The sequence below is a fragment of the Aythya marila genome (genome assembly GCF_965140915.1).
Source record: "Aythya marila genome assembly, chromosome: 1".
Classification (NCBI taxonomy): domain Eukaryota; kingdom Metazoa; phylum Chordata; class Aves; order Anseriformes; family Anatidae; genus Aythya; species Aythya marila.
Genome location: NC_139042.1, coordinates 154,042,759 through 154,093,727, shown reverse-complemented (window position 1 = coordinate 154,093,727; position 50,969 = coordinate 154,042,759). Strand labels below are relative to the sequence as shown.

Here is a 50,969-nt window from a genome sequence, read left to right as displayed (position 1 = left end):
GCTTCATTCAGGCTGGTGCATCTGTGCTGTGTATGAATTAATCTTAAAAGATTCATTCCTAACAGTTTCCTCTTACTCCCTCTTAGCTGCCTGTGTTTTTCTACCAATGACTAGTCAAAAGTTGGAAGCTACCCCAGCTAGTAGAAATTGTTCTCTGCATCCTGCCTGCTTGCTTACACATCAGTTATCCTTATTCAGAGCTGACTGACCCTAGCAAAACCTTCTCCCCATTTTTTAGTGTTAGCTTTAGCAAGCTAGCTGAATTCTTGTCTCTGGGAACGCACGTCCTACGACTTCTCATGTGTGGGTTCTGTTTTGTTTTGCTTTTAATGCTATCTGGTGAGCTAACTGGAGAGATCTCTGGACTTACTTCAGTTCCCCAAGTTGCCCAATTAATGTCTAAGTCACTAAACTGGTTTGAACAGACGTGTGAGTGTAGAAAGTTAACTGCACCGGGGAAGAGCAAAAATAATAGCTCCTATTTTGGGATACGAGTAGCTGAATGACTGTTGTGTAACTGTTGTGTTCCGTGCTTGCTCCAGGACTTAAGGGCAGCTCCTTCAGGTTAATTGCTTCCATTGCAGCATGGAGTAGGGATTGGGCTTGTAAATACAGCAGCAGTAATCAGCTTAGCTGATGACTTGACTCTGAAAACAGTTGAGCTGCAAGTGTGTCTGAGCTGTTTGGCCAGCACAGCCTGGTGTCTGAGGTGCCGACCCGTGTTCAGGCGGGCATTTTTGTTGTTTGAAGCAAGCCATGTGCTGCGATGTTTGGGTTCTCAAGTGCCACAGCTTAGATGACCTGCTCTGCCAGAGAATGGGATTATATACCTGCAGTCAAGGGTCAGAGCCCTGTTCCATAGCGTGTGTGTGTATTTGAGTGACTGGTCTCTCTCTGTTTCAACTGCTGCTCCAAGGGAGAATAGGAAATGTCAGGACAGATGCTGATTTTTATTGTGCTACTCAAGTGAGCACCACTGTGTGGTAATGGGGAGAATGCAGGGCTTGGGGCCTGTCTTCTAATTTGCCAGTTTGTATTTTCTTTTTATTTTTTTTTCTCAAAAGTGCCCTCACTTCACTGTTGGACTGTGAATAAAAGACGCTTGCCAAAGTGACTTGTTTTTCCTTCCGTCAGATGGGCAGCAGCCAGAGTGTCTCAAAGGTGGACAAGACTGGGCAGAGCAATGTTAGGCCAGAGGCAGAGTGGGTCAATAAATGAGTCTTAAAAAGCCACGTGAAGGTAAAACCGTGTAGTATGAACAGATATATCTGCTGGCCATTTGCAACGAGTTGTAGTTCCAAAAAAGCTGTCTTTTAACACCAGGTTTTCTCGTTACATTCAGGGCATCTGCAGAAAGCCAGTGCAAGCCAAACTCATGCATAAGTCCTTCTGTGAGATGCAGAAGTAAGCAATGTTGTTCTGGGGGCTTGTAGCAGCTGCTGTCTGCACAGAATCCTTCACCCAAAAGGACAGGAGGTAAGGGACTTAGCCAGGACGAGCTGGAGCCAGGTCAGCTTTGGCATCCACCTTCCTGTGGGACATGGCGTGCTCCTGACTGGAACTGGCGTTTGGATTCGGATCCCCTTAGGAAAACCCACAGGGCATCTAGTCTGGGGGACCCTGCAGTGCTTTCGTGACCGTAGGGCAAGGGGGGTTGCTGCAGCAGTGGTAGAAGGCCAGAGGGTTGTTGGCTTTCATCAGCTGCGCTGTGGTCTGCAAGTGGCTGGTGCCAGGGCAGAGGTGGACTGGAGTACTCAGGCAAGAGGGCGATTCGCTAGGAAAATGGAAGTGTTTTCTTCTGATGTCTAGAGAAAGGTGTCTCCTGAAAGTTGCAGCGCTTTGCAGAGGTGGGATTCAGCCACAGTTTGTACGTGCTGCAGTGAGGGAAGCGCTAGAGAAAAGTGATTCTGGGATCCCAAAGAGCTGAAGGAGAAGGAAAATGCAGCTTCTGCTTGAATGCAGAAACAACTGTGTTGAGCACTACAGGACGAGTCATAGGAGCGCAGTAGCGTGATATAAGCAAATGCAAGTACAGGGGAAGTGAGAACATTTATAAGGTAATAACAAAAGAAAATACATGAGGTGGTGGCTGGCTGATCTGTGCTATGGAGCAACAAAGAAATTCAGGTGACTGTGGTATGCGAGTAGTTGATCACCTTGTGAATCAGGCTTAGGGAAGTTGCAGCCTTCTGGTGTGGTCCTCACAAACAGGAGCTTAGCGAAGGAAGCTTTGTCTCGCGGCCACCGGTGGCTGGAGGATCCATTGGATGTAAATACTGAGGACTGCCCTGTAAATCTGAGTCTTCATAACTAACCAAGTCAAGTTGTTAACTTAGCCTTACTAATGAAGTGTTATTACTGTACCTGTCCTTGATGTACAAATATGCTTCTGAGCTGTATATTCTAGATGGATGGTCTCAGACAGCTTGAGATCTGCTTGTCAATAAAGAAGTGTATTTGCAGAACGCCTTGTGACTCTTTTTGTGAAGTGGCTGACAAAGTTGTGCACCTTTTGTGGTTGCACGTATTTAAGTATGTTTACTAAAAAAAAAAAAACTATTTTTTTTATGCACAAATATTTCAGTGGCAACAAGGAATACAAGTTTCTACTAGCTGTAAAAACAAACAAAAAAAACCACAGAGGACTACAGGATTAGGGGCAGCAGTTTACCTAGGAATTTCTTCTAGAAGGACAGCAAGAGAAGCAGTCAGATGGTAACTGTAGTTTGTACGGAACAAAGGTACTCAAAGACAAGGTACTGGTTGTGAGCTGTGAAATAGCAAGGAGGTGAGAAATAAACCAGGTTGTAGTAAAGGGAAATCTGTTATTAAAATCTTTAGTTTCCTAAAGCTCGTGTTCATCCTTTGAAGGCTAAGAGTTTCTAGAAATTCATTTGTATTGTGTAGTCACAAAGAAAAGCGTAATAGCAGAAGATTGGATCAGCCCCCTTAAAACCAGAGCAGTGTTTAAAGTAGGAAAATTGCTTTTTTAAAGTGGGCCAAAGGAACAAGTTATGAGGAAGTTACCAGAACTAGATGTGAAACTATCAAGGTATTACATTGACAATGAAGTAGCAGCTACCAGCCGCAATACCTCGAATTAGAGAGAACCTGTGCTGACGGTCAGCCATTGATATCTACCATCTGAAAAAGGAAAGCACCAAGTGCCATCTGCGCTTTCCCATTTCAGGTAAAAAATAATAAAGCCTGTTGCTAATAGTTTCTAAGGAAGAATGAGCACAACTGTTCTTAAAAACTAAATAAATAGCTTTTTGTTGTCGTTATACCAAAATGAAAGTGCATGAGCAAAAATAGACTTTCAAAGCCATTTTGTAATGCACGATATCTTTTGCTTTAGTCTCTTAGGTGAAAATGTCTCAAACTAGAAGAAAATAAAAGTCAAAACGGAGATGAATTCTGAGCCTCTTTGGCAGGAAAAACAGAGGACAACCAAAAAGTGCATCGGAACAGATGGTAGGCATTTATCAAGAGCCTGGGAAAGAAAACAAACAGCAAGGCACCAAAACTTGGGTTTGATACTTTGTTAATCTATGGAAAACTAAAAGTAGCTGGGGGAATGTTTGGTCATCTAGTAAGGCTGCTGAAGTAGCATGAGAGGAGATTAATAACAGTAAATGCAGGTAATTTAAACTGAAAATCATTTCAGCCTCTCCTGCTCTCCCTGGACCTAAGTGAAACGTGTAGGGAAAACTCCGCGGCATCCAGAGGTTCAACTAAAATACGTTCGAGTGCTTAAGAGGAAGAAACGCGGGCACACGTGTACTGAAGAAATAGGCTTTTGATGTGTTTATAATTGCAATACTTCCTTCTGTAATATGCCGGTCTTCCCGTGGTCTTATAGTTAAACCTGGTCTCGCCAAGTTTGCATGATCATTGCGCCATTTATTGTGCTTAAACCGTTCCTGTTAATCTGTAGTTGCTTTATTCCATGATGTATGGCAGTACGATCCAGTTTATCACAAGTTTTGCAACAGATTCAAAAAGTACTTTTGATAGTAATAACTCCTCACATTTCCATTCTCTAATGAAGTATGTTTATGAGGTAAAAAAGTACATTTCTATTTTTTTCTGTAAATTGTTGTAGCATTAGGAGAGCAGCAGCAAGGTAAGATTGCTTTAAGGTCAGTATTTGTCCTTTATTTGCTAAGGTAAGGCAGTACAGAGACAGGGAATTCGCCCCTCTGGAGTCATTAGCAGCATCCTCATGCCTTGTCCTGAGGTGTGGGCAGGCCCAAGAAAATCTGTTAAGATTTGTCAGCTTTCTAAAGATCTGCTACCTCCTTGTACAACCACCGACAAAACTGAAATTCTCCGAATGAGAAATTACAAAGATCTAGTTCACGTATGGAGAATGCGTCTGTAGTTGCTTAACTTGGTGCTTTCTTCTAGGCTTTCAGGTAGAAATGAGGGCTTGGAGGAAACAGAGGCCTTGGGCCTTCTGTCCTTCGGTGAGCTCCACCTGCACGTCTTACAGCCCAAGTTGCAGTTTCTGGGAAGACCTAAGGCCATGTCTTCGTGAAGCTTTTTGTAGGTGGGTTCCAGGTTTTCTTCCTTCTCTTACAGAACTCTCAGACATGTTCAGTTCAAACATTTGTAGCATTTCCACTGTTTTTCTTGGACAGCTTCACAAGCTCTGTATGCTCCAATAGATTCAGTTGATTTTGGGAATACTGGAATTGTTGGGTTATCTGCTGCTGGTCTGTCTTACATAGGTACAAAGCATAGATTTATATTAAAACATGTTGCTTAGTAGCAACATTCTTCTGGAGTCTTCTGTGAGAAGAATCTAGAAGCTGCCCCATGTCAGGTAAGGGCCCTGCTGCTGGCCAGAGCCGAACCAACAAGCGGTGTTGTTTTCACCTCTGTGAGAACAGATTTAAGATGGGGGGGGAAAAAAAAAGCACTGCTACACAGCAGCTGGGAGAGTGAGGGGAGTGAGGAACAGCCTTGCAGGCGCCAAGGTCAGTGAAGAAGGAGGGGGAGAGGTGCTCCAGGTGCCGGAGCACAAGTCCCCTGCGGCCTGTGGTTAGGACCATGGTGAAGCAGTGTAGGTACTCCATGGGCTGCAGAGTTTCACGCTGCTTCACCATGGTCCTCACCACAGGCCGCAGGGGACTGGTTCGATGCTTCAGCCCATGGAGGAGACCACAGTGGAGCAGGTGGCCCTGCACCAATGGAGGCTGCAGCCTGTGGAATCTGCTGGAGCAGATTCCAGGCCGGAGCTGCAGCCCATGGAGAGGAGACCACGCAGGAGGAGGGGATCTGGGGGAGCTGCCACCCATGGAGGACCTGTGCTGCAGCAGTTTGTTCCTGGGGGATGGACCCTGGGTTACAGAGCCATGTGTGAACAGTTCTTGAAGAGCTGCTGCCTGTGTGCAGCCCACGCCAGATCAGTTTAGCAAGGACTGCATCCCGTGGGAGGGACCCCACAGCACAGGGGAAGAGAGTGAATGAGAAGGAACAGCGGAGACAAAGTGCCATAGACTGAGCACACCCCCCATTCCCCTGTTCCCCTGCACCTTCCTCTCCACGGGCTGCAGCTCCGGCCTGGAATCTGCTCCAGCAGCCGTCTTCCACAGGCCACTGCTCCTAACCACAGGCCGCAGGGGACTTGTGCTCCGGCACCTGGAGCACCTCTCCCCCTCCTTCTTCACTGACCTTGGCGCCTGCAAGGCTGTTCCTCACTCCCCTCACTCTCCCAGCTGCTGTGTAGCAGTGCTTTTTTTTTCCCCCCCCATCTTAAATCTGTTCTCACAGAGGTGAAAACAACACCGCTTGTTGGTTCGGCTCTGGCCAGCAGCAGGGCCCTTACCTGACATGGGGCAGCTTCTAGATTCTTCTCACAGAAGACTCCAGAAGAATGTTGCTACTAAGCAACATGTTTTAATATAAATCTATGCTTTGTACCTATGTAAGACAGACCAGCAGCAGATAACCCAACAATTCCAGTATTCCCAAAATCAACTGAATCTATTGGAGCATACAGAGCTTGTGAAGCTGTCCAAGAAAAACAGTGGAAATGCTACAAATGTTTGAACTGAACATGTCTGAGAGTTCTGTAAGAGAAGGAAGAAAACCTGGAACCCACCTACAAAAAGCTTCACGAAGACATGGCCTTAGGTCTTCCCAGAAACTGCAACTTGGGCTGTAAGACGTGCAGGTGGAGCTCACCGAAGGACAGAAGGCCCAAGGCCTCTGTTTCCTCCAAGCCCTCATTTCTACCTGAAAGCCTAGAAGAAAGCACCAAGTTAAGCAACTACAGACGCATTCTCCATACGTGAACTAGATCTTTGTAATTTCTCATTCGGAGAATTTCAGTTTTGTCGGTGGTTGTACAAGGAGGTAGCAGATCTTTAGAAAGCTGACAAATCTTAACAGATTTTCTTGGGCCTGCCCACACCTCAGGACAAGGCATGAGGATGCTGCTAATGACTCCAGAGGGGCGAATTCCCTGTCTCTGTACTGCCTTACCTTAGCAAATAAAGGACAAATACTGACCTTAAAGCAATCTTACCTTGCTGCTGCTCTCCTAATGCTACAACAATTTACAGAAAAAAATAGAAATGTACTTTTTTACCTCATAAACATACTTCATTAGAGAATGGAAATGTGAGGAGTTATTACTATCAAAAGTACTTTTTGAATCTGTTGCAAAACTTGTGATAAACTGGATCGTACTGCCATACATCATGGAATAAAGCAACTACAGATTAACAGGAACGGTTTAAGCACAATAAATGGCGCAATGATCATGCAAACTTGGCGAGACCAGGTTTAACTATAAGACCACGGGAAGACCGGCATATTACAGAAGGAAGTATTGCAATTATAAACACATCAAAAGCCTATTTCTTCAGTACACGTGTGCCCGCGTTTCTTCCTCTTAAGCACTCGAACGTATTTTAGTTGAACCTCTGGATGCCGCGGAGTTTTCCCTACACGTTTCACTTAGGTCCAGGGAGAGCAGGAGAGGCTGAAATGATTTTCAGTTTAAATTACCTGCATTTACTGTTATTAATCTCCTCTCATGCTACTTCAGCAGCCTTACTAGATGACCAAACATTCCCCCAGCTACTTTTAGTTTTCCATAGATTAACAAAGTATCAAACCCAAGTTTTGGTGCCTTGCTGTTTGTTTTCTTTCCCAGGCTCTTGATAAATGCCTACCATCTGTTCCGATGCACTTTTTGGTTGTCCTCTGTTTTTCCTGCCAAAGAGGCTCAGAATTCATCTCCGTTTTGACTTTTATTTTCTTCTAGTTTGAGACATTTTCACCTAAGAGACTAAAGCAAAAGATATCGTGCATTACAAAATGGCTTTGAAAGTCTATTTTTGCTCATGCACTTTCATTTTGGTATAACGACAACAAAAAGCTATTTATTTAGTTTTTAAGAACAGTTGTGCTCATTCTTCCTTAGAAACTATTAGCAACAGGCTTTATTATTTTTTACCTGAAATGGGAAAGCGCAGATGGCACTTGGTGCTTTCCTTTTTCAGATGGTAGATATCAATGGCTGACCGTCAGCACAGGTTCTCTCTAATTCGAGGTATTGCGGCTGGTAGCTGCTACTTCATTGTCAATGTAATACCTTGATAGTTTCACATCTAGTTCTGGTAACTTCCTCATAACTTGTTCCTTTGGCCCACTTTAAAAAAGCAATTTTCCTACTTTAAACACTGCTCTGGTTTTAAGGGGGCTGATCCAATCTTCTGCTATTACGCTTTTCTTTGTGACTACACAATACAAATGAATTTCTAGAAACTCTTAGCCTTCAAAGGATGAACACGAGCTTTAGGAAACTAAAGATTTTAATAACAGATTTCCCTTTACTACAACCTGGTTTATTTCTCACCTCCTTGCTATTTCACAGCTCACAACCAGTACCTTGTCTTTGAGTACCTTTGTTCCGTACAAACTACAGTTACCATCTGACTGCTTCTCTTGCTGTCCTTCTAGAAGAAATTCCTAGGTAAACTGCTGCCCCTAATCCTGTAGTCCTCTGTGGTTTTTTTTGTTTGTTTTTACAGCTAGTAGAAACTTGTATTCCTTGTTGCCACTGAAATATTTGTGCATAAAAAAAATAGTTTTTTTTTTTTTTAGTAAACATACTTAAATACGTGCAACCACAAAAGGTGCACAACTTTGTCAGCCACTTCACAAAAAGAGTCACAAGGCGTTCTGCAAATACACTTCTTTATTGACAAGCAGATCTCAAGCTGTCTGAGACCATCCATCTAGAATATACAGCTCAGAAGCATATTTGTACATCAAGGACAGGTACAGTAATAACACTTCATTAGTAAGGCTAAGTTAACAACTTGGTTAGTTATGAAGACTCAGATTTACAGGGCAGTCCTCAGTATTTACATCCAGTGGATTCTCCAGCCACCGGTGGCCGCGAGACAAAGCTTCCTTCGCTAAGCTCCTGTTTGTGAGGACCACACCAGAAGGCTGCAACTTCCCTAAGCCTGATTCACAAGGTGATCAACTACTCGCATACCACAGTCACCTGAATTTCTTTGTTGCTCCATAGCACAGATCAGCCAGCCACCACCTCATGTATTTTCTTTTGTTATTACCTTATAAATGTTCTCACTTCCCCTGTACTTGCATTTGCTTATATCACGCTACTGCGCTCCTATGACTCGTCCTGTAGTGCTCAACACAGTTGTTTCTGCATTCAAGCAGAAGCTGCATTTTCCTTCTCCTTCAGCTCTTTGGGATCCCAGAATCACTTTTCTCTAGCGCTTCCCTCACTGCAGCACGTACAAACTGTGGCTGAATCCCACCTCTGCAAAGCGCTGCAACTTTCAGGAGACACCTTTCTCTAGACATCAGAAGAAAACACTTCCATTTTCCTAGCGAATCGCCCTCTTGCCTGAGTACTCCAGTCCACCTCTGCCCTGGCACCAGCCACTTGCAGACCACAGCGCAGCTGATGAAAGCCAACAACCCTCTGGCCTTCTACCACTGCTGCAGCAACCCCCCTTGCCCTACGGTCACGAAAGCACTGCAGGGTCCCCCAGACTAGATGCCCTGTGGGTTTTCCAAGGGGATCCGAATCCAAACGCCAGTTCCAGTCAGGAGCACGCCACATCCCACAGGAAGGTGGATGCCAAAGCTGACCTGGCTCCAGCTCGTCCTGGCTAAGTCCCTTACCTCCTGTCCTTTTGGGTGAAGGATTCTGTGCAGACAGCAGCTGCTACAAGCCCCCAGAACAACATTGCTTACTTCTGCATCTCACAGAAGGACTTATGCATGAGTTTGGCTTGCACTGGCTTTCTGCAGATGCCCTGAATGTAACGAGAAAACCTGGTGTTAAAAGACAGCTTTTTTGGAACTACAACTCGTTGCAAATGGCCAGCAGATATATCTGTTCGTACCACACGGTTTTACCTTCACGTGGCTTTTTAAGACTCATTTATTGACCCACTCTGCCTCTGGCCTAACATTGCTCTGCCCAGTCTTGTCCACCTTTGAGACACTCTGGCTGCTGCCTATCTAACAGAAGGAAAAACAAGTCACTTTGGCAAGCGTCTTTTATTCACAGTCCAACAGTGAAGTGAGGGCACTTTTGAAAAAAAAAATAAAAAGAAAATACAATCTGGCAAATTAGAAGACAGGCCCCAAGCCCTGCATTCTCCCCATTACCACACAATGGTGCTCACTTGAGTAGTACAATAAAAATCAGCATCTGTCCTGACATTTCCTATTCTCCCTTGGAGCAGCAGTTGAAACAGAGAGAGACCAGTCACTCAAATACACACAAACGCTATGGAACAGGGCTCTGACTCTTGACTGCAGGTATAAAACTACCAACAGCTACCACAACCTTTCGCATAAAGCCACTACAGCATAATAATAATATGCAAATTTGTGCACAAATCCTTTGAATGGAAATTCAATCCGTAGTACAAGCTGCCTCTTACTTAAAGCTTCCCTCTGCACAGCTAGGGCAATAATTGCAAAGAACAACAGTCATGGAAGTGAATTTGTCCTGCTGGAGGAGTTCATGCCAAAAATGTGCACTTTTATAGTGCAAAGTGACTGTATAAACACTCCCTGTTTTTGTAGAACTCCTTCGTGCTTTTGTGACAGTGAATGGCTGGTGAAATGTGTACAATTTAATTCTAAATTAAAGCCTGATTTTTTTGTATATGTGTGATAGTCTTATTTTTAAGAAAAAAAACTTTTTCTGTGGTGTTCGCCTTGGATAAATGAACTAACAGCTCTGTGACACGTTAAGGTGCTGGTGTTGGCATCTACCTGCTGGGCACGTAGAGGTTAGTGCTGGAAGGGTGATGCTTGCCTCAAGCAGACCAGCATGTTTTGCATAGCCTCTCCTCTCTCCCAGAAGGTGGCATTTTCCTCACAGACGGATAAATAAAGACCCATGGTGTATAAAGACCAATGGATGATCTGTTAAAGCAATGTCTTCCTCGAATGCAGTGGCATATCCCACTGTGTGGTGGTCAAACGGGGGGAAGCGTACCAAAAAAAACCCACCACAGAATACGATGTGGGAGGAGGGGGACGGGGGAAGAGACACAAACTGTGCTTGTACAAAGCGGGGCATGCCCTTATTTCTTGCACAGAACAGGCTAAGAGGGGGCTCTGCCAGCCCCCACGGTCCAGAGCCTTTTTTGCCAGTCGCCGGCCCTCATAGCCAGGCGTGAAGCGAACGCCCTGCAGCGCTGCAGAAACGGCAGGAGAAGCAGGGCGGTGACTGGGCACATTCTGACAGCCGCCGTGAGGCACCGAGAAATAAATAAATAAATAAATAAATAAATAAATTTAAAAATCCCTCAAAGCCCCCTCAGCGCCGGGCTGAAGCGCGGCGCATGCGCGGAGGCGGCGGGAGGGCCGGGCCCTGCCCGGCGGCGGGGAGCGGGGGAGGCGGGCGCCATGGCGGGGCCGGGGGCGGCCGCGGGCAGCGCCGCCATCCCCGCCGGCAGCGCCTCGCAGCCGGAGCGCGCCGCGGCCGCGGCCATGTCCTCCGTCGCCTCCTACGAGAGCCTGGTCCACGCCGTGTCCGGGGCCCTGGTGAGCGGCGGGCGGCCGGGGCTGGGGAGGGGGCTTCGTGGTGGAAGAGATACGGGAGGGACGGCTGGAAATGAGCGGGGAGCGCTCCGGGGGCGACCCCGTGCGCTGCCCGTGGCTGCTGCCGGTGGGTGTCGGGCAGGCTGCGGGGTGTTCAGGCTGCTGAGCACCAGGCAGGGCAAAAGCTCTGCTCCTAATCCCAGTCCTGAAGGCGGTGAAGGTCGCTAAATGCGGCGGAACAATAGGAGCTGCTGGTAAAGCGGCCCGCCGGGGGAAGCAGAAGAAGGCGCTTAGGTCGTTTGGTCTCCATCGTAAATAAATGTGGGGTTGGTGCCTGCTCCTCCAGGTGGTTTAGGTCTGCTCGTTGAAGCAGCTGAGGTAACGCGGGTTTTGTTGCCAGTTTTGAGAAAGGGAACTCCCAAACGGGCTCCTCACGGAGACGCTGCGTGCTGCCCGCGCCCGTGCAGCCCCCTGGCATCAGGCTGTGCCACACCAGCCGGATTTATACACCTGGCCGTAAACTTAGAGCAGCATAAAATGGTAATAAAATGGTACCTCAGCTCCCCTGGTGACGGTAAGTTCATGAGGTTTCCCTGTCGTATTTGGAGATGCTGGCACCTGAGCGGCAGTGGTTTGGCAGGGAAGGAGCACGGGACTGTTGGACCTCCTGGACTCCTGTTCCCCTGGGGCTTCCACCCGCTGGTACTGATACCCACATGCACCTTACAGCTCCTGGACAAGACATTTTTCCAAAATCAGGGCAGCTGCTTTTTTCTTTCTTAACCACCTCATGCTGGATACCTGGATTTTTATTTTGTTATAATACCGATACATTCATCCACCTCGAGACTTCTGTTTACTGCAGGAACACGTGAATTTTGTCAAGATCTTTGACACAGCTACTAATTGTCCTGATGTCGTCTCACCTTCTGCTTAAATTAGTGTAAGGCACGCTGGTGAGGGGTGGAATGGGGATGTGATGCAAGAATTTAAAAAAAAAAAAACAAAAATCCTATGAACTGTGCTGAAGTAATGAATCAGAAGAGCGTATCAGATCACAACACCATCACTTCTGTTTCTCTTCTAATTTGGTGAAAGTTCATAAAGGTGCTAGGCTACCTAGTCAAGTCTGAGACTAATTAATGTTGTGAGCAGGAAAAAAAAAAGCTTGATTTCATGTTGACTTTGATTATACAGGTATTCTTCATCTCTGCATGTAGCTGTAAAGCAACCTTCATGTTTCAAAAGCTACGGGAATGGCAATTTTATAGAAGTAATATGGCAGTAATTAAGCAGCTCTGAATGTTGGTGGACAACATTTTACTTGTGTTTTCTTTAAACCAGCAAACTGCCAGCTGTGACCATGCAGACCTGCATGGCAGCGGAGTCACCCTGGGCGGCTTGTTCTGGCCACTCACTGTCACCTCTTGGTCACTGCCAGTTGTTTGTGTGGTGCTGCGGTGATGCTGATCGGGGAACTGAGCCAACTGAAAAAGTAGCCTCGCCAAAAAGTGCTTCTTTGGCCAGATTAGCTTCCTTGGCCGCATCATCGCGTAGCTGCCCAAATAGTTATGCCACCAGAATGGAGGCGGCAGGGGTTGAAGTACAGTTTACCAAGAGCTGGGGTTGCTTCAGCCAGTTCGTACCTGTCGTGGCGATTATTTGGTGACGGTGTGACTTGAGCTGGCAAACAGCCTGGCTTCGGCACCGGCGGGAGGGTGGTGGGAAGGCACACATGAAGCCTCCCCCGTTCAGCAGCACGAGGCTGTGCGCTTTATTGCACGTACCCGCAAGCAGCAATGAGTTACTTGCCCTGTCGGTCTCAGGTGTGATTCAGAAAGGTGCCTGAGTCCATCTCGAAAGGATCTCCTGCTGGGAAAAGGGCTGGGCCTGCTCATTTCTGCCCTTCCCTTACCCCTAGCCATGAGATCCGGTCCCCTCCATGTGATGCTTCTGGCATCCTTCAGGCCACGCAGCTGAGCTCTGTTTACAAACCCAGGAAGGAAATCACTCTGCTTCTCTTAGTTTATTTTCTTCAATTTAGCTAAAGGAGGGGGAGAGGGTATAAGCTGTCTTTTGTTGGCCACGATCTGTTCATCAGCCGAGTTATCTCATGACATTCTGTTGAGCTGTAGCTTCGTGGACATTGTAAGTGTACGTGAAGTGCCTACCATTTGTCCTGCCTGCCTCTACCCCATCTTCCCCATTACTGCTTTCTGATTTCAGCACGTGTTTCTTGCCATGTGGGTTGCCCTGAGAGCAGGATTCAGGCTGATTCTCACTTTGAGAAGATGGAAACAGGATGAAATGCACCCAGTTATGCTGGAGCAGCAGGGAAATGAAAGGGGAAGGCTGGAACCTTTACATGCTGTGTAGTGGGACCTTCCCACCGCTTAATTCTGTATGGCTGCTAATGAAAGAGCCCCATGGCTTTAGCAGCCACTTAATGCATTTAGTATTACTGGTGAGTGTTAAGAAGTTTGCAGCAAGCCAAGTTCCTTTTCAGTTGGATATCTTTTCCAAAAGCTGTGCAATATTAATGCAGACGTACTTTGTAGGTGGGTCTTAATTGCCTAACCTGAAATCTAGTACAATGCTAGATTAAGTCCTGAAATAATTATCCTATTTCTTTCTTTTTAATGAGCAAGTGTTGTTTTTTCTCTTAAGTCAAAGCAATGTTACTGTAAGACAGCATTGCTTGTGTCATTCTTTCCCCTTCACCAGCAACAGAGCACAGAGGCTATGAGAGTTAGAGTGATGTTTGTCTCCCGATACTCACTTTATCTGCTCACAGGCTTCAAAGACTTTCTCTTTGAACAAAAAGCTTCTCATGGTTTTAGTTTTAGCTTGATCTAATAATTAGTAAGTGAAAGAACTTGTTTGCAAGCCTGGGACCAAAAAAACACTTCAATTCAATGTTCTTACACGTGGAGTTTATCCCCTTTATACTCAAGTTTCCAGGTGAGAAGAAAAGGGCTACCAGAGGGTTTGTCAGGCATGTGAATAAGCAGCTGATGCACTATTTAGCCAGTTTATTTTGTTTTTCAGGGCAGTGTGACGGCGATGACAGTATTTTTTCCTTTGGACACAGCTAGGCTTAGACTTCAGGGTAAGTGTCAGAACTCAAGTTTCTTTGTACTGTGGCATTTTGTTTTTTTTCTCTTGGGCATTTGTGAGGGTGGTTGCAGGGGACCTATCTTGCATGACCAAGAATCTGCCTTGTGCAACACCTTTAAATCACTAACACCATTTTTCCAGCCAAAGGTAATTCTTCCTTTTGAAAGTATTGGGCAACCTTTTAATTAGCTGGAAAGCCCGTGTGATCCGTGGCCAGATTTGGTTTCTAAACGGTTGTCTTATCCTGAGAAAAGAAAGAGGTGAGATTATGCAGTATTACATTCGTGGGGTGGTGGTGGTGGTTTAGGCTGCTGAGAACACTTCACACCGCAGGGGCAGTATCATGAAAAACTAGTCCAGAATTACTCCTGAGAATGGATTAAAGGGACAGAACTTGAAGCAGAATCATCTGACTGATTTTACAAAAATTCAGAGTATAGACTTTGTTCTAATGCTCTATCTCCTAATCAAAAGTCTCCGAATCACCAGACACTCTAAGACTGCAATTAAAGCGTTAATTAAGAGCTAGAGGGAGATCATCAGCCAGGTGGTCAGAAATAGGTGGTTGAGAAGTTGGTGCCATACGGCTCTTGAACAGCTTTCAACACAGGGAAAGGCAGTGTTTTGCTAAGGCTTAGCTATTTGCAGATTAACTGCAAGAGGTGGCTCTGCTTGTAGAGCTGCTCTGGAGTGCAAGGAGTGATTTTGAGAGCAGATGGATGGCCCAGTCCTAGTCTCTTACCTACATTCAGCTCATGTCACGGCTCTGAGGTTAGGAATTGGTAACGGCAGATACTTTGGTGCCCAAAAGAACCTGCTAGTCTGGGGAAGAGCACCAGTGACAAGTAGCCTTACCTAGCAACGAAAGTAGAGATGTGCTTTTTGGAATTTCTGCAGAAACGGAGAATGTGCGTCCCCTACAAGGAAGAAGAAATACGCTGTTCTGGGGTATGTTCAGAGTAGGAAGGCTAAGGAATTGAAAATGAGTACTAAAAATCAGAATAATCTAAAAATTCAATTCTGTTTTCCAGTGGATGAGAAGAGGAAGTCGAAGACAACACCAGCAGTCCTACTGGAAATAATCAAAGAAGAAGGCTTGTGAGTAGTTATTAATTTTCCTCTAGTATTAATGTAGGCAAGCTCTAGAACTAATCTGAATTTTCTTTTTAAAGTGGAATAGTTAGCCTGTATCTGTGTGGACAGATTTTTCCTTTAATTCAAAGTGTCCCCACATAAGTGCTGTGGCTTGCGTAATCCGACGTGATCATCTTCAGTTAATTTGGATTACCTTTCTGGAGTACATTATGCAATCAAGCTGTTTAGCAATGTAACTGTGCCTCCATTAGCGAGGTGGCTGTGTCTCTTCAGAAATGCAGGCTTGTACACAAATGTGCCTTCATGTACCTGATAAACCAGCTTTGTCTGTCCTAATTCCTGGGTGTGTCCATTTCTCATAACCAAGATGAGACTCTGGGGCAGCTGAGCCACTTTCAACGGGAGAATTGGGACACATTTCCCAGATGGAAGCTTCTTCTCTTAAGCATGTGGAAAGAAACAAGTGATTCTTTGTGCTAATGAGATTCAAGGTCTATGGAAAAGTATTTAACTTCCAGCAACGTTGTGTTTCAGTATTTGCTCACCGTCTGTACTGGGCAGAAAAATAGTTGTACGTGTGTCCTCATTACAAATGTTTTCTTAAGAGTTCTAGGGATTCACTTAAGTGCACTGGGGCTTCCAGGACTTTTAAAGCTGACAAAAGTTTAGCTTGGCCAGTATTTTTTTTGACACCTTTGAACTTGAGCAATTGGCAGTTGTATGCACAAGAACCTCTCAGTCAGTGAGTGCTCTCCTGTTCACATTTCTGCATTATATTTGTCACATGAGGATGGCAAAGAAACTTCAATTAAGAAATTGGGAATTGGAGAGACTGCAGAAGTGGGCATCTTCCTTCTCCTGTGAAACTAAAGACAGTAATTCTGGCAAGAAGGGAACGTTGTTTCCTCCAAAGATTATTGGAAGACGTGGATAAGCCATGAATAAACTAGTTTTAGGGATGTCTGGAGTAACACACCCAGCTGAAACCAACCAGCAAAAACAAACAACAACAACAAAACAAGCAAAGCATTGCAATGTGAGATCAATGTGTTGTTGTTGGCATTAGGTTGTGCAGTCTTGTCTCATAGTGTGCTTTTCTGAGAGTGCTTCTCTCACCTAGATGTGGTGTAAAGCAAATAGGTTTAGCTAATGGATTTCGTCTTCTGCAGAAGCTTATCAAGCAGCTTTGCTTTCTTCACCGCACTTCCATTCTTTTCTGGGTGATACGAAGGGTGTTCGCTGGGGTACATTGAGTTCATCTCAAAGATGCACTTTGGAACACAAAATTAGTTTTTATGTTCAGAAATATTTGTTCATGAATGACCAATACTAACACTGATAACTTGACTCACCAAAATCATACTTTTTGTCTCAGTTACGTACTGCAAGATATTTTGCTTGAAAATCATCAAAAATAGCTCAAATTCAGAAGACATGGTCCGCAGAGGGTGTTTCTTCCTTTCTTTTCCGGCACTGAAGAAATAGGTGATGCAAAAACTGTTGTACTGATGACTAACAGTACGCACAGTTAGTTTTTAACCGCAGCTGTGTAATCAGTGACACCTGTAACTTCAGAAGCAGTCCTAACAATGCGGTATATCCTCAGCTACATTTGAGAGAAGCACTTGAAGCACCTAAGGATGAAAACCCGGTGTTTGCATCACAAGAACAGTCAGATGCTGCATTTACCAGCCTTGCAGCCTTTGTGGTTTCCATCTTGGGGATCCTCTTTTTTTTTTTTTTTTTTTTTCCCCCCCGTGTATTCCCAGTATTTTCATGAACACCAACACGCAGTAATCCTGGAGGCTCTTCTTTAAGGAGATTTCTTCTGCTCTTCTCTTCCTGGCCTGTGCAGCTTCAATGAAGATACACATTGCTATCCTTTTGAGATATACTGCAGGACATGCTGGGGACGCAGGTCAGTTGCTGAGGTGTCCCTGTTCTTACAGGCTCATCAGGCCTGTCAGAGAAGGGAGCTTTGCTAATCGGTTGTTAGGAGATCATTCTTAAATCAAGCTACACAAACAATGACAGCTATTGACAGCACCTGAAAAATTACTCTGAATTGTAAGGGTAGGTTTGCCTACTCACTTTTTCATCTGTGATTAATCTAGTTAAATTTAAGTAGGTAAAGTTTTTTCCTCACTTATCTTCACTTACCTGACTGTTTTGCTCTAGACTTTACTGCAAGGCACTTACTAGAAATTCCTCCCACCTGCATACCTCATGCCCCAGGTTGCATCCTTAGGAAAACTTCCCTTGGTGGAATATATTAATTTCAGTAATTAGTCTTCCATCTTTAAAATTAACGTAGGAACCCAGACACATTTTTTCTTCCTTGCTCTAGTTGTTTGTCAGTTCGTTTTTATATTGAAGGCATAGTGTTCTTTTTTTGTTCCTTTTTTTTATTTCATTTTTTTGCCCTTTTTCCCTGCTTCCCCAGCTATGGTAAGTGTTATTTTCTGTCCTTGGAGAAGCGAGCATCTCCTTACTAGGTTATCTTTTCTATTGGGCTGACATCTCTTATTCTCAGCAAGGATAAGGGTTACTTCTTGGTGTCTAAGTGTGCATGTTTCAATATGTGACTTGAAGTGACTGTATCAGTTTGTATGTTAACATATACACTTCGAGCATATTTGTGCCCTAAATGTTTGGAGTTCATTGCTGGATGTGGCTAGAGAACAAATACAGTGGTGTAATACACACTTCTGGTGTGAGTGAGCACCAGGCTAATCACTGTAAATGTATTCTACCTTTACAGCTCCTTTTCAATAAAACTGGTCTTGTTTTTTTTTGTGTTTTTTTTTGTAAGTTCTTAATGGCTTAATTCTTACGGTATAATCAGGATTTTAATATGGTTTGTGGTTTATCATTCCATTAATGATAAAGACATACCTAGTTAGTATTGTACGTAGTATCCAGCGTTGCATCTCTGGGACCTTCAGCGTGTAAAATCACCCTGATCACATAAATGCTTTGCTGTTCCTTACCATGACGTTTTCCTTACTTTGACTTTTTTCTTTCCGTTAGGCTGGCACCATATCGAGGATGGTTCCCTGTTATCTCCAGCCTCTGCTGCTCCAATTTTGTTTATTTCTACACATTTAATAGTCTTAAAGCTCTCTGGGTCAAAGGTCAGCATTCAACCACTGGAAAAGACTTGGTTCTTGGGGTTGTTGCAGGTAATGGAATATACTGAAAATACATTTCTGGTGAAATTGAGCTTTTTAACTAACATTCTTCTTCATGAAGCCCGTTGGAGGTCACGCTCAGTGCCTGCTCCTGTGTTGTGGTTTAGCCCCAGCAGACAGCTCGGCACCACACAACCGCTCACTTGTCCACTCTCCCAGCGTGGGATGGGGGAGAGAATCAGGGAGGTAAAAGCGTGAGAACTCATGGGTTGAGATAAAGACAGTTTACTAGGTAAAGCAAAAGTTATGTGTGTAAGCAAAGTCAAACTAGGAATTCATTTACTGCTTCCCATCAGCAGGCAGGTGCTCTGCCATTTCCAGAAAAGCAGGGCTCAGCACGCGGCATGGTTTCTTGGGAAGACAAATGCCATCGCTCCAAACATCCTTCCCTTTCTGCTTCTTTACCCCAGCTTTATTGCTGAGCATGGTGCTGTATGGCATGGGATATCCCTCTGGGCAGCCTCAGCTGTCCTGGCTGTGTCCCAGCTCCAGCTACACCCCCGGCCCCCTTGCTGTCAGGCAGCACAAGAAACAGCGAAGTCTGTGGCTCAGTGTGAACACTGCTCTGTAACAACTAAAAACTTCAGTGTGTTATTACCGGTGTTTTCATCAAAAATCCAAACCACAGCATTGTGTGAGCCTCTGTGAAGAAAATAAACTCTGTCCCAGCTTGCTGTGATAGGCAGCCCCTGTAGGCAGACCTGCGCTATTGTACAGCTCTCATTGCTCTTCCATGTCCTCCCCAGCTCATGATAAGCATGTGCATGAGCTGTTCCTGTTGTCAGTTCTGGCAGAAAGCATGGTGCTGTTTCAGCCTTGTGTTTTATTTGTGCCTGGGGTATTGTTTGCCATGGTATCTAGATATCACCTTTTAGGTCTTGAAGAGAAGTATCAGGGAGAGGTAAGTTTTGTTGTATTTTTTTTTTCAGAGGGAAAGATATATGACAATTCCAAAATATTTTTGATTAGGATCTGAGAGTTGTTAGGGTAAGGATTTGGAGGCCAGCTTTAGATTTCTTTCTGGGTCCCCTGAAAGGGACAGTAAGCCCCCAGATACATGCATGTACAAGAGGACCTGTCTGTTCTTTTTCATCCCTTCCTCTCATGTGGATGCTACAGTGACTTCTTTGAAGAAATGGTGACACTAGTTCCTTTTCTAAGAAATCCAGCGTGAAAAATTACCACTGTGTGCCTGTGTTTGCCAGTACTGTTCTGCAGGAGCAATTACTCATGTGATCATACTGAAAAGCCTGTGAACTGGGGGGCTTTTTGTTTATTTTTAGCTAGGTCCTTGTACTTCCAGCGTAGGTGCAGCCGATGTAGTTGGGGGAAAGTAAGGAAGGAAATTGTTAAGTTGGCTTCATCAGTGGAGTAAGCTTTCAAAGATGATTCTGGATCAAAGGCTGCAGGAATTAGGCTGGTAGCTTGTCAGTTAAATGACTAGGTTGTCTTCAACGTCAGTAGTGGATATCCCTGTGGAATAATTTCTGGTGTAAATTGAAAGAATCCACTTAGAGTGTTCGCTAATTCTCCGTATCCATCTCTCATTCCTTCTGCTGGTAGCAAATACAGGTTGGATAAATAACAAAAAAAAAAAAAAAAAAAAAGGCAACGAAAAAAAAAGAAAGTCCAAACCATTTCCTTTCCAGTCTGGAAAATAAAGTTTTATGACTTCACCTTTAACTGAGTCAGCGTGAAAACCTACAAGTAGATTGGACTCTAACCTGTTGGGTTTTAACCCTTTGTTCCATAGTGGAATTGTGCTGACTTTGGTTAAAAGAAATTAATGTAGCTTGACTTTTATGGTGCTGGATGTTGCTCCAAACCTGAGAGCTATGTATAGTCCTTATGAAGGACACTGAGGCATAGTTTCAGTTTCTGTTCCCCGTAAGATCCTCCTAGGTATCCTGCTGATGTGGTCTGGATGGACAGGCAGTGAGGTTGTCTAGATGATGGGGCAAAGCGTGCTCTCAGCATGTTCCCAGGTGACACAAAACCAGGAGGAGCAGTTGTCCAGCAGAATCATGAAGATGATGAAGGGACTGGAGCATCTCTCCTGTAAGGGAGGGCAGAGAGAGCTGGGACCGTTCAGCCTGGAGTGGAGGATGCTGAGGGGAGTCTTACCTGTGTCTATAAATACCTGAAGGGAGGGTGCAGAGAGAATGGAGCCAGGCTCTTGTCAGTGGTACCCCGTGCCAGGACAAGAGGCAATGGGCACAAGCTGGGACACAGGAGGTTCCCTCGACATCAGGAAACATTTTTTCACTGTGCAGGTGATGGAGCAGTGGTGCAAGGTGCCCAGAGAAGCTGTAGAGGCTCCCTCCTTGGAGATCTCCAAAAGCTGCCTGGACGTGGTCCTGGGCAGCCTGCTCTGGGTATCTCTGCTTGAGCAGGGGCATTGGACCAGAAAACCTTCAGAGGTCCCTTCCAAACTCAGCCATTCCGTGATAGTTATGTTCATATTCTGTTTTTCTGAACTCTCTCTACCCACTTCAAGGGGAAAACAAAACAAAAACAGCAACAATAACAAAAACCAGACATAACATAGGTAGTAAAGTTTCACCTTTTTCAGGTTTACTGTTTTTGTAGTGATATAGTGTGTTCATCTCAATATAATGGAATAATTCAGTCTGTAACTCAGTCTCCACACAAAGGGACCAAAGTGCAAACAGTAGCTAGTTTTCGTAATGCAGAAATAGTTGTAAGAAAGCAAGATCAGGAGCTTGTTTTTACATTGGTAGATCAAAGTAACTGTCTCATTCATTACTGAACTGGGAAGAGGTGTACTAGGTGATTGTAGAAGTAGTGGTACTTAATCCTTCTCCCTGTTATTGCAAAGTACAGCTCTAAACTACCTTTTTGTTGCAAGCTTATGTATCTTTGTCTATATTTCTTCCCCCATACAAATTGCTGATAGCTTTCCAGCTTTACTGTTGGGGTTTGTTACTGCTTTTAATCCTGTTGCCATTTCAAAGTCTTCAGATACTTGGAGAATCCAGTGTTTTCCACCGTAGGTGTACCTAGCGTATCTAAAAAACTAAGTTTTCTTATTCTTTCAGCAGTGTAGGAGTTCTTTTCTGCTAATTAAACTGCATACATCTCTGTTTTGATCTCTCCTCCTAGAATAGTCCTTCTACCCTTATCACTTTGTGTTTTCTGTTTGAAAACACAAAGGCAGCCTCCTCTACGTCATGGAGTGAAGTAGGGCATGAATGAGTACCTCATGTTCCAGTGCGAGGTACTATGCAGCAAAGTAACAAGTTCACTTAAGATTCCTTCAATGTGCTCAGATGCAGTGGGTTATTTTTAGTTATGGGGAGGAGTAGAAGATTATCTTCTGCTGCATGCAGTGTGCTGCTGGTCTAATTCACAACAAGATCGGGGGGAATACCTGAAGTAGCATATTACAAATTACTGACTCACTTTTACTGTATGCTGTTTTTTTTTTCCCTCTCTTCTTAACAGTAACTTCAGTGATGTGTGAATTAGGGTAAAAGGGGATAAGAAAACCCTTGCAATCTTCTGGTTTTGCTGATTTTCTTTGTCCTGTGTTTGCACTAGGTGTAGCGAATGTACTCTTGACCACTCCTCTCTGGGTAGTGAACACACGGCTGAAGCTGCAGGGAGCAAAATTTAGAAATGAAGACATTGTACCAACCAATTATAAAGGCATAATAGGTAAGCATCTGTTAAAGTAACCAAAGAGTTACTTAAATTAAATACGGTATCAAAGGCTCTGAAGATCAGCCTTTTATTTGTACAACAGATTTTGTTGTGGAATCTCTGTGCTTCACTGTCACTTTGCAGTAATCGAGTTTGACAGGAAACTGGGCTTTGCCACTCTTAACCACTGACACATTTAGGCTGTCTTGCTGTTTAATAATAATACTTTAAAAAATAAAAAGCAGTTTTGAAGAGGGTTAAAAAAACTAATAGTGATTCTGAGCTTGGACTAAAAAGAGCAGGGCATCTGCATGGAAAGCAAGCTTTATTTACGTCAGTGGTGGTGTGAGGATACCTTCTTTATCACTGTTTTTCCCTTCCGGGTTCGATTAGAATGGAAGAAGAAAAATGTCACACAGAAGACTGCAGTGGGTTTTTATACAATTTGAATATCAGCCTTTAAATATAACTTTACCCATCTTCTATATTTCATAATTTTGTACTCAAAACTCTAAAGATTTTTCCGTCTTTCTTCTCAGATGCCTTTCATCAGATAATACGAGATGAAGGAGTCTTAGCTTTATGGAATGGTACCTTTCCCTCTTTGCTGCTGGTCTTCAATCCTGCTATACAGTTCATGTTTTATGAAGGCTTTAAACGGAAGCTTTTGAAAAGACAGGAGGAAGTAAGTATGTTTCGAGGCCAGGTGATGGCCATTCTCTGTTATAAGACAGGTTCTTTGACATGTGTTAATTACATCAGGAAATTTGGAAATGTAGGTTTGGTTTAGGTTCTTGGGTTTTTGAGGTGTCAGTATTTTGTGTGGGTTTCTTTTTGTTTGTTTGTTTGGTTTTTTTCAAATGTGTATTTTTGATAAAGGTACATGATTATGATGCCAAATGAGATGTGCATCTTTCACATCCCCAAGGAAGTTATTACTATGTGAACTCCTCTTCCTTTAAAAATAAAACTGCACTTCATGTCCACATTTGCTTAGAATCGTTTGCAGCTCATGATTTAAATTAGGGGGTTTAAATTCTAATGTATCTGTTTTATAAGTAGGTACTTACACTCACCCTGTTACCCTGTCTCCAGTAAATCAAGTATATTGATTGCATATATTTCTGATTGGAATCAACATATTTTGGCAATTTAATAAATATTCTGATATGGGCATCTGCTAATTTTCAGTGATTAATTCCTGCTGAGGTGAGCTGTTACGTTGTTACACTGAAATAGGCGGTCAGAGTTTAGGCTATAACAGTGCTTTTGGTGCATCATGGAACATTGTGGGTTTTGGAGGGGGGGTGCGGTTCCAACAGGTGTCCTTAGCTAATAGGGGAGTGAGATTTTTAGCCTGTGTCATCAAGGCTAAAATTCTGCCTGATAGCAGAGTGGCTGCGTTTCAGGATTATAGAATCGTGGTCAAGGAGTCTTTCAATCCTTCACCTTTCCACAAGTGTGTGTTGTGTGACTTAATTTAAATGTTGCAAAGCCTGAAATAGTTGGGAATTGATGGCGTGTTTTAATGCCACTTCCCTTATCTTATGTCTACTCTCAGTGCTTTAGGTTTGATTTAGCTGGCATTATCTGCACTGTATTTCAATAACCTAGTTACAGTGAGCAAATGAGAATTCCAAAAGCTTGTGAGCAGGTAAAAATTTAAAGTGTAATTTAGTTGTAGGGAAGTAGCTTGGTTGGACTATAGCTCTGACTCTTAAAAACAAGAAAACCCAAATGCTTCATCAAATTTTGATGCCAAGCATACTTGGATAACCTGGTAGCAGGTAACAGCACAGAATCCCCAGACGCGTACAGGTAACTGACTAATGTGGTGCTTTGTGCTCTTTATATATTGAACAGCTCACCTCTTTGGATGTTTTTGTCATCGGTGCAATAGCCAAAGCAGTTGCCACCACCCTCACTTATCCTCTGCAGACAGTGCAGTCAATTTTGCGGGTAAGTCCTCGTTTTATTCCAGGGTAACAGCCTCTGACTTGTTCTGTATATTGCAAGGGCTCTTCATGTGTCTTTTTGCTCTTTGTGTTCATTAACCCCTATTTTTGGGAGCCCCTTTGTGTGGTACAGGTCGTTGGCAAGGACACCTCTTTGCTTTGATGCCCTCCAGATGCATTCTAACAGAACTTGGCATTACTGAAGCAATTTGTTTCAAGAGGCCGGGAGGACTGATGCCAGAATGCATCAGTACAGCATCTCCCAGCAGCTGATGCACCATCCTGCTTCTAGGCACTGAAGAGTGCAATTTTACTTCTTTGAATATAAATAGAAAATGTGTCAAGTAGAAAATTAAAATTAAATCCTCGAAGACCAATTTGTTTCCAGATGACCTAGGGTAAATCCAAAACAAAGTTCTGTTCGTGGGTTTCGTTTTATTCTGGCCTGACCTTGTCAATAGCCAGAATGTGATTCTGCAGTGTGATAGGGAAGCTGACCTGCATCATAAATAATATCTTTAACCACTTGCCAAGCCTTGTAAGCTAATTGTAGTGGTAATGGAAACACTTGCATTTATTCTCACTTCCAAGCTGTATGTGTGCTGGATAATGTTATGTTAATATGTTAATGCTTCAGTTTGTGCCCATACTGTAATAATATTGTAACAGAACAAAGGGGAAGGGCAGTGCGTGAACCTGACCATACGTAAGCAAGAGTTGTAGTTTAATTTCAATGTTTTAAAATCTATTTTATATTTTTTCATGTTAGTCACATAGCCATTAAACATTAATAAATGTTTCCACGTGAAGTATGACGCTATCTTCCTATGTAAGAAGAAGCTCTAACTTGCACGTGTGGTAAGGCCATTACATGTTTTAAAGGCTGTGTAAATTTGGAGAGGTAGCCGAATTCTTGAAAGTGAGCCCTCCGTGTTAAAGGTATCACTTTTCAGGCTAGCCTAATAGGGGATTTTTATTATTAGTTGCTCATCACAAAAAAAAAAAAAAGTTTTTTTCTTGCCAATTTTCCATTAGTTTAGTTCTAATCTTCTCTCTAACTTGAGCAGACTAAATGTATTTTGATTTTTCATAGCCTGTAAAAAGCTTGGGTGCTATATTTCAAACCAATGGGACTTGAATAGATTTACCATGTGTTGTTACTACCCTGAAAGCCTTTTGTGTCTGCACAGCTTCTATCAGTTTCTGTTCCTTTGTACTTCACCACCCTGCTGGTGCACACCATGGCATCCATGTGTTAGAAATTAAATTTTGTCAGCAGTCGTTTTTTTCTGAAATTTTCTCAAGTTTTGATTAGCTGCTGAGCCAGTGCCCTCATTTGATGTCTCTTAAAACCTGTTTTAAGAGACTGGGCATGTCTCAGGAGTTAAACTAGGTAACACAGGCTTTTATTATTGAAGTGATAGGTACAGAAAACATTTAAGCAAATTTAGCTTTGTTTGGATAAGTTGCAGCATTGGTCTGTTTTTAATTTGTGATGGGTTTGCCGCTGCCGTGAAGGAGAACTGGCAGGAAAGCCCCAGTGCTCCGTGTTAGCTTCAGCATCGCACAGCACTGCAGTTTCCATGGGGTATGTGAACAGCTCTAACCCTCACTCCTTCCCATGGATGCAGTAGAAATAGCTACAATCTTGTGATTATTACTTCGTGTTGTATTTGGCTCCCACTGGCTTTCGGAACAAAATCCTTCTGACTTTTGGTGGCAGTGTTCTTCTTCAAAATTAAGGCAGCCCTGGTAAGTTGTGCTGATGGTTTAATGCAGTAACCAGCTGCATCTCTCAGCCTAAGTCGTCAGCTAGGTTACTGCTGCCGTGCCTGAGCAGTAATGAGTTGCCTTTCTGGTAGAGCACAGCCTAACCATTGGTGTCCTGGTGGGGGGGGGACGTTTCTCACAGTGGCCCATGGTGAAATAAAGTGGCCTGTGTACTACGTCTTTGTGCCATCCATCCTTTCCCTGTGATGATGGGAAATACAAGGATTCTAGCTCTAGTTCTGCAGTTACTGCAGGAAACGTCTTCCCCTTTGCTCTGTAAAAGAAGCGATAGCCAGAAATCCTGAACAATTTTAGTGAGAACAGCACAAATGTGCATCTGTCACTTCAGATACGTATGCAGTACCTGTGCTGCCCAGTTCAAGCTTGCACTACTTCGTACTTTTTTTTTCTGTTTTAAAGCTAGCTTTGTTTTCTTTGCTGATGTTTTTATCACTCAGACTAAGTGATGTTCAAAAAAAATAGTTTACGAACAAAGGTTTGGTATTTTCAGAAATAACACTCTGCAAGAAGTATACTTTGCACAGTTGGGCTTTTGAAACAATTTTTCAACTTTACACAAACTAATACAAGCCTGATACAGTTCATAAAGTCTTGTACATAAAAATTAAGTTCTGTCCTCCAAGTAGAAGTACGGGACTTTTTTCTTTTTAATCTTAAATGTCTCGAAACTGTTCTTTCAAAGTCATTAGGGTTCTTTGTAGTGCAGTGTCTATACCTTTGCTTTCCACCTCTTGGAAGAGCTCTCTTCCTCATTTCCACATAATGAGCAGTTACCGTGTGTAACTGATAGTGCTAGGCAGCTTCCAGCCTTGCAGTTTGCTACGTCTGCCTCCCTTCCAGTCATTAAAAATACATGGCACTGCTGTCACTCCTTATGCAGTGAAACTGCTTCTTTAGCCTGTCAGTAAACAGTGGGTAGGTTAAATTCCCACTTGGGAAATACCAATAGGGTTCATGTTCTTAGTAATCCTGGGTTGCGGAATCTCCCTTTAAAACTCATGCCTAATTTCTTTAGTGTAGAGAATGCTAGTCCCTTTGGGAAATCTTCCCCAGTAACTGATGAAGTATTGACATCCTAGGGAGAAATTAACTTATTTTTCCACTGATGAAGCTCTGTTTGCAGTACAACAGAGTAATCTCATGGTGGAGAAGTGGTGAGAAGAAAACACCTAATCCTGATGTTATTTGGAAACCTATGAGTAATCTGGGCAGTGGCTGGCATTGTAGCCTGGAACCTAGTTAGCATTTTGGGGCGGAGAGGGAACAGACAGCTGTCAGTCTTTGAAAAAAAGTCTTTAACCTTGATTTATCAATATGAAATCAGTTAGTTGCTGATGACAAAATCACTGTTTGTGAGCATGTATTTTCTTAGTAAAGGGTGATTTCCATGAGTGTTCTGTTGCTGCTGTATCTCAAGACATTTAGCAAAGGAATGTGTGTAAACCTGGCATTTTCTTATTACTTCCAATTTACCTAAATCTGCTTGTATTCTCTACGTGCTGTCAGTGGTAATTTCTTACACCTGAGAATCAGCAGTTGCCCGAGTAAGACTCATCCCAGTTCACCTTTCATAGCACAGAAGCATGATACAGACTTCAAAAGCTATCTGTGCATAAATACAAGTGTGACAACCACTGTGCATTAATAATTCATGGTTACAGCTTGCTGACAGTGCTATTGACCTGCACCAGGTAAGAGTTTCAATGAGTGACGGAAAAAGAGCTCCTGAAACTGCCAGCTTAACCCTGAGCCTTAGAATTACAGCAGCAGCTAGCACGCTTGCTTGAAAACAGGCTGGGGATATGCAGACATGCTGAGTAAAAGATAAGTATTCAGGCCAGGTGTTTTCCTCAAAGACTGGTGATGGGCAGATAAATTTTGGATTCGCTTATGCAATCTCAATGAAATAATGGTTTGCAGATGCATGAAGCTTTGAATTTTTATTAAATGCAAGCTGTACAAGCCAGAAGGAACTAGCTTCAAATTTCCTATCTGTACTAAGACTCTGCAGACTCAATTTTTGAGATCCTGAAATCTTCTTCTGCAAAACAACAGAAAGCCAACCACCATTCATTTTCTTAGAATCCATCTCGAAAACGAAAGACTTCATTGTAGCACATGCTGCTTTAATGCTTGCTGTGTAAAGCTGAGTAACCTGAGCTTTGGCCTCACTTAATTAGCATCTCTGATTGGAAGTACAGCCTAGAAAATGTTAAAAGAAGTTTAGGATAGGCTTTGCAATTTCTTACCTATGTATTGGGTTCTCTGCCTGTAGTGTGAGGAAATAGTATAACAAAATGTCGTTTCTTCCTCTTTTTCCAGTTTGGACGCCATAGGTTGAACCCAGAGAACCGAACACTAGGCAGTCTTAAAAATGTTTTTTACCTTCTTCGGGAGAGAGTGAGGTGAGCCTTCTGTTGTTGTTTTTTTTTTTTTTTTTCTAGCATGATATAGAAGACTTGAATATTGCTAATATGTTGAAACTGTTGCTGGATCTGACTCTTGTTTCTTCTTGCCCCCACCTTGAACTTGCCATTTGATCCATCCTGTTTTGTGTGTGTGTGTTTCTTTTTTGTAATATAATGTAAAAGTACACAAAAACAAGTTTTCTTAAATATCTCAACAGGACTTGGTTTCTAGGATATGTATTCATTCACCTCTGACCTTAAAAAGAAGCAAGTTTCTTCTAGAATTTTCTCTTTAAAATACTTTGAAGCATAACTGTGACTCGAGATCAGGAATGAATTTAAGATTCTTACAGTTGTCATTAACTTGTATTAATTCTGCCTAGTGTACCAATTTACTTATAGAAAGCTATTTACACGTGTTTGTTTTTTAATTTTTTTTTATTATTTTATTTTATTTTTAGGCGGTTTGGATTAATGGGACTCTACAAAGGCCTTGAAGCAAAGCTCCTGCAGACAGTCCTTACTGCTGCCCTAATGATTCTAGTCTATGAGAAACTGACTGCTGCAACCTTCACGGTCATGGGATTAAAGCATTCACGCAGACATTGAGAAAGGAACCTACGCCAAAGATTTTGGGCTCTGGAAAGATACATTCCATTTCTGAGGCCACACTGGGTAGTAAAGGGTCCTCACTTTCTCTTTATTTCCGTTTTCTTTTTAGCCATCTCCATTATTGGGAGAAATGTAGAATATGTTCTGTAGGACTTGTTGCCATGACTTTGGGGATAGCCCAGTCCCCGCTCTTCTGTGGACTCACTGTGTTAAGAAACAAAGCAGAGACCTTCTTGAAACACTTGAAATGAAATTTTAATTGCCATATGATTTGGCTGATGTTCTTGGTGAGAATGAGTATCTCTTACGATGCTTAACTTCCTTGTTTTCCCTTGAATTATCCGTAACTATTATTCTGTCTTTACCTTCTGTCAACAGCTGGTGGGGCTGGTTTCATGTTATTCTCCTCGCGCTCTGTTTGGTTTTGTCACTTGATTTGTGATTCATTAAAATAATGAAGAGCAAGATTTTTGACGCTTTTTTTTTTCAACTTCAAATACATGTTTGTGGCACAGGATGCTGGGATTTTCTCCCAAATACCTGGTGGTGAGATTTCTGAACTGCTAGAGTGACGATAGCCGTGAGTAGGCCCGGTGCCTTCTAGAACCCACCTAGCAAAATTTCAATGCAGATACTGGTTAGAAAGAGGGAACATAACCTCCTGCTTTCTCTCTGTGCTACCTCGCACTGTTTCAAGAAGATGACTCCCTACTCAGAAATAGATCAGGCTCTGTATTCCAGTTCCTTGTTGAGGATATGTGAATTCATGCCACGTTCTCGTGCAGGCAGGGAGCAGTACCCTGTGCTTCATCAGTGGTGTGCCTTCTCAAAAATGCCGTTTAATTGTTCTTCCACTAATCTTCCCAGACGCCTTCCTGACCATAAAGCATAAAGGTCGTAACTGTTGTCCCAGCTAATGTAAGTGCATATGTTCTTTTTGCATAGTTTTGTTCAGTAGTCCTTGGCCGTAAAATCCAAATAAATCCTGCTCGCTGTCATTAAATCTGCAGCAGGATTGTTCTGAAGTACAATTTTATATTTGAAGTATTGAGAAACTCCATGGCAGTTTAACACAAAGAACATCTGAGAGAATCAAGTGCTGCAGGAATGCAGCATGGCTGAATTGCTAAATGGCATCAACTGGATCAATTCTAATTATGAAATTGGAATGTATTTCCGCAGGAGAAAAAAAAAAAAAAAGCTATCTTTTGATCAAGAATATAAACCTTTAAACTGATTTTTGCTTTTAAAAGTATTGGGAGATTGGGAGCATAAGTACACCAGAAAAACGGACTTCCTGCAATGCTTGGTGCTTTTCAGCCCAAATAGGATTTACGTATGACATCTAGTAGTATGGAAAAGCACAATGAGAGGTAATTATACTTGGATAAATGACATGAAATTTCATGAGAGTATGTAGACCTCACTGGTGGAGAAGAAGCAATCACAATTCTGAGAATTTCAGTGAAAATATTCTGCTGACTGAAATGAGTTATCCTATGGAAAGCCAGATTGAAGTCTGTTTTTCTATTTTTAATAAGAAATTCTCAGTTGTCAGTATGGCTTCTGATAACTGTATACTATCAGTGAAATTTTTGCTCTCAGAATAATTGCAGGGAAGCTGAAAGGCTGTCGGCTTTACGCAAATGCATCAAGTGTTTCTGATGCCACTTCAGCTGAAATCTACGTGGCTGCGAGAAGCTTTAACTCAGTGCCCACAGACTTTTTTGGTCTGTGTGAAATGAAGCAGCAAATCCTACAAATACAGAACGATTTTTCTGATTGCTGTACTTCTAAGAAGAAAGTAAATGCTTGCTTGGTCCCTAGCCCCCAAAAAATTGCCTACTAGACAGTGTGGTTTCAAAGGAATAAAACAGTATCTGTCACCTTTGCAAGAAAGCCAAATACAAACCAACTGCATAGAGAGGCGTGCCGACCTCTGCTGTGTCTTTGCAACCATTAAATGTGGAATAGAAATTTAGCACTAAGCTCTGCTCATCTCTCCTGACCCGCTGCAATAATGCAAGTTTCATAAAGGGATGAAAACGAGTGAGTGAAGTCAGGATTGTCTTCAATCTCTTTTTTTTTTTTTGTCTGATCTGTGGTATTTAAAACATTTTTGCTCCTGCATTCTGTAGTATTTGGACATTAGGCTGAATTCACTGAAAGCCTGTTTAACCTCCCGTGACTGAGCCAAACAAGAGATGGGTGAGGGGTTGTTCAGTTGTTTAATCCACAGGTAAAAGTTCATGTGACAGGTGGTACCTTCGCTGAAGTTTTCTCAGGCATAGATTGAACAGATGATGACATTTCTGTTAGAGTTGCTAAAATTATTTCTGCCTTCAAAGGCATATGTGAATATCATTGACATTAAAGAAGCATCATTTATTAGAGAAGGCTACGCACAACGCTATTCCTAATTCTTGTTCTTAAGTCGCCCATGGCAGATAAATACCATCCAGAAGCAAAGCTGAAATATAATAATTCTACAGTTTTTACATTTTTAAATAACAAACATTCTTTAGACAAAAGTGACTCAATTGACACAGGTCAGGCATACGCCGTGATGGGGGTGTTGTGGCACGGGGAGCTCTAAGCTCGAGTACTTGCCCTGAGAGCCTTGAGGCAGGGCCGGGTGCTGCCAGAGCACTGCATTTCCCTCGTGTGTCCAGTGGCTGACTGCGTGTTCCAGCCAAAAATGTTGTCCGTTTGCTTTTGAAGAACATAAAATATCTTCATCTCGAAGTGAAAAAAAAACTTTTTTTTTTTTTAATGCTGTTTTTGAGGAAATGAAGAAGGGGAGGATCGTTAACGAAGGACAGCAGCAAAATCTGTCGCAGCCAAGTTGCACCAGGGATAGTTATCATTCTTTTTTGGCTTAATTTAGGGGATTTAAATTTAATCCCCATCCCTTCCTTTCTGCACCTAGCCCAAAGAGACAAGATCGCAAAACAAGTGGCTCCTCAGCTATCTGTGATGTCAGGGATGAATTTTACTCCTATTTATATTCTAGACCCTTCCTCTTATCATTACATTGATTGTTTGCCTGTACAAATAATAGCAGGATGGCATTTAACACGTTTCAGCTTCTTTTAATGCTACTTAATAGTTGCAACCTGCTAGTTCTTACAGGCCTTCTCTCTCTTAACTATTGATTCCCAGCACAGAGGTTAGGAGCTGATCACGTGTAATGTCTGCTCTTGATCCTAAATAGCATCGGTGAATTGCTGAGCGCTGCTAAATGGTTTTGTCTGTTTCCGAGCTGGCTGCGCTGTGCTGCGGGAGGGATTCGTTCCTCTGCACAGTTAGCTGGCTAAACCAAAGAAAGTTATTAAAACCTGAAAGCTGACATCCATCCTGTGGGAGGAAAAATGAGCTTAGCCTGCAGCGCAGCACGCTCCATTCCTTTTGGACAAAGCTGCTGGTACAGATTAATCTTTCCATTGCGCATCTCCGTGCTCATCTGCTGAGGAAGGAGAAGGGGAGTGCTGACCCTGCTCCGTGCTTGCCTTTTGCAGTAAAGGCAGGCAAACATGATCCATCCCTAGAAAAGCAGGTGAACATGCAAGACAGGGATACGCAGGCCACGGGGTCTGTTGAAAAATGCGGCGATGGCCATCGATGCTCCCATTTCCCAGCCACTAAGTGCACGGCAGGAGGTGTGGGACCTGGGGAGCTAGCATCGCTTACGTGTTGGGTTTTATGCCTTCTTTTTTTTTTTTAATCACTATGATTTAAAGCACAGTTGGATGGGGAGACAGGATGTATAAAACCAGTTATGTTCTCAGAGTTATTTAACTACCTCACCCAGAAGGCTGAACTCTGTGTCTCCGAGGGCTGCTTTGCACTTAAGGGGGGCTGCCCTTTGCCTAACGAAGCTCTCTGTTTCCTGCAGCTGCTGTCACTCCGAGCAGAAGCCTTTCTTGCTTTCAGGGCATCAAAGCAAGTTTCTGTGGTACAGAGAGGGGTCAGGTCAGTTACACAAATAAAGCTGCGGTGTTTGCGTGGTCCACCCACAGCAGACCCCGTTATTGCAGGAGGAGGGACAAGCAGTAACTTGGGGTGGTCTAGAGCAGAAAGCTCAATAAGATAACAGTCTGCCACCATCACCAGCAGCGCTGGAGATGTACAAGTGATGGAGAGGGCAGGAGATCTTTACCAGATGCTCCCAGATGTGCAGTGAGTTAAAAGCCGCCGACATCAGGTTTTAACAGTGGGGAAAACCCTCACAGTGTTTCGAGATCGACCTGCAATGCTGGGTGCACGGATGCTGGACTTGGAGGCATCCACACACAATAGTCCTTGAATCCATACCTGTGTGTTTGGGTGCTGTGGATCAGCCCCGTTGTATCGGAGGAAACCCCGTCTGTCTGAGCTCACCCGGGGATCCGCTTACACCAGCAGAGCTGCGATCCTCAGCGCCTGTCACCCAGCTGCCCTCCCTGCGGGTGCTGCTTTTATTCTTAGCAGCAGCTAATCTCTGCCGTACCCTCACGTCCAGATATGGAGCACGCAGTTTTCTTCGCGGTGAGATTTATGTGGAATGAGAGACAAATGCTGAGCGCTTTGGCGGGCTTCCCCGTGGCTTCCTTGCTGCAAATTGTTGCTTTAGGATTCTTGGCTTGGCCACGCGGGTCTAAGTCTGTGATTGATAGGAGATTTCAGCCTGCCTGGGTGGATTAGAGATGCAGTGGGGCCCCACATAAGTGTCCCCTTAGCTCAGCTCAGTGGTGGCACATCAAGAGGCACAGAGTTGCCCTTTTGTACAAAAAATCCCACCTTTCCCTCTGTTGTCTGAAAGTTTCTCCTTCTTCTAACGTCCTTGAGGACTGGCGGTGGCGTGCTGGTGTGAAGCTGTTAGAAAGTGCTGCCTTTCATGAATGCTGATGGGAGAAAACTAATTTGATGGATTTTTCTCATCATCTTCCCTTGTGCACGTGCCCATGCAGTCCTAAGCCTTAGAGCGACTCCTTGCATACAAAACACATCTCTTCCTTTCTTCAGGCTTATTTCTCCTAGGTTTGCCTTGTGACCAGGAATCAAAAACCACTTTGATCCCGCAGTTATCTACTTTCAAGATTCAGCAGATTACAGCAGGTAATGTACAAAAGGTTTAGGGTTTTAATATTTTTTTTTACATGATCAGACAGCCTTTTATCTCCCTGTTGCAACCTCACTCTTCCCATAACATGTGAAATGACACAAAAGCCCAGGGGACCACAGAAGCTGCCTTCCTCCTGAGGACTGTCCCCTGGGTGAGGCAGCCTCCTGGGATGAATTTGTGCTTTCTGTCCGTCCTTGCAGCGGTGGCTGCTGCGGGATGGAGCCGTGCAGTGCGAGGAATGGGGAGTAGTATGGTTTGAGCTTGCCCACAGCTCGTTTTGGTAGTGGAATCCCTTCCCATCATTCATCCCAGAAAGGGTTTGCTGAAGGTACTGGAGATCTGCTCACCAGCTCTTCCACTGAGAGCAGGTCTGGCAGAAAGGATGGCAGCCTCTGTGGGGCCAGTGCTTTAGGGCTGTGCTCTCCAGTATCCTTCATTTAAAAATCTGCAAACAGAAAAGGAAGCCAAGGCTCCCCCCCTCTTCCTGCCCTCGCTGCACAACCCCTTTTTGCCACGCTAGGTGGTGGCAGCCTTGAGCTTTAAATGCTTTCAGATGTGAACCCAAAGCTCCTGGGTTTGTTTCCCCTTGTGTCAATCAGATACAATTAGCAGCACACAGAAAAGGAGATAAAATGCAAACAGAGGAAAAATAGTTTCCTCCTCAATGGCAGGAGGGGTCTGTGCAAGACGGGGTTGGTTTTTCCTCCCCACTTTTCACTCAAGTTGTGAGGTTGGGGCGAGGGGAGTCAGTTGGCTTCGCTTCTCAGCAGACGATTTGTAATCTGGTGGGGAATGAGGAATCTTCCCCCTTGTCCTCGTTCATCGTGGACAGAGCGAAAAATAGGATGCGAGCTAAAAATACTTTGGCATTTTGCTTGTGGTCTGCCTTATCTGGATGATCACAGTGCTCAAGGGAGTCGCATCGATCTTTCACGAGCCAAGCGGGATGTGTCGCGGGGAGGTCCTGGCCCGGAGGGAAGATGCACTCAAGAAGGAGAGGAAGGGCCCTGCCAGGAGGCCAGCGGGTGAGCCTGGACTGGTTTCTGCACACTCATGTGAGCAGCTTCCATCTCCTTGCGGTCTCTAGGGCCAGCCATCATCTCCTCCTCTGCCTCCTTCCGTGCTTGACCCCAACGGTGGGGGCAAAGCCAGAAATTAGAAAAATTCAGTATATGGTTGGTGGTTGGCTTCTGAACCCTCACACACGTCAAAAAACAAAAGGAAGGTAAATCTCCAGCTTCTTCTGAAACACAAAAATAAAGTAGTTGTGGGTGCCCCATCCTTGGAGGTGTTCAAGGCCAGGCTGGATGGGGCTTTGGGCAACCTGGTCTGGTGGGAGGTGTCCCTGCCCATGGCAGGGGGTTGGAACCAGGTGGTTTTGAAGGTCCCTTCCAACCCAAACCATCCTATGACTTGGGACTCTCATCCAGACTGACAGCTGGGCTGGTGAAATTCAGGCTGTTGGGTGAAAAATACCAGATGGCTCCAACCATACTCTGTGATGCTGCTGGAAGGAAGTTGTGGGATCAGTGTTGATTTTTTCCAGGTTTAATCTGATTCTGAAGCGGGTCTTCTGGAGTGCAACTTGAACATATTTTCAGTCAAAACAAGGAGCTTTTGTTCTGGATCCCTTCCTACGCAGGTCTCTGGGTTGAAATCAGACAGCAAGGTTGCCACCCTTGTAGCTAAGGAGCACACGTAGATAACTGCTGCAAGGTTCATGCTGGGTGATTGAAATATCCCTAATTACATCACTCGCTATGTCCCTGTAAGTGCACAAAGGCACGGAGGAGCAGCCCCCTGGGCCCCTGCACGTTCTCCTTTATGCTAAGGATTTATGCGTGGCCAGGGTTTCATAAAACGCCTTCAGGGCATCTTGGGTGGAGCTTTGTCCCCTGTGAGGTTCCCGAATGATATCAGAGGAAAGAAATCTCGACAGGTTTGTTCCCATGGGAAGGTGTTGGGAGCAGTCAATCGTTATTAATTAATTTCCTAAGTGCGGGATTGCAGGAACGGGAGAGCCCCCTCCTGCGGCCAGGTTGAAGCTGCCCTGTTCCTTAACTCCCATAAAAGCTCACCAATGGCCGCGTCCATGAGGGGCTACCAGCAGCCTTACTGTTCATCCTGAGCGTGTGTGAGTGGTGGCTGATGGGTGTGAGAACTCGCTGTTATTCCTGCCCACACCAGCCTGCACCTGCAGGGATTTTCCTTCACTCTGTTTGCACAAGAGGGACTTTTGCAGGTCCCAGGCATTGTAAAATATCTGCTGGTGTCACGACCTGGTGATCAAACCTTCACAGAAGTCCTGTGCTTATCCATCCCCTCACCAGTCCATTCCCCCCCGAGCAGCTTCACCATCCCTCGACAAATGCAGCAAGGCAACGTGGCACAAAACCAAAGACGACAGCCCTCAGCCACAGTGCTCGGTGAGAACAAGCCGGGCCCCCTGGTGCTGCCCTATGTCTCTAGGAGGGAAGTGGAGGTGCTGTGCAGGGCATGGCAGCAGGGGACAGCCCATGATGTCCCTTGGAGGTCCTGCTCCGGGCACTGGCAGCCTGGCTTGCTGCTCTCCTGCTTCTCCCCTTCATCGCGCCACTGTTTCCCTGCTCCCTTTCTCCTTTTCTCCCCCTCTTTAAGGTTTGTTTAAGTGTTAATGCTCAGCTCCTCCTGGCAGCAGTTTTAGCAGGACCCACTGTGCCTGCCAAACTCCAGCAAAGGCAGGTTTCATCCAAGAAATGCTATTCCCAGGGATTTGGAAACCCAGAGCTGTGCACAGGCTCTGGCAGAAGGGAGAGAAAGTCGCTTGGCACAACTTTGGGCGGTCAAAGCCCCTCAGAGCAGCTGGAAGATAGCAGAGGGACTTTGTCAGGCTTTGTTTTCTTTTTTAATTGTTAATTAAGATATCGTCACTGATGAAGTCAAACAGTTGTTTAAATCATCTTTTTTTTTTTTTTTTTTTTTTTTTTTTTTTTTTTTTCTTAACAACAACAGTGAAGCTGATTTCCCACAGAATTTCCCGTTTGTTCTTTGCTTAGCACTCTCGCTCAAAATGCCCTCCGTCTGGTATTAATCATAGCCACAGATTTCTAAACAGCTTCATCTCTTGGAATAAGAGTTTGGGGGGAAGGCTGAGTTCTAGGACAGATGACAGCAATATTCCTATGCCTTTTAAGAGTAATTAATTTGTACTAATTCTTACAGCAGTATGAAAGCAAAAAAAGAAGGTTGTGTAGCAGAAGATAAAAATATGAACATGTAAAAATAAAGGACATAAAAATACATGCTGGCCATGGAGCCAAGCACCTCCACTGCCACAAGGTCTTCCAGGAGCTAGTGCAGGTCCATGGGGCAGCGGTTCCTAAGGGCGCTTGGATGTGGTGGGTGCTGCTCGAGGGTCCCCTTGGTGGCTTTTCTTCATCTGTGGAGGTGAAGGGAAATGCCCAGCAGGTACAAGTGGGCACAGCCAGGTTTTTTGTGCTGCTCACCTACATCAGCTCGTTCGCTGCCCTTTTTGCTCCCTGATGTTATCGCAGTCCCCCAACCAGCTCCACGAGCATCTTCAGCAGGTCCTGGGGAGCTCAGCTCAGCAGCAGCCCCCATTCCCTGGTCGTTCATTCCCCACTTTGCGTTGTCCCAAGCATTCATGTGGCCAAACAGCTCACGGCATCCTGCCCACCAGATGCCACCTGGTTTATACTCCACTGGCAAACCAAACTTTCTACCTGCAGACTGGTAAAGCTATAAATGGCTGGGACCATGGGGACTGAACTTCGTTATGGTCTCTTGGAGGTGCGCCCGCTCCAGCGAGGCAAGGCCCAGCCATGTCGGGGCTGTGGGAGAGGCCACAGCCACCAGCAGCTGCCAGCATGGCATTAAACCCAGTCTGAGAGAGACACGGTGTGTTTGAGGCCCAGTTTGCTGTTCCTCTGCCCCACGAAGGCTTGCAGTCATGCTTTTGCTATGCCCCCTGCTTTTTAGGTGCAGTGTGAGGACCTCTCGCTACTTCTGGCCTTGCAGCAGGCCCATCTGCCTGGGGTTCAGCCCGCCTCCTTCAGGGCTGTGGATTCGGCCAGGGGGGGAATTAAAAAAAAGAAAACCCACACGCATCAACCTATTTCACCTATTACTGGGTGAGTAAGCAGGGCTGAGGAAGCCCCAAAGCTGTGTAAAAGGAAGCAGAACCGTGACAGAAATGGGATGTGGCTGTGATTTGAGGAGAGGTTTTGGCAGTGAGTAATGCTGTGAATGCCGCCCGCTTCTGGGAGGTTTGGTATTCACAAGGTGAATTTACCAGTGAAATCCTGTGCAGTGACTGTTCCCTTGTTGCTCTTTGCTGCCTTGCCCGTGGAAACTCCATCTTTCACTGCTCCAAGCTTTCACTAGCTGCTCTTGCTTCTGGGGAGCTTGGATCAGGAGATGATGGCCTCAGATTTCTGTCTGGAGCTCTCCCACCCAGACAGAGAAATAAAGCCACTGAGCAGGATGGAAAATCCTTTATTTTTACTGAGATATTATTATTTGGGAAAGGTGATAACATTCAGGTGTTTTTAAGCACTGAAGCGTGGGTGCCATCACCAGCAGCAACAGCGGAGGTGGGTGCTCAGAGAGGAAGTAGGGCTTCTGCCTCCCCCACACAGAGGTGTAGGCAAACAAAATTGGTTGTAGAAACTTTGGGAGAAGAAGGTCCCGAGAGAAAAGGATGGGGCTTGGGAGGAAGAGGAAGACGCAGGACTTGGTGGCAATGCAAGAAAGAAGACTGAAAGCCACCCCTGGGCACTTTGCCATTTCATGTCTCCACCTGAGCATCCCTGGCACGTCTGGGACCGCTGGGGAACCGCTCCTGCAAGCAAAGCCCAGGCACGTCTCCGAGCCCTGATTCCAGCTGTATGTACAGATCTCCCCAGCCTTTGCTTAACAACCTTTATTGTACAGTAGAAAGAGGAAGGTCTACCCATAAAGATTGACTTTGATCTTTGCTTTCAACCATTCACCAGGCTTCAATTTTCCATGTGCTTAAACATTTGGCTTAGCTACTGCTACAATTTTCTATCACGGTGCATAAATTTAAGACTATTTCTGTTTGTATCTGAAGTTTTACCATTTCCTCTTCTCGGAGGAGGTCACATCCTCTAAACCCCAGGAACACTGCAGTGAAGAGAGAGCGTCCTCGGTGTGATATTTGCTCAGTTTCAGGCCCCTCATCTGTGCCCAGCTCTTGCCCGCATCAGACAACCACTTTTATCTGAACTCAAAGCTCACCAGGGAAAGGAGGAAACAGAAAAAGAGAAAAATAGCATCGGTTCTGTAATAAGACAAATCGCTGTTGTCAAGTTTATTTGTCTCCATAACTGGAAGAAGTTCTTTTTATAGGCTTATTATTTTAGAAACAGCGAACGATGATGTGTCTGCCCTCTACGCGCAATGCCCAGCAGAAGAGTGTGCCACTACATGCGTCACGTACCACACATGCCAGGTTCATGTTTGATTTTAATTTACTGCTTCTGAGGGGGTTCAGTGCCTCCCTTTTGGGGATTAGTCTGATCAAGCAAAGATTATTGTTGGCTCTTTCCCTGGTAGGCAGCCACCATCACCATAATTTTTCGAGTGGCTCCCATATAAAAAAATCCACAACAAGCTTCACGCTTGTAGAGCACTGGTGGTAGCTGGTACTTTTCCTCTTTCAAAATAACTGCTTGGAGGAAAGGTTTTTGTTTGGTTTCTTAGGCTTTATGCAGTTACTTATTTTAGGCTGCTTTATTTAGCTTATATTTTTGTTCCTTGTATTGAGCCAAAATTTTTCTTTTCTCGAGTTCGTTTCAGTACTCCTGGCTATCTCACTAGTACCATCACAGCCACTCCTTCCTTGACATTTAGGTTCTCCAAAGTTTCATGACTAATCACCTCATTCCCTTCCATAGTTGTCATTGTACCAAGTTATACATTTCAGATATTTTCAAGCATGGATTCAGCAGGGAAAATTAAATACCCCTTAAGGCTTTCCTGGACTTGAGGCACCTGTACCCAACACAGGATACCCCCCGTCCCCCTTAGAGCAAATACTTCCAATCCTTGGCTTGCTCCCTGTCTCCTGGCAAAATCACTATGGAAAGTCTGAGGAGGAAGATGTCTGGGACACGGTGGCACCAGAGGAAGCTGGATTTATTCACTACAGCAGAAAGGGCAATAGAGACGCAGACAACGTCCAGGACAATGCCCAAGATACCAGGTGAGACAGCTGCTCCAAATACTGGGTTGCTGGGAAAACAGAAACGTAGTCAAAAAAATACAGATGTAATATTTATTTTTATATTTGGGATGGAATCAAGTGCTGGAAAAAAAAAATCTTGGTCGGTATACCCCTATCTACATCCATCACACTCTGTTTTTCTGCCAATGAAAGTGGCCTGAAAGCAGCCTTTCAGATTCCAGCTCGTGCCTTTACTAAGGCACCTCAGCAGTAATGAACTCACAGAAATTAACACCCCTGCAGGCTACTGCTCAATCTGTGATAGAAAGCAGCGGAAGATTACACCCGGAAAAGTTCAAGAGAAGAATGGGATAATTTGCCCACACAAGAAGTTACTTCTAGTCATGGGCTTTCTGAGGTTGCTGTACACCCCGAAGCTATTGGAATTTTATCCCTCAAACATGAAAGAGATAATAAAAGCAAGATCCTCTAATTATCCTTTTTTTTTTTTTTTTTTCACTATAATCCTGTTTAAGACTTAAGCTGACTTGCTGTCCCTGACAGTCTGTGAAACTCTCGCAAATAACATTACTCTGCAATAAATATATTTCCCGTACACACATAACATTACTCTGCCAAAAACCCTTCTCCTGTGACCCATTTTTACAATGTGCCACCTTTCAGGTTTGCCGAGTCCTCATTCAGGACAGGAGTGAGCAGCAACCCATGCAGCACCTTCACAGTCCTTATTATTTTCTGCTTTTCTGTTTTGCTCCCTTTGAATGCCTGACGAGCTGAGATCCCCAGGATATCCCGGGCAGAGCTGACGTTATGTACTGGCACCAGGCACATTTCTGCAGAAGTCGGCTCTGCAGGGAGCGCTTTCTCACCAGGCCCTCTAATGAGACGGGTGTTTAACCCTGCCTCTGATAAATGGCTCCCTCCAAGCAGAAGGGGCTGCAGAGGATCAGCATCCAAGACACTGAGCAGCCCCCGGTGTTAATTAACCCCCCGCAGGCAGATCTCTGGTTTACGTGGCTGCCATCGGGTGAGCCCTGGCCGGGAGCCCTTCACTCGCTGCCTTGCCAGCATTTAGAAGAGCCCTTGGCAGCTCTGCCCCACCAGGATGGCTTTCCTTGGGAGCAAATTCAAGCGGCTTCACCTGCTCAGCTGCAACGTTGCATGGGGACAGAGAAACTGGGAGGCAGCTGCAGTGCACCGGAGAGCAAGAGTTGGTCTGTGCTCTCTTTAGAAGTGAACTTCAGTCCTGCTTCCCTTGTTCTAGCCTCTTTTTTTTTTTTTTTTTCCTGGATTTGTTATTCTGTAGGAAAATCAGGCCTGAGAGGCTGCATTCCCCACATGGCATTGGCACTCGCTCTTTTTTCCTTTCATTTGATTACTCTTTTCCCAGACATAAATCAGAATACTCTGATTTCTCTCCAGAGCTTTCCCCTCCGCTGCTTTTAATATATATTTTAAAGCACATTTTAAAACGTTCATCATCACAATTGTAAATCCCGACATTAAGGCTGGAAGGCTGAACATTATCCTAACAGAGCCTGCCCTGACTGCGGAGGGTTTTGGAGATGCCAGGCAGGGCAGTTGGTTTGTGGTAAGGAGATAGAAATATTCAACGTGCGCCGCTGAGATCAGATCTGAACAACAAAAAGCAGGGTAACAAGCCTGGTCCAAACAAATTTAACATCTTTTTGAGAAAATCATCTGTTTTGCTGTCTTGTTTATACATTAAAAGCCTGGCAAAAGGGTACTCTCTCTGTACAGTAAATTGCCTCAAGTCCAACGCAAGGTAACAACACAAGGCCACGGTCATCAGACCTGGTAGGTCAAAGCTTTGCCCAATATCACAGTGTGGCAGTGGAGGGAAGAAGCCTCCAAAACTAGAACACGAGGAAACGGTCTCAAGTTATCCCAGGGGAGATTTAGATTTGATATTAGGTATAATTTCTTCACAGAGAGGGTGGCTAAGCACTGGAACAGGCTGCCCAGGGAAGTGGGGGGGTCCCCATGCCTGGAGGTGTTCAAGAGACGTGTGGACGTGGCACTGAGGGACATGGGTTTGTGATGGGACTCGGTAGGTGAGGCTGATGGTTGGGCCTGGTGATCTTGAAGGTCTTTTCCAACCTAGGTGATTCTGTGATAACCATGTTTTCTAAGCTTTCTTCTAATGCCTTATCCAGTCATTCTGAGCAGACCAACAGCCCAAATTTTCACACACTGTGCAGGCAGGAAGGTGATATTGGTAACATCTGAAGAACACGTTGCTTCGAGCTGCACGGGAAGGCCAGCGTAGGGTTAGCGATTTCCTGTGTTGTTGCCTATTGCAGTGCTGTGGGAACAGACCTGGGAGGCTGGGAAACAGAATTAGGGAGTCAGCCTGGGGCAGTGGGCAGGAAATGGGGCTGGGAGACACACTCGGCATGAAGCCCTCCTGCTGCAGCTCTGCTCCCAGGTCTGGGACGCGGCGTTCATTGCCAGTGAGTCACCGCAGCTGGACATCGTGAGTGTGGCTCCATCTATGGGAAGCAGTAAAATACTGCAATAACCCCAGAACTCGAGCGAGTTGGTGTCCCCATCCTTTCGGCCCAAAAGATTGGGGGCAACCTTCAACTTTTCTTGGGAACCACAGTGCATTTTGATCATGGGACTTTTGAGTCAAGGAGTCTGTGAAGCGCCGTGCTTGCTACGGCGAAGGTTTTCCTATCTGTGTGGAGCACAACCTAGAAGCCAGAGCCTGAAGTTAATAATTATGTCTTCTTTGACAGAAGACACTGCAATTATTACAGTTGAACTCTGATACCATTCCACACACTTTTTTACATGCACTTACCACTTCCTCAAACATTTTTTTTTTTTAACCAGAAATTCTTGTGTTTACCGTTTGCCAGAAAGAAAATGATCTTTCCTTTCAAATCTTCCAAAAATTCAATCGCTTTTGCCCTCCCTTTCCTATATGTTACTATTTCTCTGAGCATTTGACCACACCAAATCCTTTTTTTTTATTTTTATTTTGAAAAGGAGAAAGGCAGACATTAACAGACATACCTTGGTGTTTACCAAACTGAAACGGCTGACCCACTTCAAACAGAAAACCCTTACTGCGATAGAAGAAATGGTTGTCTGTAATGCTTTGAACATGGACATCAAACTACTTCTCTAAGAGGTTTATGTCCTCTCTTCTTTCTCAAAATGTGTTTGTACCACGGGAATTACAGGACAGCAATCAGCAACTGATGTGCAGGACGTGGAAAATAAGAATGACACCATGCGAAGAACATGATTCAGTTAAAAATGTGCGTGTGGCTGGCCTCTCTGAAGGCAAGGAATCATGTCAGATGCTTCCTCCCATCGCCTCTTATTCTTGCTTGTCAGGACGTGATTAAACACGACTGAGAACATACCATCCCCTCCTAGTTTTACAACACACAGCAGTGTAAACACAGCAGGACTCTGCTCTCCAGTAGGAGCCCAGTCTCCAGCCTCCACAGCCCACTCCTCCTCCTCTGCACCCTAATACATGTACCTGAACTCCAGTACCTGCTTCTGCACCCTCCTCTTCCTCTCCCTGCCCATCCCTGCAGGCTCACCCTCCTCATCAACCTCTGCCCAAGCAGCCTGAGAGAGAAACGTGGGCTCTGTAGGCTCTGGCGCGAGGCCATGCAGAGATCTTCTGAGCTCCTGTGATCGAGTGACTGGCAGTACTGTCTGGCACAAGAGCTCATCTGGCCTTGATGCAGGCAATTCTGGCCCAGCAGAAGCTCTCTGTGTGCATCTTGCCAGAGCTGCTGGGGGAAAATCACCACAGAGGTGGCTTCCCTTGCAGCCCAGGTCAGTGTCTTGCAGGAGCCTGGCCATGGTGCCCATTTTGTGGCCCATGCAAACCTCTGGAAAATTTGGGATCTGCTGAGCTGCTAAGATGCGTGTAACCACTCAGTAGTGAAGCTCACAGAACTCATTCATTGCAAAATTGGTTATGTATATATTTTAAGCCGGATCAGCTTGCTGTGCCCACCAGGATCTCTCCTATTTAATTTGTCCACCAGCACAAGGCGAGACAATAAATGTTCTTAGGCACGTTCCGAGTTGTTGGGTCATTGAGGTTTCTTTAATAGCTTACGGTTTTACGCAGAGTCATCTTTAAATGGCTGAAGGCCATTCAGGCTTTAATGTTAAGCTGAGTGTTGAGCCATTTTAAGAACTTTATCTTTAGAAACACTCTTAGGGACACCTTTTAGCTTTGTTCTCTTTTGGTGCTTTTTTTTCCACACTCCTTGTGCTTTTCTTTAAAGAGAAATGAAATCTAAATGCAAAACTGTCAGTGATGACTAAGACATCAAGCCTGGAAAATCAAAACATTTCTGTGCAAGACTCCGAGCCCAGTTGCTCAGGGTAGGCACCCAAAAGTAACTTGATTTTATGATTCTGCAGCTGAGTTCAGAACTGCGCTAGGTTGGGTTCTGCTGCATTCTGTTATACTTCACTGCTGGTTTCTTTGCTGAATGTAAACGTTCATCTAGCATTAAATCAAATGGGAGGCATTTAATATACTTGATGTGCTTCCCTAACAAATAGCACAGACTGTTCTTACTCCTGTGTTCATAAAATATGAATTTAGTTCATTCATTATGAATTTTAAGAAAACTGAAAGCTACCGAAAATAACAAACGGGCCTTCCAAACTAAAACGAAATACGGCTTATATGTAATACGCATCCTTCACTTTTGATTATTCCTGCTGAAAACAGTAAGCTTTTACGGGCAAGCATATTTCTTTCTGTTTTTCTCCACTGTATGTTTATCAAGGTCTGTAAATACCCTTGGAAATCTGCAGTAGTAGATACTGAAAGCAATCAGTAGTATGCAGAGTAGGTAAATCAGCAGAGGCGTTAATAAAGTAATGAAACCTAATCTCAGAAATGAAGGGAATGATTTCCATCTTTTAAATGTTCATCTGCTTGAAGGAGGATATGGCTAGGCGAGTGGCTTGTGAATATGAAATCCTGGCATGGCTGTGAGCTCTGCCATCAATTTGTGGTACGCATTTGGGCACATCATTTCTCCCTGTGCTGTAAACAGACCCATTAACATGGATCCTGAGCAAATGATTTCAAGAACAAGCAAGGCACTGCTGTTGGTAATACTGGGAATGTAAACCAAAAAGACAACCAGACTTTGTCATCTGCTGGGGACATTTCTCTCAGACCCCTGACGTGCTGTTCTTGGGGAACACAGGGGAGAAGGCAGGTAAACGTGCCTGGCTTGTCGTTCAACCTGGGGCTCGCAGAAACACCACTGTCCGTGGGAATGGTGCACATTTTGGGCTTTCCTCTTTCGCCAAGCTGCCTCAGGAGGGCTAACCCTGCTGAGGAGCATGGCGAGGGGTTACGTGAGGGTGGAGATTTTTACCTGCCTACTTCACGTGCATTGCTGCACGGTTATATCATGGTTATATTGTGGTTATAGCATGGGTATATCATGGTTATATCATGGTTATATCACGGTTATAACATGGATATATCATGGATATATCACGGTTATATCACGGATATATCACGGATATATCACGGTTATATCATGGATATATCACAGTTATGTCACGGATATATCATGGTTATATCATGGATATATCATGGATATATCATGGTTATATCACGGTTATATCATGGATATATCATGGATATATCACGGATATATCATGCTTATATCATGGATATATCATGGCCCCCCGTGCCTCTGCCTACTGGAGGGGACCACGAGGGGCTGCCCCGCCCCTGAGGCACCACTGCTGCACCCTCGGGCTGCGGAGGTGCCCCCATTTTGTCCCCCCTCCCCATTTTTTTGTTCCCCGCTTGGCTCTGCCCCCATTTTGATCCCCCCTCCCCCCAAGCATGGCGGCGCTGGCCCTTTAAGAGCAGCCCCCTCCCTTCCCCACCCCGCCTCACCCTCCCCTCCCCAATGACATCACCCCCTCCTCCCCATTGGCCCTCACCCCTGTCACTCACCCCCCTCCATCCCCGCCCCCCTTCCCCTTCGCCCTGCCTCGGGCCCGTTAGCTTCCCCGGGTGCTCCCCTCCCATTGGCCGCCCGCCGCGTCGCTCACCCTCCCCTCTCCGCGCTGATTGGCGGGGGCGGGCGCAGGCCGGGCGGCGGGGGGCGGGCGCTTCCGCGGTTGCGAGGCGCCGGGCGGCGGCGGCGAGGCCGGGCTGCCCGCGGGGGGGGGGCGCGTGCTCGGCGGCGGCGGCTCCGGCAGGGGCGGGCGGGGCCGGGGCGCGATGGAGCCGTGAGCGGTGAGTGCGGGACGGCGGCACCGGGGGGCGGGCGGGGGGGGAGGGGGGGCGCACACCCCCCCAGCACCCTCAGCGGGGAAAAAAAAGAAATAATTGTAGGGTTTTGTGCTGGGTTTGCCCGGTTTTGATGGGTTTTGCCCCGATTTTCACGCGCGGGGGCGGTGATAGGGTGCCCCCCCCCCCCTCAAGCAGCTCACGCCCCCTGCCAGGCTGGGTTTTAGCCCAAAATAAAGGTGAGGGGCGGGGGGGTGCCGGGGGGGCGGCCCTTTGTATGGCCCCGCTCGCTGGGGGGCTCCCGACCCCCTCTATAGGGCGCCCACCCCCTCCTATAGGGTCCCCACCCCCTCTATAGGGCCCCCCGAGCCCTTATTGCTGCCCAGGTGCCCCCCCCCGCTGGGACCCCCCCGCCCCAGCAGTGTCCCATGGGGTCGGGGTGCCCCCCGGCGGGTTTGGGATTTGGGGTTTGGGGTCCTGGTCGGGCTCTGTGCCCTTTTGCCGTCCCCACAGCGCCAGGGGCTGGCTCCTGGAGGGGCACGGGCGCCTTCCCTGGGCGGTAAGTAGGTTTTGAGGTCTTAACGTGCTGCGGGGTGAAGCTGTAGCTGCTTGGCGGGGTCTGGGGAGCCGAAACACAGCTTTGATTTCTTGGTAAGACCCAAAGACGTGGCTCTGAGCGTTCAGAGAACGTAAAACGTGGGTATTTGGGGCCAAACGTGGGTATTTGGGGCCAAACGTGGGTATTTGGGGCCAAACGTGTCCATCCAGTCGATTCTAGCTCAGGCCTTGAGCGAGCTCTGCTGCAATTCCCCCTTTAAATTTGCGTGTGACGCTCAAGGTGAGTTAACCCTGCCTTAGTGCACTTACACAGAGGCTTCCAGCACGTGTGTTGGTTTTACTGCCAGGTAAATGCACGCTTCCAACACCGATTTCACAGCGTACCCGGCTGCTCGCACAGAAAACATCAGCAGGTTTCAGGAAAGACACCGCCGAGATCCGTCCCGTAGCGCTGCCGGCCGTGCGGTGCCTTCGGGTCTTCATCAGCCTTTCTAAAAATACTTTGGTTGCTTCTGGATAGGAAATGAGGGGGTACCCGTTCGTTGTCATTCGCTGCAGTCGTTATAGCAGTGAGCTAATAGTTGTGATTAAGTCGAGGCTAATAATAGATTTAAACATAAGGGTGTGATCCGGAGCTGACTGCGAGCTCCTTTTCTGTTCTTTAGATCTGGGCTTTCTGCTGAACGGAGAGGGAGGCTCAGTAAATGCCATAAGCTTTTCACAAGCGGGTGAATTTGCTCTCCCTAATCAGCAGGCATTAACTTGCCTCACTCGTAATTTAGATACCAAACGTGAATTGAGGAAAACAGGGTGAAATACTGCCAGGTGGGGCTCCTTGGGCACCGCACCGCTCCGTACGAAACGTAAGTGGTGCTTTGTGGGCTGATTCCTGCAGCTGCAGAGGCAGCTTTCGTTTCCATTCAGCTGAGGCTGAAACGTCCCCGCTCTGATACGAGTGCGCGGGGAAAAGAAAATGCCGACAACCAAACGCAAAAGTCCATAGGCAGCAAGCGGATCACGAAATAAAACGCAAAGGGAGGGAGTGCAGAAGATGTTTTTACGTGGGGCTACGAGGATATGGCAGCTGCCCAAAAGCATGCTCCTAGAGTGCTAACTTTTCTTCCCCTTCAATATGCAATTCTGGGCAACTCTTGGGTTTGGGGAGAAGCGCTTGCTTGTGATGGTGAAGCAGCGTTGCTTTTTGTAGAGCCTTTCACCTTGGAATCTCCAGGTGAAATGTGCCTTTGGGCAATCAAAACAGCCCATAATTTAATAAAAACAAACAAACAAAAAGCCCTGCTGGATTTCCTTCACCACGATTCCCCTGCTGTGTGGGGTGTATGGTGGGGGGGAAGAAGGGGAGTGTTACTAGATACAGGGGAGGCTTGGAGCAAAAAGCTTTGGGTGTTAGAGTAAGAGCAGATCCGTTCTTGGCACGTGCCAAAACGTTATCACGAGATTAATTCTTGTGCTCATTCGCAATGTGCGAGGTTTTTACCCCAAAAGCACAATTCCCGGTCTTCTGTCTTCACTCGGTACAGTCAGCCGGCCTTCCTGTGCTCGGGATGACATAATCTGCCTGTCTTGTTATCTGTTTACTTCTGGTAACTCAGAGTTATGAGTAAGATCCCTTTTGAAGAGTACACTTAATTTCTTCTGCTTAAAAAGAGGTAAGGATTAGCGCATCCTCCTGCAGTTACGCAAGGCTGTGCCTTTAAAGAATTTTTATCAGCTGTGTCCTGAGGGTCAGTGTCTTTTTCCTGAGAAACTGTTGAAGAGGAAGCGGAAAAAAAAGCAACTGTTCAGCAATCTGAAACCGTCAAACACCTACTCTGGGAAAGCCAAATGTAATTATTTCCTGCTGGACACATTGCTGAGCTGAGACTGAAGGCAGAGGATGTGGTTACACAGACGTTTCTTTTAGTATTGGGGCTGTCTCGAAGAGCTCGTATTCCCATCTGCTTTTTGTATTATTATTTTTTCCATCGTGTGCTGTCACCTCGGCAGGGACGGTGTCTGCGGGGTTGGGAACCCGGTTTTTAATCACTGTGCTTTCTGCTCTGCCCCCAGCCCCAAAATGAAAGCTAGGGGAGGGGAGAAGGAAGGCGTAAATGGAGCAGAGGGGAGGGAGTGCAGAAGCTGGTTGGTAAGTGCTGGGGCTGAAAGCGTTTTTTGGAGCCTAAAACTGTCCCTGGGAGTCCTCTTTTACGCACGTGCATCAGATGGATGCGATGGACGGGGCTGTGTCAATTCCCAGCCTCCGGTTCCTTTGTCAAACGCTCCCCTGGCGCTCCAGGGAGATAACGGGAGGTTGGTGTGTGCATTTTACCTCCCCTCCTCTGAGTGCTTTATGGAGTGCAAACACGGCTGAGTGGCTCCTTCAGGGGAAACGGATGGCATCGGGGGGAGGACGGTTTGCGTTCCCGGGTTTAGGTTTGTCACGGCGGGCGGCCGGGGCGCTGGGGTGTTGAAACGCAGGTCGTCCTTGTGGAGGGCAAACCATGCGTGCAGCTTGCACAGGAGCCTGCCATCAATCTGATCCAGCGGTTGCAGACATTAAGAAACAATGCCGCTCGCCGGAGCTCAATTTTCTGTGAGCCTTTTCTGTTTCTGATCCTTATTTTCCATGCAGTTAAATCTGAGCTTGTCGCCGCGCAAGGTGCTGCAGTTGTCTAAATGATGCTTTATGTTGAACGAGTCGAAGCAATGAATTCAGCTTCTGCGGCAGTCCTTGCCCCCTTCCTCTCCCCTTTTCTCTTGGCGGTGTGCGGTTTCTGGTGTGAAGAAGTATTTTGGATGTAGGCACGCTGCCACATCGATAGCATCTCCGCATGAACGTGAAATTTAACACACAGTCACGAGTCCTCTCAAATCTCACAAGCTGAAGGCTGAGCTTCTAATTGGGGGTTTCCTTTTGTGCCTTAACCTCATGCCATCTCTTTGCCTTTGCTCTCCCACCACACACTAGCATGTCAACTACTTCTACTTATCCTCCTTCATGAAGCTGTGCTCCCTCTTTCAGCTCCTTTTGGCCCTGCCGATCCAGAAAAGCAGGGTTTTTGTGGAGCACAAGGAGCGTGGTGGCTGCTGCTGGTGCACCGGCATGTTATTTGCCAACAGCTGAGCGGTGGGGGCTGCCTCCCAGCAGGTTCCCAACTCAGGGAAGTAAGAATTTGCTCCTGGACACGCTCAGGAACTGCTGCTGCTGTCGCCTGTGCTCGCCGTGGGTGCATACCCAAGCGTGTGTGTGTCACAGACAGGAGCCGCTGGTGTAAAGCAGCGCAGAAAATTCTTCATTTTCCTACCCTCCAGCAAGGCACATAGATGTGCGGAGTGCACCTTGTCTTCAGAGTCCCTTCACGGTAGGGAGATGGAAATAGGATATCTACTTTTGAGAAATCAGTTCTGGTTCGGGACAAGACCCTACATCACAGATTGTTTCACCCCGAAATGATTGCTTTTCATCCCGAAATGATTGCTTCCTGTGATGCGGGGCGTGCAGGGCTCGTGTACTGCACTTCCTTGAGTTCTGCCCCGTCTGTGGCTAAGCAGAGACGCTCAGGGTATGTTTTCACTGCACGATTGATCCATGCAGTTGACACCCTGTTTAGCTTTACTCAAATGAGATCATCCTTTACACACAGCCATACCCATGTTATGATGAACTCATTCTTTCTGCAACTGTTTATAAGTGTGAAGGTACAGAGCTGAGCTAAATTCGGACGGGATTCACTTTCTGTCTCCTGCCGGGGAACTTTCCCTTCCTTTGTCAGGAAGCTGCTGGAGAAGCCCTGAAGTGCTCTACTTGGATGATATCTTTAAAAAATATATTATTTTTGTTTTTGCCCTCTCTTCTGGTCGTGTAACAGTACAAGAAGTTTCCCAAGAAAATGTAATGGCAGCTTGTATTTGTATTTTGTCTTCCATTG

General features: G+C 45.5%; 1 protein-coding gene across 1 annotated transcript; it reads left to right on the top strand.

Moving 5' to 3' along the window:
* The first annotated feature begins 10,922 nt into the window (after positions 1 to 10,922).
* On the top strand, positions 10,923 to 29,354 carry SLC25A17 (solute carrier family 25 member 17). The gene is made up of 9 exons (XM_082758387.1): positions 10,923 to 11,064; positions 14,110 to 14,170; positions 15,210 to 15,276; positions 18,304 to 18,455; positions 22,026 to 22,142; positions 22,667 to 22,812; positions 23,991 to 24,086; positions 28,196 to 28,278; positions 28,743 to 29,354. The coding sequence occupies exons 1-9, from the start codon at positions 10,927 to 10,929 to the stop codon at positions 28,888 to 28,890; spliced, it is 1,008 nt and encodes a 335-aa protein (XP_082614513.1). The 5' UTR covers positions 10,923 to 10,926; the 3' UTR covers positions 28,891 to 29,354.
* The last annotated feature ends 21,615 nt before the right edge of the window (positions 29,355 to 50,969 follow it).

Coding starts and splice junctions, on each gene's coding strand:
- SLC25A17 (XM_082758387.1), top strand. CDS start 10,927: ATGGCGGGGCCGGGGGCGGCCGCGGGCAGCGCCGCCATCCCCGCCGGC. Junction 14,171..15,209: donor AGCTAGGCTTAGACTTCAGG/GTAAGTGTCAGA, acceptor TCTGTTTTCCAG/TGGATGAGAAGAGGAAGTCG. Junction 22,143..22,666: donor CAATTATAAAGGCATAATAG/GTAAGCATCTGT, acceptor CTTTCTTCTCAG/ATGCCTTTCATCAGATAATA.